General features: G+C 37.2%; 3 protein-coding genes across 3 annotated transcripts in view; all 3 read right to left on the bottom strand.

Moving 5' to 3' along the window:
* Positions 1-24,209: 24,209 nt before the first annotated feature.
* Positions 24,210-28,409, bottom strand: LOC140921181 (F-box/LRR-repeat protein 12-like). Its single transcript, XM_073371153.1, has one exon. The coding sequence runs from the start codon at positions 28,404-28,406 to the stop codon at positions 27,399-27,401; it is 1,008 nt and encodes a 335-aa protein (XP_073227254.1). The 5' UTR covers positions 28,407-28,409; the 3' UTR covers positions 24,210-27,398.
* Positions 28,410-29,249: 840 nt separating this feature from the next.
* LOC140922047 (uncharacterized) lies at positions 29,250-35,761 on the bottom strand. The gene is made up of 7 exons (XM_073372076.1): positions 35,706-35,761; positions 34,498-34,659; positions 33,841-33,889; positions 32,116-32,516; positions 30,722-30,807; positions 30,268-30,327; positions 29,250-30,065 (listed from the first exon to the last, which is right to left on the bottom strand). Exons 1-7 carry the CDS (start codon positions 35,752-35,754, stop codon positions 29,889-29,891), a joined length of 984 nt encoding a protein of 327 aa, XP_073228177.1. The 5' UTR covers positions 35,755-35,761; the 3' UTR covers positions 29,250-29,888.
* Positions 35,762-42,282: 6,521 nt separating this feature from the next.
* Positions 42,283-53,761, bottom strand: part of LOC140953814 (low-density lipoprotein receptor-like) — a 12,476-nt gene continuing 997 nt past the window's right edge. Inside the window, exons 2-11 of the mRNA XM_073403196.1 lie at positions 53,747-53,761; positions 53,220-53,510; positions 52,248-52,442; positions 51,611-51,754; positions 49,682-49,816; positions 47,714-48,089; positions 46,586-46,977; positions 46,258-46,439; positions 44,167-44,511; positions 42,283-43,096 (exon numbers count right to left, since the gene is read on the bottom strand). The exon at positions 53,747-53,761 is cut by the window's right edge and continues 318 nt beyond it. Of these exons, the coding sequence (XP_073259297.1) occupies positions 42,938-43,096; positions 44,167-44,511; positions 46,258-46,439; positions 46,586-46,977; positions 47,714-48,089; positions 49,682-49,816; positions 51,611-51,754; positions 52,248-52,442; positions 53,220-53,510; positions 53,747-53,761 (2,234 nt within the window). The 3' untranslated portion in view covers positions 42,283-42,937. The remainder of the gene's footprint in view (positions 43,097-44,166; positions 44,512-46,257; positions 46,440-46,585; positions 46,978-47,713; positions 48,090-49,681; positions 49,817-51,610; positions 51,755-52,247; positions 52,443-53,219; positions 53,511-53,746) is intronic.

The following is a 53,761-nucleotide window of genomic DNA, read 5'->3' as shown; positions in this document are numbered from 1 at the left end:
AATTTCTTGACGTTTTGAACTTCTTGTTTTTATAGCTTAGAAAGGCGTTTTTTGGTTCTAGAATATCGTTAAAGACATTTCCTGGTTTATATTGGCTGAAAAAAAACAATGTTGGAAAAGTGGCAATTTTTGGGCCAAAATCATGGGTTAACCCCTTTGAAAAAATGTCAATTTTTCGACTTTTTGAACTTCTTGTTTTTATAGATTAGAAAGGCGTTTTTCGGTTCTAGAATATCGTTAAAAACATTTTCCTGGCCTATATTGCGTAAAAAAAAAGTTGAAAAAATAACCATTTTTGGGCCAAAACCATGGGTTAACCCCTTTGGAAAAATGTCAATTTTTTGACTTTTTGATCTTCTTGTTTTTATAGATTAGAAAGGCGTTTTTTGGTTCTAGATTATCGTTAAACACATTTTCCTGGGCTAAATTGCATAAAAAAAAGTTGAAAAAATGGCCATTTTTGGGCCAAAACCATGGGTTTAACCCCTTTGTAAAATGTCAATTTTTCGACTTTTTGAACTTCTTGTTTTTATAGCTTAGAATGGCTTTTTTTGGTTCTAGAATATCGTTAAAGGCATTTTCCGGACGTATATTGCCTCAAAAAAAATGTTGGAAAAATGGCCATTTTTGGGCAAAAACCATGGGTTAACCCCCTTGGAAAAATGTCAATTTTTCGACTTTTGAACTTGTTGTTTTTATAGCTTAGAAGGCGTTTATTGGTTCTAGAATATTGTTAAAGACATTTTCCTGGCCTATATTTCCTAAAAAAAAAATTTGAAGAATGGCCGTTTTTGTGCCAAAATCATTTGTTAACCCCTTTGGAACAATGTCAATGTTTGGAGTTTTTTCAACTTCTTGTTTTTATAGCTTGAAAGGCGTTTTTTTGGTTCTAGAATATCGTTAAAGACATTTTCCTGGCCTATATTGGCTAAAAAGAAAAAGTTGGAAAAAATGGCCTTTTTTGGGTCAAAACCATGGGTTAACCCCTTAGGAAAAATGTGAATTTTCGACTTTTTGAACTTTTTCTTCTTATAGGTTAGAAAGGCGTTTTTTAATTCTAGAATATCGTGAAAGACATTTTCCTGGCTTATATTGCCTCAAAAAACAAAAGTTGGAAAAATGGCTAATTTTGGGCAAAAACCATTGGTTAACCCCTTTGAAAAAATGTCATTTTTTTGAGTTTTTGAACTTCTTGTTTTTATAGCTGAGAAAGGCGGTTTTTGGTTCTAGAATATCGTTAAAGACATTTTCCTGACGTATATTGCTTAAAAAGAAAGTTGGAAAAATGGCCATTTTTGGGGCTTAAACCATGGGTTAACCCCTTTGAAGAAATGTCAATTTTTCGACTTTTGAACTTCTTGTTTTTATAGATTAAAAAGGTGTTGTTCGGTTCTAGAATATCGTTAAAAACATTTTCCTGGCCTATATTGCCTAAAAAAAAAAAAGTTGCAAAAATGGCCTTTTTTGGGTCAAAACCATGGGTTAACCCTTTAGGGAAAATGTGAATTTTTTCGACTTTTTGAACTTTTTCTTCCTTATAGGTTAGAAAGGCGTTTTTTAATTCTAGAATATCGTGAAAGACATTTTCCTGGCTTATATTGCCTCAAAAAACAAAGTTGGAAAAATGGCTAATTTTGGGCAAAAACCATTGGTTAACCCCTTTGAAAAATGTCATTTTTTGACTTTTTGAACTTCTTGTTTTTTATAGCTGAGAAAGGCGGTTTTTGGTTCTAGAATATCGTTAAAGACATTTTCCTGACGTATATTGCTTAAAAAAAAAGTTGGAAAAATGGCCATTTTTGGGCTTAAACCATGGGTTAACCCTTTGAAAAAATGTCAATTTTTCGACTTTTTTGAACTTCTTGTTTTTATAGATTAAAAAGGTGTTGTTCGGTTCTAGAATATCGTTAAAAACATTTTCCTGGCCTATATTGCCTAAAAAAAAAAAAGTTGCAAAAATGACTATTTTTGGGCCAAAACCATGGGTTAACCCCTTTGAAAAAATGTCAATTTAACGAGTTTTTGAACTACTTATTTTTATAGATTAGAAAGGCGGTTTTTGGTTCTAGGATATCGTTAAAAACATTTTCCTGGCCTAAATTGCCCAAAAAAAAAAAAGTTGGAAAAATGGCCATTTTTGGGGTAAAACCATGGGTTAACCCCTTTGGAAAAATATCAATTTTTCGACTTTTTCAACTTCTTGTTTTTATAGCTAGAAAGGGGTGTTTTGGTTCTAGAATATCGTTAAAGACATTTCTTTGGCCTATATTGCTTAGAAAAAAAAGGGTTGGAAAAGTGGCCATTTTTTGGGCAAAAACCATTGGTTAACCCCTTTGGAAAAATGTCAATTTTTCGACTCTTTGAACTTCTTGTTTTTATAGTTTAGAAAAGGCGTTTTTTGGTTCTAGAATATCGTTAAAGACATTTCCTGGCCTATATTGCCTAAAAAAAAAAAGTTGGAAAAATGACTATTTTTGGGCAAAACCATGGGTTAACCCCTTGAAAAAATGTCAATTTTTCGACTTTTTAAACTACTTGTTTTTATAGATTATAAAGGCGTTTTTTGGTTCTAGATTATCGTTAAAAACATTTTCCTGGGCTAAATTGCATAAAAAAAAAAAGTTGAAAAAATGGCCATTTTTGGGCCAAAACCATGGGTTAACCCCTTTGGAAAATGTCATTTTTTTAGACTTTTTGAGCTTCTTTTTTTTATAGCTTAAAAGGCCGTTTTTTTGGTTCTAGAATATCGTTAAAGACATTTTCATGGCCCATATTGCCTAAAAAGAAAAAGTTAGAAAAAATGGCCATTTTTAGGTCAAAACCATGGGTTAACCCCTATGGAAAAATGTCAATTTTTCGACTTTTTAAACTTCTTGTTTTTATAGCTTAGATGGGCTTTTTTGGTTCTAGAATATCGTTAAAGACATTTTTCTGGGCTAAATTGGATAAAAAAAAAAAGTTGGAAAAATGGCCATTTTTGGGCCAAAAGCATGGGTTAACCCCTTTGGAAAAATGTAATTTTTCGTTTTTTTCAACTTCTTGTTTCTATAGCTTAGAAAAAGCGTTTTTTGGTTCTAGAATATCGTTAAAGACATTTTCCCTAGCTTATATTGCCTAGATAAAAAGGGGTTGGAAAAATGGCCATTTTTGGGCCAAATCCATGGGTTAATCCCTTTGAAAAATGTCAATTTTACGACTTTTTAAACTTCTTGTTTTTATAGCTTAGAAATGCGTGTATTGGCTCTAGAATATCGTTAAAGACATTTTCCTGGCTTATATTGCCTAAAAAAAAAAATATGGAAAAATGGGCATTTTTGGGCCAAAACTATGGGTGAACCCCTTTGAAAAAATGTCAATTTTTCGACTTTTTTAACTTCTTGTTTTAATAGATTAGAAAGGCGCTTTTTGGTTCTAGAATATCGTTAAAAACATTTTCCTGGGTTAAACTGCCTAAAAAAGAAAAGTTGGAAAAATGGCCATTTTTGGGCCAAAACCATGGGTTAACCCCTTTGAAAAAATGTCAATTTTTCGACTTTTTGAACATCTTGTTTTTATAGCTTAGAAAAGCGTTTTTTGGTTCTAGAATATCGTTAAAGACATTTTCCTGGCCTATATTGCCTAGAAAAAAAAGGGTTGGAAAAATGGCCATTTTTGGGCCAAATCGATAGGTTAACCCCTTTTGAAAAATGTGAATTTTTCGACTTTTTAAACTTTTTGTTTTCATAGCTTAGAAAGGCGTGTTTTAGATCTAGAATATCGTTAAAGACATTTTCCTGGCTTATATTGCCCCCCCCCCCCAAAAAAAACTGGCTATTTTTGGGCCAAAACCATTGGTTAACCCCTTTGTAAAAATGTCAATTTTTCGACTTTTTGAACATCTTGTTTTTATAGCTTAGAAAAGCGTTTTTTGGTTCTAGAATATCGTTAAAGACATTTTTCTGGCCTATATTGCCTAAAAAAAAGAAGTGGAAAAAATTGCCAATTGTGGGCCAAAACCATTGGTTAACCCATTTGAAAAAATGTCAATTTTTTGACTTTTTGAACTTCTTGTTTTTATAGATTAGAAAGCCGCTTTTTGGTTCTAGAATATCGTTAAAAACATTTTCCTAGGCTAAATTGCCTAAAAAAAAAAAAGTTGGAAGAATGGCCATTTTTGGGCCAAAACCATGGGTTAACCCCTTCGGAAAAATGTCAATTTTTCTACTGTTTCAACTTCTTGTTCTTATAGCTTAGAAAGGCGCTTTTTGGTTCTAGAATATCGTTAAAAACATTTTCCTGGGCTAAATTGCCTAAAAAAAAAAAGTTGGAAAAATGGCCATTTTTGGGGTAAAACCATGGGTTAACCCCTTTGGAAAAATATCAATTTTTTGACCTTTTAAAGTTCTTGTTTTTATAGCTTAGAAAGGCGTGTTTTGGTTCTAGAATATCGTTAAAGACATTCTCCTGGCTTATATTGCCTAAAAAAAAAAATATGGAAAAATGGCCATTTTTGGGCCAAAACCATGGGTTAACCCCTTCGGAAAAATGTCAATTTTTCTACTTTTTCAACTTCTTGTTTTTATAGCTTAGAAAGGCGTTTTTTGGTTCTAGAATATCGTTAAAGACATTTTCCTGGCCTATATTGCCTAGAAAAAAAAGGGTTGGAAAAATGGCCATTTTTGAGCCAAATCCATGAGTTAACCCCTTTGAAAAATGTCAATTTTTCGACTTTTTAAACTTCTTGTTTTCATAGATTAGAAAGGCGTGTATTGGTTCTAGAATATCGTTAAAGACATTTTCCTGGCTTATATTGCCTAAAAAAAAAAAAGGCTATTTTTGGGCCAAAACCATTGGTTAACCCCTTTGAAAAAATGTCAATTTTTCGACTTTTGGAACTTCTTGTTTTTATAGATTAGAAAGGCGCTTTTTGGTTCTAGAATATCGTTAAAAACATTTTCCTGGGCTAAATTGCCTAAAAAAAAAACGTTGGAAAAATGGCCATTTTTGGGCCAAAACCATGGGTTAACCCCTTTGGAAAATGTCAATTTTACGACTTTTTAATCTTCTTGTTTTGATAGCTTAGAAAGGCGTGTTTTGGTTCTAGAATATCGTTAAAGACATTTTCCTGGCTTATATTGCCTAAAAAAAAAAAGTGGAAAAATGGCTATTTTTGGGCCAAAACTAGTGGTTAACATCTTTGAAAAAATGTCAATTTTTCGACTTTTTAAACTTCTTGTTTTTATAGATTAGAAAGGAGCTTTTTGGTTCTAGAATATCGGTAAAAACATTTTCCTGGGCTAAATTGCCCAAAAAAAAAAAGTTGGAAAAATGGCCATTTTTGGGGTAAAACCATGGGTTAACCCCTTTGGAAAAATATCAATTTTTCGACTTTTTCAACTTCTTGTTTTTATAGCTTAGAAAGGGGTGTTTTGGTTCTAGAATATCGTTAAAGACATTTCCCTGGCCTATATTGCTTAGAAAAAAAAGGGTTGGAAAAGTGGCCATTTTTGGGCAATATCCATGGGTTAACCCTTTTGTAAAAATGTCAATGTTTCGAGTTTTTGAACTTCTTGTTTTTATAGCTTAGAAAGGCGTTTTTTGGTTCTAGAATATCGTGATAGAGATTTTCCTTGCTTATATTGCCTCAAAAAACAAAAGTTGGAAAAACGGCTAATTTTGGGCAAAAACCATTGGTTAACCCCTTTGGAAAAATGTCAATTTTTCGACTTTTTGAACTTCTTGTTTTTATAGTTTAGAAAGGCGTTTTTTGGTTCTAGAATATCGTTAAAGACATTTTCCTGGCCTATATTGCCTAATAAAAAAAAAAGTTCGAAAATAGCTATTTTTTTTTGCCAAAACCATTGGTTAACCCCTTTGGAAAAGTGTCAATTGTTCGACTTTTAAAACTTCTTGTTTTTATAACTTAGACAGGGGTTTTTCGGTTCTAAAATATCGTTAAAGACATTTTCCTGGCCTATATTGCCTAAAAATAAAAAAGTTAAAAAAAGAGCCATTTTTGGGCCAAAACCATGGGTTAACCCGTTTGGAAAAATGTCAATTTTTGGACTGTTTGAACTTCTTGTTTTTAGAGCTAAGGAATGCGTTTTTTCGTTCTATAATATCGGTAAAGACATTTTCGTGGCCTATATTGCCCAAAAAAAAAAGTTGGAAAAAATGGCCATTTTTGGGCCAAAACCATGGGTTAACCCCTTTGGAAAAATGTCAATTTTTCGACTTTTTGAACTTCTTGTTTTTATAGCTTAGGAAGGCGTTTTTTGGTTCTAGAATATCGTTAAAGGCATTTTCCTGACGTATATTGCCTCAAAAAAAAAGTTGGAAAAATTGCCATTTTTGGGCAATAACCATGGGTTAACCCTTTTGTAAAAATTTCAATGTTTCGACTTTTTGATCTTCTTGTCTTTATAGCTTAGAAAGGCGTTTTTTGGTTCTAGAATATCGCGAATGACATTTTCCTGGCTTATATTGCCTAAAAAAACAAAAATTTGAAAAATGGCTAATTTTGGACCAAAACCATGGGTTAACCACTTTGGAAGAATGTCAATTTTTCGACTTTTTCAACTTCTTGTTTTTAGAGCTTAGAAAGGGGTTTCTTGGTTCTAGAATATCGTTAAAGACATTTTCCTGGCCTATATTGCCTAAAAAAAAAAAGTTGGAAAAAAGGCCATTTTTCGGCGAAAACCATGGGTTAACCCCTTTGAAAAAATGTTAATTTCTTGACGTTTTGAACTTCTTGTTTTTATAGCTTAGAAAGGCGTTTTTTGGTTCTAGAATATCGTTAAAGACATTTCCTGGTTTATATTGGCTGAAAAAAAACAATGTTGGAAAAGTGGCAATTTTTGGGCCAAAATCATGGGTTAACCCCTTTGAAAAAATGTCAATTTTTCGACTTTTTGAACTTCTTGTTTTTATAGATTAGAAAGGCGTTTTTCGGTTCTAGAATATCGTTAAAAACATTTTCCTGGCCTATATTGCGTAAAAAAAAAGTTGAAAAAATAACCATTTTTGGGCCAAAACCATGGGTTAACCCCTTTGTAAAAATGTCAATTTTTTGACTTTTTGATCTTCTTGTTTTTATAGATTAGAAAGGCGTTTTTTGGTTCTAGATTATCGTTAAACACATTTTCCTGGGCTAAATTGCATAAAAAAAAGTTGAAAAAATGGCCATTTTTGGGCCAAAACCATGGGTTAACCCCTTTGAAAAAATGTCAATTTAACGAGTTTTTGAACTACTTATTTTTATAGATTAGAAAGGCGGTTTTTGGTTCTAGGATATCGTTAAAAACATTTTCCTGGCCTATATTGCCTAAAAAAAAAAAGTTGGAAAAATGACTATTTTTGGGCCAAAACCATGGGTTAACCCCTTTGTAAAAATGTCAATTTTCGACTTTGAACTTCTTGTTTTTATAGCTTAGAATGGCTTATTTTTAATTTCTAGAAAATCGTTAAAGACATTTTCTTGACGTATATTGCCTCAAAAAAAAAGTTGGAAAAATGGCCATTTTTTGTTCAAAAACGATGGGTTAACCCCTTTGGAAAAATGTCCATTTTTCGACTTTTTGAACTTCTTGTTTTTATAGCTTAGAAAGGCGTTTATTGGTTCTAGAATATTGTTAAAGACATTTTACTCGCCTATATTGCCTAAAAAAAAAATTTGAAAAATGGCCGTTTTTGTGCCAAAACCATTTGTTAACCCCTTTGGAACAATGTCAATGTTTGGACTTTTTCAACTTCTTGTGTTTATAGCTTAGAAAGGCGTTTTTTGGTTCTAGAATATCGTTAAAGACATTTTCCTCGCTTATATTTCCTAAAAAAAAAAAGTTGGAAAAATGGCTATTTTTTTGCCAAAACAATAGGTTAACCCCTTTAAAAAAATATCAAGTTTTCGACTTTTTGAACTTTTTGTTTTTATAGATTAGAAAGGCGTTTTTTGGTTCTAGAATATCGTGAAAAACATTTTCCTGGCCTATATTAACTAAAAAAAAAGGTTAAAAAAATGGCTATTTTTGGGCCAAAACCATGGGTTAGCCCCTTTGGAAAAATGTCAATTTTTCGACTTTTTGAACTTCTTGTTTTTATAGCTTAAAAGGGCGTTTTTTGGTTGTAGAATATCGTAAAAGACATTTTCCTGGTCTATATTGCATAAAAAAAAAAAGTTGGAAAAATGGCTATTTTTTTCCCAAAACCATGGGTTAACCCCTTTGAGAAAATGTCAATTTTTCGACTTCTTGAACTTCTTGTTTTTATAGCTTAGAAAGGCGTTTTTTGGTTCTAGAATGTCGTAAAAGACATTTTCCTGGCCTATATTGCGTAAAAAAAAAAAAGTTGGTAAAATGGCTATTTTTGGGCCAAAACCATGGGTTAACCCCTTTTGAAAAATGTCAAGTTTTCGACTTTTTGAACTTCTTGTTTTTATAGCTTAAAAGGGCGTTTTTTGGTTCTAAAATATCATGAAAGACATTTTCCTGGCCTATATTGCCTAATAAAAAAAAAAGTTCGAAAATAGCTATTTTTTTTGCCAAAACCATGGGTTAACCCCTTTGGAAAAATGTCAATTTTTCGAGTTTCTGAACTTCTTGTTTTTATAGCTTAGAAAGGCGTTTTTTGGCTCTAGAATATCGTTAAAAACATTTTCCCGGCCTATCTTCCCTAAAAAAAAAAGTTGGAAAAGTGGCGATTTTTCGGCATGAACCATGGATTAACCCCTTTGCAAAAATGTCAATTTTTCGAATTTTTGAACTTCTTGTTTTTATAGCTTAGAAAGGCGTTTTTTGGCTCTAGAATATCGTTAAAGACATTTTCCTGGCCTATATTGCCTAAAAAAAAAAAAGTTGGAAAAATGGCTATTTTTTTGCCAAAACCATTGGTTAACCCCTTTGGAAAAGTTTCAATTGTTCGACTTTTTAAACTTCTTGTTTTTATAGCTTAGACAGGCGTTTTTCGGTTCTAAAATATCGTTAAAGACATTTTCCTGGCCTATATTGGCTAAAAAGAAAAAGTTAAAAAAAGGGCCATTTTTGGGCCAAAACCATGGGTTAACCCGTTTGGAAAAATGTCAATTTTTGGACTGTTTGAACTTCTTGTTTTTAGAGCTAAGGAATGCGTTTTTTCGTTCTATAATATCGGTAAAGACATTTTCGTGGCCTATATTGCCCAAAAAAAAAAAGTTGGAAAAATGGCCATTTTTGGGCCAAAACCATGGCTTAACCCCTTTGGAAAAATGTCAATTTTTCGACTTTTTGAACTTCTTGTTTTTATAGCTTAGGAAGGCGTTTTTTGGTTCTTGAATATCGTTAAAGACATTTTCCTGGCTTATATTGGCTAAAAAAAAAAGGTTGGAAAAGTGGCCATTTTCGGGCCAAAACCTTGGGTTAACCTCTTTGGAAAAATGTCAATTTTTCGACTTTTTTAACTTTTTTTTTTTATGGCTTAGAAAATCGTTTTTTCTTTCTAGAATATCGTTAAAGACATTTTCCTCGCATATATTGTCTAAAAAGAAACAGTTGGAAAAAATGGCCATTTTTGGGCAAAACCATGGGTTAACCCCTTTGGAAAAATTTGAATTTTTCGACTTTTTGAACTTTCTCTTCTTATAGCTTAGAAAGGCGTTTTTTGGTTCAAGAATATCGTTAAAGACATTTTCCTGGCCTATATTGCCGAAAAAAAAAAGGTTGAAAAGTCGCCATTTTTGGGCCAAAACCATGGGTTAACCCCTTTGGAAAAATGTCAATTTTTTTGAGTTTTTAAACTTCTTGTTGTTATAGCTTAGAAAGGCGTTTTTGGGTTCAAGAATATAGTTAAAGACATTTTCCTCGCCTATATTGCCTAAAAAGAAAAAGTTGGAAAAATGGCCATTTTTGGGCAAAACCATGGGTTAACCCCTTTGGAAAAATGTCAATTTTTCCACTTTTTGAACTACTTGTTTTTATAGCTTAGAAAGGCGTTTTTTGGTTCTAGAATATCGTTAAAGACACATTTTCCTGGCCTATATTGCCGAAAAAAAAAAGTTAAAAAAGTGGCCATTTTTGGGCCAAAACCGTAGGTCAACCCCTTTGGAAAAATGCCAATTTTTCGACTTCTTGAACTTCTTGTTTTTATAGCTTAGAAAGGCGTTTTTTGGTTCTAGAATATCGTTAAAGACATTTTCCTGGCCTATATTGCCTAAAAAAAAAAAGTTGGGAGAATGGCCATTTTTGAGCTAAAACCATGGGTTAACCCCTTTGGAAAAATGTCAATTTTTCGACTTTTTGAACTTCTTGTTTTTATAGCTTAGAAAGGCGCTTTTTGGTTCTTGAATATCGTTAAAGACATTTTCCTGGCCTATATTGCCTAAAAAAAAAAGTTGGAAAAGTGGCCATTCTTGGGCCAAAACCATGGGTTTACCCCTTTGAAAAAATGTCAATTTTTCGGCTTTTTGATCTTTTTGTTTTTATAGCTTAGAAAGGCGCTTTTTTATTTTTGAATATCGTTAAAGATATTTTCCTGGCCTATATTGCCTAAAAAAAAAAGTCGCAATAATGGCCATTGTTGGGCCAAAACCATGGGTTAACCCATTTGGAAAAATGTCAATTTTTCGACTGTTTGAACTTCTTGTTTTTATAGCTTAGAAAGGCGATTTTTGGTTCTAGAATATTGGTAAAGACATTTTTGTGGCCTATATTGCCGAAAAAAAAAATTGGAAAAATGGCCATTTTTTGGCTAAAACCATGGGTTAACCCCTTTGTAAAAATGTCAATTTTTCGACTCTTTGAAGTTCTTGTTTTTGTAACTTAAAAACGCGTTTTTCGTTCCAGAATATCGTTAAAGACATTTTTCTGCCCTATATCGCCTAAAAAAAAAAAGTTGGAAAAATGGCCATTTTTGGGCCAAAACCATGGCTTAAACCCCTTTGGAAAAATGTCAATTTTTCGACTTTTTGAACTTCTTGTTTTTATAGCTTAGAAAGGCTTTTTCTGGTTCCAGAATATCGTTAAAGACACTTTTTCCTGGCCTATATTGCCGAAAAAAAAAAGTTAAAAAAGTGGTCATTTTTGGGCCAAAACCGTGGGTTAACCCCTTTGGAAAAATGCCAATTTTTCGACTTTTTGAACTTCTTGTTTTTATAGCTTAGAAAGGCGTTTTTTGGTTCTAGAATATCGTTAAAGACATTTTCTTGGCCTATATTGCCAAAAAAAAAAAAAGATAAAAAAAAATGGCCATTTTTGGGCCAAAACCATGGGTTAAACCCTTTGGAAAAATGTCAATTTTTTTGCGTTTTTGAACTTCTTGGTTTTAAAGCTTAGAAAGGCGTTTTTTGGTTCTAGAATATCGTTAAAGACATTTTCCTGGTTTATATTGCCTAAAAAGAAAAAGTTGAAAAAAATGGCCATTTTTGGGCCAAAACCATGGGTTAACCCCTTTTGAAAAATGTCAATTTTTCGACTTTTTGAACTTGTCTCTTTTATAGCTTAGAAAGGCGTTTTTTGGTTCTAGAATATCGTTAAAGATATTTTGCTGCCCTATACTGCCTAAAAAAAAAAATTGGAAAAGTGGCCATTTTTGGGCCTAAACCATGGGTTAACCGCCTTGGAAAAATGTCAATTTTTCGACTTTTTGAACTTCTTGTTTTTATAGCTTAGAAAGGCGTTTTCTGGGTTTAGAATATCGTTAAAGACATTTTCCTGGCCTATATTGGCTAAAAAAAGAAGGTTGTTTAAGTGGCCATTTTTGGGTGAAAACCATGGGTTAAGCCCTTTGGAAAAATGTCAATTTTTCGACTTTTTGAACTTTTTGTTTTTATAGCTTAGAAATGCGTTTTTTGGTTCTAGAATATCGTTAAAGACATTTTCCCCGCCTATATTGCCTAAAAAAAAAGGTTGAGAAAGTGGCCTTTTTTGGGCAAAAACCATGGGTTAACCCCTTTGGAAAAATGTCAATTTTTCGACTTTTTCAACTTTTTTTTTTATAGCTTAGAAAGGCGTTTTTTCGTTGTAGAATATCGTAAAAGTCATTTTCCTGGCCTATATTGCCTAAAAGAAAAAAGGTGTAAAAATGGCCATTTTTGAAACAAAACCATGGATTAACTCCTTTGGAAAAATGTCAATTTTTCGAGTGTTTGAACTTCTTGTTTTTAAAGCCTAGAAAGGCGTTTTTTTGTTCTAGAACATATTAAAAGGCATTTTCCTGGCCTATATTGCGTAAAAAAAAAGTTGGAAAAATGGCCGTTTTTGAACCAAAACCATGGGTTAACCTCTTTGGAAAAATCTCAATTTTTCGACTTTTTGAACTTCTTGTTTTTATAGCTTAGAAAGGCGTTTTTTTGTTTTAGAATATCGTTAAAGACATTTTCCTGGCCTACATTGCCGAAAAAAAAAAAGTTGGAAGAATGGCTATTTTTGGGCCAAAACCATGGGTTAACGTCTTTGGAAAAATGTCAATTTTTCGACTTTTTGAACTTCTTGTTTTTATAGCTTAGAAGGCTTTTTTTGGTTCTAGAATATCGTTAAAGGCATTTTCCTGACCTATATTGCCTCAAAAAAAAAGTTGGAAAAATGGCCATTTTTGGGCAAAAACCATGGGTTAACCTTTTGGAAAAATGTCAATTTTTCGACTTTTTGAACTTCTTGTTTTTATAGCTTAGAAAGGCGTTTTTTGGTTCAAGAATATCGTTAAAGACATTTTCCTGGCCTATATTGCGGAGAAAAAAAAAATTGAAAAATAACCAATGGCGTTTTTTCGTTGGAGAATGTCATAAAAGACATTTTCCTGGCCTATATTGCATAAAAAAAAGTTGGAAAAATGGTCATTTTTGGACCAAAACCATGGTTTAACCCCTTTGGAAAAATGTCAATTTTTCGACTTTTTCAACTTTTTTTTTATAGCTTAGAAAGGCGTTTTTTTGTTGTAGAATATCGTAAAAGTCATTTTCCTTGCCTATATTGCCTAAAAGAAAAAAGGTGTAAAAATGGCCATTTTTGGAACAAAACCATGTATTAACTCCTTTGGAAAAATGTCAATTTTTCGAGTGTTTGAACTTCTTGTTTTTAAAGCCTAGAAAGGCGGTTTTTCGTTCTAGAACATATTAAAAAGCATTTTCCTGCCCTATATTGCGTAAAAGAAAAGTTGGAAAAAATGGCCGTTTTTGAACCAAAACCATGGGTTAACCTCTTTGGAAAAATGTCAATTTTTCGACTTTTTGAACTTCTTGTTTTTATAGCTTAGAAAGGCGTTTTTTTGCTCTAGAATATCGTTAAAGACATTTTCCTGGCCTACATTGCCGAAAAAAAAAAAGTTGGAAGAATGGCTATTTTTGGGCCAAAACCATGGGTTAACCTCTTTGGAAAAATGTCAATTTTTCGACTTTTTGAACTTCTTGTTTTTATGGCTTAGAAAGGCGTTTTTTGGTTCTAGAATATCGTTAAAGACATTTTCCTGGCCTATATTGCGGAGAAAAAAAAAGTTGAAAAAATGACCAATGGCGTTTTTTCGTTGGAGAATATCATAAAAGACATTTTCCTGGCCTATATTGCATAAAAAAAAGTTGGAAAAATGGTCATTTTTGGACCAAAACCATGGTTTAACCCCTTTGGAAAAATGTCAATTTTTCGACTTTTTGAACTTCTTGTTTTTATAGCTTAGAAAGGCGTTTTTTGGTTCTAGAATATCGTTAAAGACATTTTCCTGGCCTATATTGCGGAGAAAAAAAAAGTTGAAAAAATGACCAATGGCGTTTTTTCGTTGGAGAATATCATAAAAGGCATTTTCCTGGCCTATATTGGGTAAAAGAAAAGTTGGAAAAATGGCCGTTTTTGAACCAAAACCATGGGTTAACCTCTTTGGAAAAATGTCAATTTTTCGACTTTTTGAACTTCTTGTTTTTATAGCTTAGAAAGGCGTTTTTTTGTTCTAGAATATCGTTAAAGACATTTTCCTGGCCTAAATTGCCGAAAAAAAAAAAGTTGGAAGAATGGCTATTTTTGGGCCAAAACCATGGGTTAACCCCTTTGGAAAAATGTCAATTTTTCGACTTTTTGAACTTCTTGTTTTTATAGCCTAGAAAGGCGTTTTTTCGTTTTAGAATATCGTAAAAGACATTTTTTTGCCTGTATTGCCTAAAAACGAAAAGATGGAAAAACGGCCAATTTTTGACCAAAACCATGGGTTTACCTCCTTTCAAAAAATCTCAATTTTTTTTAATTTTTGAACTTTAATTTTTTATAGCCTAGAGACAGGTTTTTTCGTTTTAGAATATCGTAAAAGACATTTTTTTGCCTGTATTGCCTAAAAACAAAAAGATGGAAAAACGGCCAATTTTTGATTAAATCATGGGTTTACCTACTTTGGAAAAATCTCAATTTCTTTAATTTTTGAACTTGAATTTTTTTTATAGCCTGGAAACAGGTTTTTTTGTTCTAGAATATCGTAAAACATATTTTTCTGGCCTCTATTGCCTAAAAACAAAAAGATGGAAAAATGGCCAATTTTTGCCCAAAACCATGGTTTAACCCCCGTTGCAAAAATCTCAATTTTTCGACTTATTAAACCTCTTCTTTTTACAGCCTAGAAAGGCGTTTCTCGTTCTAGAATATTATAAAACCATTTTTCTGTTCTCTATTGCGTAAGTACAAAAAGATAGATGAATGTCGAATTTTTGACCAAAACCACGGGTTAACCTATTTGGAAATATCTTAATTTTTTGACTTTTAAACCTTGAATTTTTTGTAGCCTAGAAAAACGTTTTTTCGTTCTAGAATATCGTAAAACACATTTTCCTGGGCTCTATTGCCTAGAAAACAAAAAGATGGAAAAATGGCCAATTTGTGACCAAAACCATGGGTTACCTGCTTTGAAAAAAATCTCAATTTTTCGAATTTTTTGAATTTTTTTTTGAATTTTTTATAGCCTAGAAAGGCGTTATTTCGTTCTGGGATATCGTAGATCTGATTTTCCTGGCCTGTGTTGCTTAAAACCATGGTTGAACAACTCGTTTAGACAAGAGCCTCTTGCTTTAGAGAATCTCAATTTTTCGACTGTTTGAACTTTTTGTTTTTATAGCCTAAAAAAGCGTTTTTTTGTTCTAGAATATCGTAAAACACATTTTCCTGGACGATATTGGCTAAAAAGAAAAAGGTGGAAAAATTGCGAATTATTGACCAAAACCATGGGTGAATCCTTTTGGAAAAATCTCAAGGTTTTGAATCTTAACATTTCGACTTTTTGAACTTCTTGTTTTTATAGCCTAGAAAGGCATTTCTTGGTTCTAGAATATCGTAAAACACACTTTCCTGGCTTATATTGCATGAAATAAAAAAAAATGGAAAAGTGTCCAATTTTTTACTAAAATTATGGACTAACCGCTTTTGAAAAATGTCAACTCTTCCCCTTTTTTAACTTCGTGTTTTTATAGCATAGAACGGCGATTTTTTTTTCTCAGATATTGTAAGACACATTTTATGGCCGATGTTTGAGAAAATGAGAATATGGAAAAATGGCGAAGTTTTGACCAAAATGATGGACTTTGGAAAAATCTCAGTGTTTCGACTTTTTGAACTTCGTGTTTCTATAGCCTAGAAAGGGCTTTTTTTGCTGTTGAATATCGTAAAACAAGAATGGAGCCAAGACGCTATAACAATAGCTTGATGGGAATCGATTAATTCCATGTACAAGAGAAAGTTACTGACTTTTATGTAACTATCAAGTTTACAAATCTGAGGTACCAGATAACATAATTAGGTATGTTAATAGTAGAAAGTGCTGTTATGATCTACGCAGTAGTATTAAGTTTGAAGTTTCCCGCTTTAACCTGGAGGTGGGCAGGAATTCCTTAAGATATAGGGGAGCTTTGTTCTGGAACTCCATTCTAGATAATTTAAAAAGGGCACCAAGTCTAAACATTTTTAAGAAGCTTCTTAAGAAAAACAGACCCTTGTTCGACAATATAGATTTCAACAAGATGAAATAGTATCTTAATTGTTCATAACTTTTAGTCTTTTATCTTATTACTGTATTGTTATTCTTTTTATATACCTTTTTTCTGTACATTTTTTAAATTTTATTTGTATATCATCAATAGATAGTTTATCAGCAGGTCCACATCAGCTTTAGCTGCCTATTAACTTAACCTGCTTTACCAAATAAACTATAAATGAATGAATGAATGAATGAATGAATGAATGAATGACTAACCCGACAAGAAAATTTTGATTTTTTGGACTTTTGTAAAACTTGAGTTTTCTTATCTAAAAACCATTCTTTTGTATTCAGAATTTCAAAAGGCGATCCTTCCTGGCTGGATTTGCCCAAATACCACCAATGAAAAAGAAAATGGTCATTTTTTGCCAAAAACCATGGACAAACCCCTTTGGAAAAATCTCAATTTTTCCACGTTTTGAACTTCTTGTTTTTATAGCCTAGAAAGGTGTTTTTTCGTTCTAGGATATTTTTCCTGGCCTATATTGCGAAAAATAAAAAGATGGAAAAATGGCCAATTTTGGACCAAAACCATGGACTAACCCCTTTGGAAAATTTGGATTTTCTTAGACTTTTATAAAACTTGACTTTTCTTGTCTAAATAGCATTTTTTTTATCCAGAATATAAAAAAAACGATTTTTTCTGGCTAGATTTGCCCAAAAACAACCAATGAGAAAAGTGGCTATTTTTGACGAAAAACATAAAACTTGACTTTTCTTGTGTAAAAACCATTCTTTTCTATCCAGAATTTCAAAAGACGATCTTTTCTGGCTGGATTGGCGCAAATACCACCAATGAAAAAAATGGCCATTTTTTGCAAAAAAACATGGACTAACCCCTTTGGAAAAGTTCGACTTTTTTAAAACCTTACTTTTCTTGTCTAAAAAGCATTCTTTTCTATCCAGAACATAGAAAACGATGCTTTCTGGCTAGATTTGCCCAAAAACAACCATTGAAAAAAATGGCCATTTTTGACCCAAAACCATGGACTAACCCCTTGGGAAAATTTCGATTTTATTGGACTTTTTTGAAACTTCACTTTTATTGTCTAAAAGCATTCTTTTCTATCCAGAATATCAAATAAAGATGTTTCTGGGCTGGGTTTGCTTAAAAACCACCAATGTAAAAAATGGCCATTTTTGCCAAAATCAGTGGACTAACCCCTTTGGAAAAGTTCGATTTTTTTTTACTTTGACTTGACTTTGGACTTGACTTTTCTTGTGTAAAAAGGATTCTGTTCTAACCAAATATCTAAAAACGATCGTTGCATGTCACTTGTAGGTATTTCAAATTAAGCTGAAATACCACTGCTCTAAGCCAATCAAATATGCAGAAATTTCTTATGTAGTAGTATAATATACAGTGATTTACGAGATTAAGTGTTAATAGCGCATTCAAATAGGATCGAGTAAATAGCTCTTTAGTGGAATCGGGAGGTCAACGAAAACATATTGATCTTCAAATTTGTTTTTCGCTGTAGGTGGTTTGGATATTTTTGGGACTGTAAATCTTTTTTGAAGATAATGCCTCCGCGTTTATATATTGGATATTGATAGCTAAAATTTCTACTACAACGATAAAAAGATAGGAGGAAAGAGGATCACCTTGACGCATACCTCGACTTAGTTTGAAGAGCGGAGTTGAGTTGTTAATAACACAGCTCTTTATATCAGAATAAAACGCTTTAATCCAAGCAATAAAAGATGGTCCAAAGTTAAACCTCTCAAGAGTTTTTCAAAAATTTCAGTTGACTGAGTCAAAATCTATTACTATCATTAGGGAGCTTATGTTTTTCAGGGCCATAAAAGATATAACATCATCGATTGTGCGTACCGCATCAAAAATTGTTCTACCTTTCACATGAGCATTCTGGTTGTGATGTATTATTTGTAGTAATACTTTATCCATTCCTTTAGAGATTGCTTTAGTTCCTATATTGACATCAACCTTGATCAAAGACATCGATCTCAAACTGACGCTGGTCACGGTCTTTTTTCTCTATAAGAACAACGACTTCCCGTTTTTGTGATGCTGACAGCTCCCCATGTTTATATGAATAGTTCAAGCTGTTCACTAACATGTTTCCAAGGAGGGGTCAGAAAGCTCTATAGAACTCAATAGTAAGTCCCTTATTTCCGGGGATCTTATTGTTCTGAAAATGAGATTTAAGAAATGGTAAACGTGCAGCGTGCAACCATGGAGTTATGGATGCACGCGGGAGGTTGCTAAGCACGAAAGAAGCGTAAGAGTCGCACGAGGCGATAGCCGAGTGCGACTCTAGCTTCTTGAGTGCTTAGCAAACCTCCCAAGTGCATCCATAACTCCATGGTTGCACAGCTGCAACGTTTACCATTTCTTTTATAACATAATCAAAAGAGAAAAACATTATTTTCCATTTGCCTTCGGTTGAGTCATCGGTCCGAGTTCATGTATGGTGCCATCTGCCCGCGCGTAAACAAATCATCTTCTATTGATGTTTTTCAAAAACTTGCCTTTGAGTTTTTCTTTCGCTGAATCAACCGTTCTCCGTCCTCAGGTAAATTGCAAAACGTTTTTCGTTGTTATTCTGAATGGCATCTGTCTACTTGCTCTTAATATTAGGGTAAAAACTTTGAGGGAAAACTATAGCTGCAACTATAAACACCAACTAAAAGGACTCTAGAAAATAAGCTAAAACTAAATAAATGAAATAATTATCAAGCTTATTTATGTGACAATGTTTGAAATAAACGCAAAGTAGAAATGAGAAAATTTGACTGTAATTCCTTTAGAATAACAGGTAACACTAATTTTAAAAAGAAATTAACTAGCTTTGTATCGAAATCTGTCTGGGGAAATCCAGCTATGAAAGTGAAAGTTGAAACTGAAATTCGCTTATTCCAGCGTTATGTGCCCGTTGAAACTCAACTAAAATTTTTAATCGATGCGATGAAAACTTCACAACAAAGCTGTCTCGAATTTGAGCGTGTTTCCTAAAATATTTGCTTGAATTTAGCATCAGCTTGATCAAAAAGTCAATAACACAATGCTAATTGATAACTTTCCTTTCCAAACAGACTTTCTCTTCTATAAAAAACACACAAAATGTACCTTAAATCTTCGCTCGCTCGATTTTCCTTCAGCAGATTCTAGCCGCGAGGAAAACAGTGATTCATTCATCCAGGGCAAATTTGTCGCTTGATCTTTTGTCTTTTTTCCTTCAAAACGACAGCTTAGTATTTTCTTCAACTTCCACTTTTCATCTGTGCATTTCATCGGTGTATTTTACCGTCAGGAGAGGAGATTTGTTGAATTTGCCTAAATTTTACCGCGCTAGCTTAGTTTCTTAGCGTGCACCCACGGGAAAATGGTAGTGGCTGACTGACCAATCAGAACGCGCGATTTAGTTTTGTTATGTTATAAAGTATATTTAAGCACGCGGCTGTGGACAGTTCTCCTTCACAGCGCTCTCTCTCATTGACCTCACCTTGAACTATATGGTTAAGAATAAAAAAAATGAAGCATGTTCATGATTGCTTTAGGATTAGTTGTAGTAATACCATCCTTGAGCTCAAGTTTTGGAATTGTGCTTTCGTTGTTATTGTTATTTTCTAGGTTAAGAAAGTTTTTTTTGATTTTCTCACCATTTTCATGCTAATTAACCCTAGAACTGACTATCGCCCCTCTAGTGATATACTCGAACTCTTTCTCATTTCCTGTCTTAGGTTTTCCAATTTGTTCAGGTTCTTTATCGTTGGGGTTACGGCTTGCTCTTCCTCAGCTACCTTTACTTCAATTTCAATCGAGTTTATCCTTTCCCTGCGTTGTTTCGCTTTCGCTTTACTGTACTGAATAGTCCCTTTACGTACGTTGTTTCATCGATTTCATCTTGCAGTTAATTACTAAATAACCAAAAATTAATTCGACTTTGGATTAAGGGATTTTTTTGTCTCCACAGAAAACGCTATGTAGTCGGGTTTCTAATTCTCCAAATGTTTATTAAATCGTATGTCAGTATATTCTTAAATCTTTTAACCAATTCTTTATGAAGGGTTTTCCTCCTGAGCAGTCAAGTTCAGGATCAAAAGTTACATTGAAGTCCCCACCTAAAACACAGGCATCCCAAGCTCACTTAACGAGTGTGTTATTACTTTGTATTCGCGCCTTGGTCAATTTGCTCCTAAAGGAGATTTGCTATTTTGTTGAAAAACTCAAGCTGTTCAGCTGCGTTTGTAGTCAGGTAGATGTTCACCAACAAAAAAGGACAATCTTGCATCAACGCGTCTACAATCTTGTTGAGAAAATTGCATACTTGGGGGGCATTTTTCTAAACTTCGAAGCCGACCTATTCTTCCTTACCCCCTCCCCCTGGAAGCAGTGTTGTTGGGTCTTCAAAAGAAAGCCGGATCCCTAAACATTGGTAGGAAGCAACTTTGAACTGGGGGAGGGGGTTTTCTTTACGCAAAGCCGTTGATTTGGAAATAGTTTTGTTGCGTTAGGTAGTGCGCATTAATGAAAACATTTTCTCAAGTAGTTTTGTCCAGGATTGTAGCATTATAAAATTCCCTGAATCGTCTTTGTGCGTCGCTCTAATTTTAAAATCTAGTCCCTGTTTAATTAAAATAAGAGTACCTTTGCTGTGTGAAGTCCCGTGTGCAAAAAATGAATCTCCTCTCCAGGCACTGTTTTTTCCACTGTTTTTCAATCTCGTTACTGCTATAAGTTTCTTGAAGGAAACATATATCTACATCTTGTTTACCCAACCATTTTCTTTTATCGAAAGTGCGAACACTTCGAACGTTTAGAGAAAGCAGTTTGAATTGTAGATTATTACCCTCCATCAAGAATGATGATAAATAAGCCAATTAGGAACATCATATTAAAACCCATAGGACTAATATACAGTTCCCAAATTAACACTATTTGATAATAAAGAGCCTGCACCTGTGAGGCTAGCATACACATTACGGCTAATAACAATAAGATATAAAAAACAGCGACATATACACAAGAGAATTACTAACACTTAATAATGAGCTTAAAACAGCAGCCAGCAAAAAACTGTTGATTACGCCGCTTATTAACTAGGCCTTACAAGAAATTTGCAAAGAAATGAGAAAATAACACTACACTCTCTGCAAAGCGCTGGGCTCCGAAATAATGAATAAAAAACATTACAAAATTTTTGCAGCTGTATCCTAAGTATTTTCATTGGCAGTCTTCAAAAACTGCAAGATTTGAGGAGCCCTAAAAGACACGTGTACACGTCCGACCCAGTCCCTCCTAGGAAACTGCCCACTTACCCCTCCCCTAAGCCAAGATTTTGCCTAAGTGATAGTGTTGGCTTAGGGAAGGTGTAGACGGGCAGCTTCCTTATGTCTGATTTGATAATTTTCCTTCCAAACCAACAGAAACACTCCAGAAGAAAGACTTCTTGTGTTCAATGCTTTCCGAGTTTCATAGCCTGCGGGCAAGCTCTCCAGAGCGCTCTGGAGGCGGGGCGGCAAAAGGAAGGAGAGCTTGCAACTACGTCTCTGAAATTTGAATATCTGCCTTGAAAAGTCGATGCGAAAGGCTGATTGGCAGAGATGACATTAGTCATGACGTCATTACCCTTGACACGCTGATTGGCGGAAATCTGACAGCTCTGTCGAAGGGGAGCCACAGGGAAATTGGAGGTGGAATCCAAATTCCAGAGACATAGTTGCAAGCTCTCCTTCCTTTTCCCGCCTCGCCTCAAGAGCTTCCCTGTGAGCTTGCTTGCGGGCTACTAGTTTCACAGAAAAAGATATAACCTTAATTATGCTTCTGCCTCTTTACCTCACCTCTAGAAAATGTCTCGTTGAGGTGAATGGCATTCTTGGTTCAAAGCTGATTTACCTGATGAAAGAAAAACAAAAGTGTCCAGATATCTTGGACTACAACTCCAATAATACACAATACTAGCAAGGTCCATCTAAAAGTTGTCAGACTAGAGAAGACTACTTTGATGTAAAATTATTTTGATTTCAGCTTCATTAAAAAAGTCTACCAAGACTGTCAATGGAAAATAAATATTTCTCATATATCAATCTGTGGACCCCCTGTTCAGCTCCTTTCCCTTGTTTTGGGAATAACATTGATAGCTGATATTAATGGAAGGAAAATTGCTCTCAATTAATCCAAAAAAAAACAAAGCCTGAAAAACTGTACAGTAACACATAAAAATTTTGCATTTGCCAAAGAACTATTACGTGTGCCAAATAATTGCAGTCAAAAGGTGTCACAGTATGTTGCTGTTTGCGTAGTTAACTCTTCAGTCTTGGCTTTAATTTCCTCAGTGTAGACAAAGCACCTGTATGGCTGAGTTTTAGAAAGATCTACGTCCCCAACGCGAGTTTCAGTAAAAACGTGCTGCAAATTACTGACATAATTTTCCAGGCTTCCAACTACAATCTAGCCCAACGGATTATGAGACGCATATTACCTCCCAGTATAAGCCTAGCCGATTTTAAAATGCAAATTTTTCTCCGCATGTAAACGCCTCAAAAAGGGCCTTTGAAAAACATGAGCCCCGGGACTTATTTTTCGGAATTTTACGGTATTTTCAAGAACTTAGTTCTCTAATGTTTAATTTTTGAAATAAAAATCATGTCTTCAAGGAAAAACATCTAATCACAAAACAAATTCCCCTTTGACTTTGTGAAGGTTAAGTTATCTTTCGCTGACGGTATTGAAGGAAGACAACATATTTAACTGTCTGTATTATTGTACGGTAACTTACATGGCTCGGTATGGTTGAAAGTTCATCATGGAATAAGCAAATCAACCTTCCTCCTCCTAGAAAACTGGTTCGACCACAGCACTGGTTCACCATTACACTTCCCATGAATGAATTCTTTGAGCTAGAGTCACTGTCTTCTGAAAGCATCACAATCTTCTCACATAAAATATGTGCTCTGTATTTCTACATGTGCATGTCTACGTACAACACTCTCTAGGAGCCCCTCTATGCTGCACCGTCTTCACCTAAAGGGAAGGGGTGCTATACAGAGGAATTTTTATTGTACATGTTTGTACAACGAAAATGGCAGCAGTGGAGAGAAGAGATTACTTCAACAGCTATGATCCATAATGGAGGAAATTTCTGCTTCAAAAGATCAAATGTATCTTGTCATGATCAGTCTGCTTGTTCAGATGCATAATTAGTGTTTTGGTTTCCCTACCAGTAGCAGTGATTTGAGTACAAGGATGGATACCTAAGACACATGTATTCCCAAATTACTGATATATGTATGGCAGGCATTTGAATGGGAAAAGTAAAGTTCAAGGAAAAGGGAGACAGATGTGATGAGTACAAATGGGTGAAAGGTCTTCTTTCTTCTCCCTCTTGGGTGACATTCATGTACCTGCACCCATTCCCTTCAAATGCCTGCCAAAAAAAAAACTAAAATCACTGTGAAAAGCAGGGGCCTCTTTGTCTCCCAGAAGAGATGAATAATGGGGACACATGGTTTAATTCACTAGCTACCATGCCCCTTCCTCAGCGCCCACCCCTTGAAAACCCATTGGAGAAGCTTGGCCCTTTGGACCATGGGGTGGGCATGGGGAATTGTTTGAATCATTCTTGTTCCGGAGTAAGGGAAGGGGAAATCTAAGATGCAATCTCATTGTTCTTGTGAAAAACTGCACACTTCTTCACGTTATGACGTGCTGGTTATAACCGCAAGTCAAAGCAGTCAATATTAAAACATGAGAAGTGGAACTGTAGACTGCTGAAATGCAGAGTATCCTGAACATAACAAAAATTAATATCAAATTGTCTTGTGCTGAAAATCTTCAGAAACTAACTTAATTTTACATTGCTAATTCCAATAGACCATTTTACAGTTGTGGACTAAGTACCCTTGCCTTCGGGTGAATGCGAGGCTGAAAACTCAAACTCCTTTGTTTTGTTATGAAGATTATACTTGAAGAATACCTGTTTGCATAAGAACAACATGATTTACATAAGAAAGCAGGAAGGGTTGTATCAAAACAAGGTCAACTCAAGCCTCATTTCCACCTGCAGCTGTAAAATGGCCTATTAATCAGTATTGGAACTGGTTAGTATAATAAGTTATACAGTGAGAAAGGAGTGAAATAAAACTAAGGAGAAAATAGTGATCTACCCAGAAAACTGAAACAGAAAGGTTGATTGCTGCTGCCAAAGAACCGCAGTTTGTCCATGGAAAAAGACATTCAGATGCTAATCAGAAAACAGGAAGTAAGGCTCCAAAGAAGACCAATCTGATCACGATAAAAGCTTTATTTCACCTTTAAAAATGCCAAGAAAAACATCCAAAGTAAAATAAATGCTTTAGTTACATGTACTTAGATTCTGATAAAGTCATTAAATTTCCTTTTTTTTTCTTTTATCTACTGTAATTTGTAAAGAAAATAAGTTTGGCTACTGTTTAAAGAAAAAAACAAATGAGAGAAACTGGCAGGGTGTTTTCCATAATGGGGATAGAGTTCTTGCTACACCACTTTCTTCCAAGACAGAATAAATTAGCCAATGCTAATAATAAATTTTATTATCATAGAGCTTTGGCATAATGTTTGTTTAATGCAGAAAACATTATACAGGGTGTCCCAGAAGTCTTGTTCCTCTACTTTAAGTTTGTAATGAAATTTGACTTGGTAAACAAATCGTTTATTAAAGAAAAGTTGTCCTTCAATCTTACTCACTCCTTTTCATTCTTGTCATTCCATCTTTTGACTCCAACGTTCAGTTTGTGTACGTCCATGAAAAAGAAGGGTGTGCATGGGTATATTTTCCTGCCACATATTTTCTGTATTTTATAGCACGAATTGCTTGAACTCCTTTCTTGTTTTTTTGTTTTAATTATGTCAGGAAAGATAAAACCCCCTGGCCTTAATGCACAGACATTCAGTTATGTGAGAGCATAAGCAGGGGCGTAGCTAGGGGGCCCCTGGGGTGCCCGTGACCCCCCCTTGGTAGGCCTTCTTTTGAGCAAACAACCTACAGTATTCAGGTGGCGAAAACGCCTGGACAATATCTTGGCTGTAAAAGCCATTGTTGAAAAGCCCACTTTTTTAAAATTTGTTTTTTTATAAAGTATTTTCGTCAACGGCTCTTGTCTTTAGTTAATAAGGGCCTTCATGCCGCAATAATATGACTGAGCCCACTGATACACGAGGGAGAGCAACGGTATAAACCATATATAGTCAGCGATCCCCGGATGGTGTCCCTGCTGACCCCCCCTTTGAAAAATCCTGGCTACACCCCGAGCATAAGCATGTATACTTCTATTTACTGGCCAGGGTGCAAAGAAAATCCTTTTTACAGTGCTTGGCATTCGGGCAAGCTGAAGCTAGCATTAATTTTACTAGCCCAGACGTCATTTCAACTCGCCCAAAAAACTTTTTTTGATGAGCAGAATTGATTTCACAGTTCTTCTATTATTCGAATTCCTCAAAAAACATCACTTGCACGTCGGGCAAGTTAAAAACAGAGTTCACTAGCCCAATAGCAAAATCCACCAACCCAGGGCTATCGGACACTACTTTCTTTAACTGCTGCTGGCTTGTCAAATGAAGAAACTGCCAAAAAACTGGAAAAATCCAAATGTTGGGTGATAAAACGATCATCGAGAAATGATAGTTTTGAAGACAAGAAATGAAGGAGAAGGATGAAAGTCCTGAATAAAGCAGCTAAAATAGTTTTAAAGAAAGCTAGATACAAAAGAAGAAACGCAATAAGGATGCTCTCACAATGGTTAGCAAGCCCAGTCTAAAACAGGCTCATGAAAAGTGAATGCTAGAGGCCCCCGAGATAGCCAAAAAAAACAACAACAACAACCAAAAAACCAAGCAACGATTAGCTCATCTCAAAATTTGTATAGAACTACAAAAGTCTCACTGGGGGCTTGGATGATTATCTTTTTTTGGATGAATGCCCAAAATACGCTTTTGTTTTCAGCCGCCTAATCGAAAAAAATATTGTTTGGGGGTTGAAAAGGCTCCTGCGTACTAGGTGATAAAAAAGCTCAAAATGGTCCAGATCATCTGTGGCTCTACGCAATGTATCCCACTTCACGCTGCAATGGCTCCAGAATGACTTTTGTGATATAAAAACAAAAGGGGTATGCCAGTTAATAAACTTCTGAATACATGTACTCGATAGAGCAATAAACATCTTCTTGCAATTTCATGTAAAGATAAACTTGTGATCAAAAGTTATAGTGCATGAAATTACAGGAACAAACTTTTGGGACACCCTGTAATTTCATGGAGCTCATCACTCACCCACGCATGTCACATGTTAATTTTTTAACATAATTTAGCAAATTGCAATGTCAATGTTTCTTCACATGTAGGTTAAATCTAGGCAATGAACACATTATTTTGATAGGCTTTGGTCTACAAAATTATATGTTTAGGCAGAATTAACATTGAAATGTCATGGCATCCAATAACCCTCATGAGGTGTCAGACTGTTACGACTCAGTAAAATGTATATCAAACCAATTTAATTTAGTCGTGTGGTGGATATTTTTGTCTCCTCTCACCAACTGCTCTCATTGACTAAGGTAAAAAATGTGGTTGTTTTAGTGTCAACTAATGAAATCTTTTAAGCCCTGCCTTCACTAAGGATGTAAGCACAAGCATAAGCAAAAGCATATACATAATGCAGGAAATAAGCATAAACTGATGAGCATAGAAGCTTAAGGACTAGTGATTTTGCTACAAATTCATATTGTTATGGTGAGTCCTAGGACTAATCTTCCAGAAAATCACGACCCCTACTCCAGGGCAAATAGAATGAGTCCTAAACTGAATTTTTCAGGCCTTTAGGTAACCACGCGGATAATTAATCTGAAGACAAACTCCCAAAACTCTTGCATTACTATTTTCTGGAATACAAACACTCCTTCTGTCATAAAGCACAACAAAGACTAAAAGAAATGTAGCTCGTTAAACAACAACCACAAGAAGAGCCACAGAAATAAAAAAAAAAGGATATTCTACAAAAACAGCTTCGGATCCATTGATCCAACTTTTCGCCCCAAAGGACACATGCGGTGAATTTTTTGCATCTTTGGCACTTTTTATGTATCACTAATCAGGGATGCAGGATGCAGAGGAAAGAAAATCACTGCATAAGCATAAGCAGAAGAAGAATGCAAGGTTTTGACATTCCTGTGTTTTTAAATACTTGTGCTTACATCAAGGTCGTAATTGATAGTGCATAAGCTCCCAATGCTTGTGCCCATGTTTATGTGTGTCAATAGTGAGGACGACGCTGTGTGTGCTTATACTTACTTAATGACGTCTTGCATCACTAGTGTGGACCAGGCTTTATACAGAGACTGTTTGAAAATAATGATGCCCATTTTAAGATTGATTAATTTTTTTGCAGTAGCCATTCAAGACATAGCCCCCCTGCAGTATTCACCGACAGCCCGAGCAATTCAACCCATAACTTTTCCTAAGGCCACTGAATATCGCACAGAGGTAAAAGTAACTTAGCATCACTCACATTCCTTTCTGTAATAGCAGTACAGCCTGTTATGTCCAACAACTTCAGCTTTTTACACTTGTCAGTGATCTCAGTAAGCCCCGAATTAGTCACCTCCTTGCATGATGACAGATTCAAATATTCCAGTTCAGTGAGACTGTGAACCAGTGAAAGAATACCAACATCAGTTATTCTCCAACTTGATAACAGGTTAAGCCTTTTTAGACCAATGAGATGTCGTCCAATATGATGCAATCCTAAATCCGTTATTTTCGGACAATTTGAAAGATTAAGCACTTTCAGATTACTAAGATTTCGGGCGATATGTTCAATGCCTTCGTCACCAACTCGATAACAGTAACTGAAATTTAAATTTTCAAGTTTTTTCAGCTTTGTTATGCTACGGAGATCTGAATTCTCAACGCGGGTGCAATATGTTAGGTTCAACTGCAATAGATTTGGGAAGAACGTCTCACATTGCAATCCCTCAAACCAACCAAGTGGAACTATCGAATGATCTAGGAGTAACGATTTTAAATTTCGTGGCAAACATTGAGCGGGAATATTTCTCATGTCACAGTAACACAAGCCCAGAGTTTCTAAACTTGGGCATTTCGTCTTGATCTCCTCAAGTAAAGATGGTGAAATGTTTTCGCCCTTTTTGGTGGTCCCAATGAAGCCTTTGATAAGCAGCTCCAGAACTGAATCTGACAAGCGATTCCTTACAATTTTCTTCAAAGTGCGTAGCGAGAGTGGCCACAAGCGTAGATCAACGTATTTCCACAACGAGCGATCACAAACAAGATGATACCATCGCCGACACACTGTCGATAAAGCACAAAGTGTCTTTACATTAAGGTAATTGAACACTTGTAGCATAATATTCGCAGGAAGTTTGCAAATCGGAGCAGTTTGAACCACATCATTTGCAGCTTTCTGTCGAGATGCTCGTTTTTTAGCTGCTGTGCAAGACGCCATGTTGGTCAGCGGGGGCTACTGCGGGCCCCACTAAAAGTTTGGGTATGGGGGGCGGGGTTAAGGGGGCGGGGTGGGTGGGGTTTCACTAAGGAACACACCACGGTCATGTGATGTCAAACCGAACCGTCAATTGATAAAAAAAATGATAAAACGTTAGACTGTTCACAGTCCTCTATTTTTCCGTAAGATCGTCGAGATCGAGCGCTTTGCGTTACGGCCTGCCATCTTGCCAATGAGTCCTTTATAGTTAATGTTTGTACTTTGCCAATGAGTGTCAAAACTACTTTGGGGGTGGGGAGCGGTTTGGGAGGAAGCGAGAAAAACAGAGTCAATTAAAAGCTTTATTTTTCGTTCTGGCACAATTATTACTAACATCGGTCAAGAAAAAAAATTAAAAAAATTGAAGTTTTCTATGAAATCGTTGACTTTATTCTTCACAATTCAACAGTATACGTTCCGTTCTACGTTCGATCTCAATCTAATTAAATTTTACAAAAATGCTGCGTATATTAACTAAGGAAGTCTACACCCAGATGCATAATTCCGGAGTGGTCACAATAATCAAATGGGATCTTAGTTCTTTGCTCACGTTTAACAACGATTCATGTGCACTAATTTCCTATCAAGAGCGGGGTTATTTCAAAATTCCCTGCTCGACCAAAGGCCTGTTCACAGGCTAGCGGTTAAGAGCTAGTAATACCCGATATCGATGAAATATAACATTGATTTAAATTAAAATTCTATAATTAACAATTATTCCACGAGGGCGCGTTGGATATGAGAGTTGGCTATAATCATCTCATATCCAAAAACACTTAATGTCAGGTCCCTCGGGAAACCAGTTAGTTTTATTTTCCCTCGAGTCCTGATGTTTCCCTCGATTTCGTCGCGGGAAACATCAGGACTCTCGGGAAAACAAAACTAACTGTTTCCCTCGGGATCTGACATTAAGTGTATAATATACCATAATGGCTAAGCCAATCAAAACACTAGAATTGCATTATCAAATGATTCAGTTTTTAATGATTATCCCACGATATTTCCTGTTACAATCTAAATATCTCTTTCAGCGGTAGCAAAATAATGGCTTACTTAATCAACTATTGAAAATTTAATGAAATAATAAAAAAAAAACAATTACAAACATTCTAACGTTTTACAACAAATACAAAAGATGGGCGGTAGCAAAATAATGGCTTACTTAATCAACTATTGAAAATTTAATGAATAAGAAAATACAATTACAAACATTCTAACGTTTTACAACAAATACAAAAGATGGGCCGAAAGCTATTTACAAGGATATGCCTTAATTTTTCGCCGGATTAACACGGGAACTCCCGAGCGGGCAAGATAGGCAATATCTTGACCACTCGGGTGGTCAACTAATCAGAACGCACACGGATTCGCTTAATCTGTTTTTGTTTGTTTGTTTTTAACCTGTTGCCAGGTTTTTTTATTGTTATTATAATACATTTTTTTCTAACAGTTGCGAGATTCGCTTAATCTTGCCTGTTCGGCGGCGTAATGGTAATGAAAATTTACTGTCGCGTAATCTCCTGCAATTACCACTCCACCATGTTGACCCTTCATTTTGACCACTTTGCATTTGGTTATGTTGGTCACTTTTGTTCCAGGAGAGCATCTGTAAATCGTTACCTGAGGAAAATGTAGTTACACATTACCACCATTATCCAGTACCGGACACTCTTTACAAAAAAAAACCAAAATCAAACAGAAATGAAAACCCACTTACTCACTCATTCGCCCTAACTGGCTGACCCATTCATTTAGTATTTAAATGACCATAACAAATACAAACTGTGAAGAAACAATGATAGAATATTGCACGCATACGTACTAGTAGCAGCGAAATGACACCCAACGAAGCGATTGGATCCCAAGGTTTGTCCACTCCTCCCTAAAATCCGGAATATAGCAATATCAATAAATCACGAGTTGCTAACGCACAATGAGAAGTTTTACAAAATATTTTCTAGCTTTGAAGAAACACAACGATGGCATTTAAGGCATGCAAAGAGCCTCAATAAGGTTTCAACGTTATGTAAAACAATTAAAACGTAGTACTATTATCTACAGTAAAAAGAGAGTTTATCTCTTATCCATTGGACTGCACGAGTTATTTCAAAACATTTCGTTTTTGGCCTAACGAGGGTCAGTTCATTTCTCAGCGATAACTCCATAAGCAAACTTGGTTTCCACCCCAAATCTGACAAGAACGATGCGACGTGTAACTCAGAAATTTTAGAAGCAGTGCTGTACGTTAATCGTGGTCACATGTATAAAACACTAACCCTGTCTTTTTCACTTTTTGGCATTTCAGGGTGTGGTATATTCAAGTCAACTCTCTCATCAGCACTGCGTTGGTAAAAGATTTCACCTGGAAAAAAAGGATATAGTCTTTCAGTTTATGGAGATGATAAGGTCCTTAACCGCTTTGCCGTCAGCCAGTTTTTAGGGGAAAACCGCATTTTGGACCAAATCCTCCTTTTAGAACCGTTTTTCGGCCAGTTAGCATGGGAATGACCAAAAAAGAGATTTCCAACACTGAAAGGAGATGTTACACAAGACTATTCGCAACGACGATCTTAGCGTAACACAGCGTTAAAATGTTGGAACAATGTTGTAACCGTTCACAATAATATAATGTCGCAACAATGTTGCAACGCTGCCTTGCGTTGCGCTAAAAATCGTCGTATCGAATCGTTCCGTATAACATCACCCTTAATTTTCTGCTAATTGGATCTAATTAAGCAGCTTTTCTGTTTTTCGCGCACGCGAATATATTTTGATTTTTTTTCTTGCTCTCTTCTTTTTCCCTTTGCGTTTCTTTTTACCGCCTTTCTTTTGCATGGGTTATTTTAATCTGTTAAGAGCAGTCTAGTAGGTAAACAGCAAAATTGGCGGTGGATTTTTCCCCAAATGTTGCTTGTTTTTTTTTGTCTGTAACTCTGTTAGGATTAGTCAAAATTTTCCTAATGAGGTACCAGATCTATCCTCCTCTATTTTGCTAATTACCAGCTTAATAGCCAAAATGGAAAGCTTAATGGGTCCACGAAGAATAATAAGCGTGTTTCCAAATGGACCAAAGACGTCAAGTTTACAAAAATATGAGAGCGTTTTCTCAGTTGTTCATTCTCGACAATGGCTCGTACGTCGACAAAATTAGGGAGCTTAAGCAACGACGACGCGGACGGCAACGAGAACGGCAAAAAAGCAATGGGTTTGATTAGCAGAACAACAACTTTGCACGTGCATCACGCTTTTTTTGTACATTTCTTTGCCGTCGTTGCCCGACAACAACGTGAAAGTGCCTGAATTCACGTTTTGTCGAGGACGGGAACACAAAACAACAACTTTCTCTTCTTTTCCTGAACTTTGATACAGTCCTTTAGAATTCAACTCCAAAAACATTTGCCAGCATTTGATGAAGTAAACGAGATGGAATAAGCGCGATAAAGTTTGAAGCCGTCGCCGTCGTTGTTGCTTAAGTTCCCTAATTATGTGGCTGTTCGTATTGAGCACGCACTTTTTAAGATGAGAAAACTGTTCAGAATAACTGTAGGGAAACGCTGAAGAATTTTCTAGGATTCTAGAACGAAAAAATCTGTGCAAAATAACAAATAAAACTAGGGCCGTTGTGAAAGATTTTTGTCTTATATATGGCAGTGAGTTAGCTGAATAATACCTCGCTTTTCTTCATATCCGTGATGGTTCTTTACTCCAAACGTCTTGCAAAAACCAATAACGAAAACGTTTCCCCCTGCTCTGTCAGTTTCGATCCATAAGTATCCATTGTCTTCATAGCTCTTCAGACTGAACGAAAGGTACAAATGGCCACTATTTGTCGACTTAATTTTCCGGTAGAGGGCCTTAGTGTGGTGTCCATTTACTGTGATCCCGGGCCTGCATTGTAGCCTCTTTAACAAAACCAGGTCGTCACTACGGGTTCCATCAGATTTGATGATATCAACCCAGTATAAAAGATCGTTATGTCTTGACTTAATTGCGTAGACGGACTCAGTGATGTTGTAGCCATTGTGTTTCCTTTCCGAGTAATAATTATCAAAAGGAGAGACCCACAGTATCCTAAAGGGGAAAAAATTAGACGGTAATTTCTTGTGGAAAAATGGAGGAGCATAATTATTTTGAAAATAAAAAGTGACGTACAAATACAGATTGATCCAATAAAGACGGATGATGCTGTAAGAACCTTAGTTAGTTTTAAAGTTGGTAGGAAGGAAGGTATTTTTTTAAAAAATTATGTATTTACAAGGAAAAAAGTTAAACTTTGACCTCCTAACCTCAGAAATGATAAGCCGATGGATGAAAAGATCAAAACATGGACTCTTTGTTTTCCCGCCAAAGAAAACAAACCTAATATGGAGAAGGCATTGTTCGATTGGCCAATCGTGTTGCAGTATGACGTCAAAGCGAAGTATCGTTAGATTTCTAGAAAGTTCTCGGGCATGAAGTTTTTTCACCCGAGCGTTCGTTTAACCAACCAAAATTAAAGCCATCGCTTTTGTATCCGTTCGATAAACCAATCAAATGGCTCTATTTGCGTTCGTTTGTTGTTTCTGTTTTGTTCGGGCGTTTTCATTTTAAGGTCATACGAAAATCGCTCTATGTATAGGAAGCGATTTCGTTAAACATTTGCATACAAATACTGCGCTGAAATAAAGATAAAAATTAAAAACCCGACGACGACTTTTCAACGTTCAACTAATGCTCGATTATCAAGTCAAAAAGTAATGCCTGTTGCAAAATGAAAATAAACAATGCCTGATTAAAAAACTAACTAATAGCCAACTAATAGAGTTTCAAGAATGTTAGTAAAGCAGAGTTTTATACGAATGCAATAAGCCTGGGTGGTCTTCAAGCTTGGATTCTAATGAAAGGGCATCTCATAAATCAAGCATTCAAACTTCGTCTGGTGCTTGAGAAAAATGCAAAATTGGCTTTCTTGATCTTACCCATGAGTTTCCACAATTTTTTTTTACCGATAGCCTAGCTAGTCCTTATGTTCAACAATGCGCTGTATAGCAAACATAATCTGCATCGCACAGATCACATGAAAAAAGTAAACCACAACGCATATGATTTTCGAATGGCGGCTATATTTCCTTTGGCTTAAGATATTGTTTCAGTTTATTGCTTGCCAAAAATCGCTCCATCGATAATGCCGATTTTATGACTGAGATGTTTGGGGAAAGGAAAAGGAATTTAAAAAACGCCATAGTAGTCATTAAATGAGTGAATACGGAGAGGGGGAGAGAGAGAGGGAGATGTTCGAAACACCACATTCCCTCAACAAATGTTATATTCAACAATAAAAATGAGTGTCAAAAGGACAACTGTAGGATCCTGCAAGGGCTGAACAGATAAAAAACTCAAGACTCTGATTACTTACTGTAGTCTTTCGAGCACACGATCACCGTCTTCATCTGTGACTCGAATCACTAAAAAAAATTTTCTTGGTCAATTATTGCCATCTTGTTACCACAGTCACTTGATATAATTAGTACATGCGCAGGGCCGTAGGTAGGTTTTTGGTAACGGGGGGGGGAATATCCTCCCCCAGACAATTTTCAAATTTGGAGGCTCCGAAAAACTGTTTTCAGCACTTGTCATGAGATATAGACTAGATATGTCTCCGAAAAATCGACCTCGAACAAGTGTATTTGCACACACCGTGGACCAACCAATTTCTCGGCCATGAAAATGGCAAACAATTGCAAGTCACTACAACCAACTGAAAACAAATCCATCCACAGACTTGATTTATCTTGCTCAGCAGGTCCGGGGGGGGGGGAGGGGCTCTGCCTGCCCTCCGCTAGCTACGGCTCTGATGTGATGTGGATGAATAACAAATCCCTAAACTGAGGGGCTGCGGAATCAATTGAACGCCAAATTCACGAGCTAATTATAATTCCTGTTTTTCAGCTCACTTGCATTTGCAGCAACTGGTTCCCACAAACTGATTAAAAAAGACAAGACAAGACAACTGTAAGGCCAGTCTTGCAAGGGCTGATCAGATGAAAAAACTCAAAAGACTCGAGTTACTTACTGGCGTTTTCCGAGGACACGAAAACGTCATCATCACAGACAATCGCGACTCGCCATGTTATATTACTCTTCCCGGGTGAGAGGACGATATAGGGTGAAACAGGATTATAAAGTTTGTTTGGAGCCTCTTTGAATTTTGAACCATCTGTCTTCATGTGAGGACCTAACAAAACTAAACACAACTTTGAGTGAGGAAATGTCCGAGATTATGAGAGAAATTGACTGGGTACTTTGAACGTTAACAGTACCTCCACAGACATTACAAGAGATATAAAACAGAAGATAGCTTCCCATTTTCTGTAAGACTGATAACACACTTGAGGCCTATACAAACACTGCTAGTAGTAAGGGAATGGTAAAAAGGTATTGAGCGGGGGTGGCGAAGGGACATTTTGTCATTATTTGGGCCGGAGCAGAGAGGGGGTGGGTCATCAGTTTTTGACCCCTGGGCCAGGATGGGTCGTTTAATTTTTAGCTACTCTTGGAGGAAGGTAACCTATGTTATAACACCCTACTTATTTTATGAATTCGTCATACACAAAATGTGGTTTCATTAGATTAAAAGTAAAACGATTTATGTTTACTAGGGGGTGTCTCATGTAATTTTAAAGGTTCATTTTTAACAAACCCGTCCTAATCATGATGCCATACGCGAAACGATAGGAAAGAGCATTCACTTGTTTTTATAGACCTGGCCCCGGTTGTTTAAACATCGGATGGTGTTATCCACCACATCAATCACTACCTAGCGGATAATTCTTAAGAAAATCAGTTGCGTTATCCACTGGATGAAAAAATCAGTTTATAAAGTGATCGCGATATACAACTTTCAAACAACTAGGCCCAGGAGGGTGCTTCTTACAGAACATGGAAACCATCTTTCATTGATTTCAGAATATAGCATAAAATTAATGTTTTGTCACAAGTTGACAACGGCGCCAGGCTTAAACGGCAACTCAACTGTACATCCGTCATCTGTGGCTCTATATTAATAAGCAAAGCTCAATCTGGCCGAGGGTAAGCATTTACCACATTTTAAAAAAAGACTAAAACAGATCAGAAGCCCAATGGAACATAAACAGCAGCTGTACTCTAAAAAATTCTGTCACGTGCAACTTTACGGATACCTTGCTTTTCCCTTTTTGTTCGGTTCAATTTTCTTTTCTTTCTAAACCAGTCAGCAGATTAAACATTTTGTTCTAAACTCACCATCCGTCCCATGGGAGAAGACGTAGCACTCAGCTTCAAGGTCACCCATCCAATCCAGCGGTATCGCATTGCGACCTTTGCAGGTAAACGCAAATGTATGACGCAAATTTAGTCTAGATAAGGGCAATAAAATTACCTTAATACAAAACATATGGGGCTTGATCTATCCGTAAATGTGGGTGTTAACTATATATGTGTATTGACTTACATAGGTAACGTGCTAGTTAGGCCCAAAGTCATTCATGCCGCTATTATGGGAAGTTTGAGTTCAGATGTGCCGTTGAGGGGCCCTTAAACCCTGTCTAGAGAAACCCCTGGCCCTGTTTAAGACAACTATAGTTAATTCCTCAAACCTGACAATTACAGATCATTTTTATGGACCTTGTTGATTTCATTTCGCCTACAGAATTAAGAATTAATCTGACACGATATATTACTAACATTGGTAATACATATATAGACTGCACATCGCCAACGTCAAATAACCCTGTTCACGGAGGCTTCCAGTCCAGACACCCTGTTCAAGAAGCAGTACTGGGTGTAAAAGAGATTCCAAAAAATCAAAAGAGTAACAAATAGTTCTTTGGCTCAACACCCTTTAAAGCCTTAGAGAGGTACTGCGTCTTTATGCAGTCTTTTTGAGATTAACGCACCCCATTCAAGGTGATACCAATCCACAAATTTTAACCCGAATATACAAGACGAGCACCTCCGTCATATTTATACAGGAATACCCCTATTTAATTTTACTATTATTATTATTATTATTATTATTATTATTATTTTACACGGGAAATACCAGTTAAACGTATATACTAAAAAATATCAACTACTAAAATCCAACTAATTTACATGATTGCTGTGTGGGAGCCTAAAGAAGAATAGTAAGTTTTAAGCATCATTTTTAAAAACCCCAGAGGATCACATCCCCTAAGACCTTGAAGCAGATTTCTCCACCATGCGGCACCGCTGTATGTGAAAAGCTGCACCTCAGGTACTTTGTCCTAGGCTTGGGCAATGCAAGTTTGTTAACTGAGTTTTTTAAAATTTAGCATTGAATTTGCAAAACCTTTTTGTGGCGATACGCTGGAGCAAGGTTACGTAAAGACTTAAAAACAATGATGGCCTTTTTCCAACCCCAGTGAGTCTAGAGAAAATCCTTTCAGAAATTTCGTCTACGTGGTTTCTCCAAGTTAATTTGTCCTATATAAGAACACCCAATTAACATTAATTCAGTTTTGGCAATATCCAGACTGGAGTTTTTCGCCATGAGCCAGAGGTAATTTTCTTCTATCGCAATTATCTCCCTTTCAAGGACACTCAAGTCAGACACATCAAAAATAATATCAGTATCATCAGCATACATTCTAGAGGCAGCCCTCTCTAGACAACTTGGGAGATCGTCAATATATATCAGGAAAACAGGGGCCTAAGATGGAACCATTAGGAACTCCACAATTGCTTTGTTTCGCTTGCGATGAATGATTGTTTACCTTGCACTTCTGGTTTCGATTGCTTAAATACAACTCAATCCACTTTAAAGAGTTTCCATTAATATCACAAAGCTTACGAGACAGACTGAATGTGATAGTCGATGTTGTCAAACGCCTTTTTAAGTCATTAAATATAACACCATTCAACAAACCATTGTTAATATTTACTGACCAACTAATGGTGGCCTCTAGAGATCATTAAAATTTTTGAGGCAAGGACGTGTTTTTCTTTTATGTCACCTCACGATGTGTGGAGGCAAATTTCATCATTCTAACACCTTGAAAACCATAAAAAATAAAAGGCTTTCGGAGTGATGAATGTCTCAGCATGCAATTAATAAACACAATATCACATGGAAAGTGCATGCTTTGTACGGTTTTAACGCAATCGTTCTGAATAAAGCTTAATCCATATCTTTTCAAAAATCTCACTCCATCACTGCGCTTACTCGTTCGAATTGTGATTCGTCAACATCTCGTGCGTATTAAATACCGTACAAAGCACTTATTTATATATCGTTGTGAAAAACATATAATCGAATTTTATTTACAACTTTTTCCACACACAAAATTAATATATTCTTTTCAAAGTCTCAGCCTCGGGTTTACTTTTCCCTGAAATTTTCATAATATTTCAATTTTGGTCATTTTGTAGCCTCGATAATCTTATTAAATAAATTCTTATGAAAACTATGAAAGCATTCTTCTTTGTGGACTTTGTACCGACGTTTCACTTCACGGATGACAAACGACAACAAAACGATACCTTCTCATACAAACAGTTTCACTTCGCCAATGATAAAAGGCGAAATTGCCGATCTGAATTATATAAAGTGTAGTTATTAAACTGATTTCAACACAATTCACAAGATAATGGCAAAGTCTATGTATCGAAGAAATTACACTGTCCGAAGTTTTCCCTCAAACATGAAGTGAAAACGGTTTATCTGGCAGACGTTTTCTTTCAGACTATGAACATAGTCTGATCTGTAACAGATCTGTTAACTTTGACTCTTACCTGGAGATCGGTGCCAAGAGATGACGGACCCTGCAACAGTTTCTCCCAGACAGACGAAAATTAATACGGCCATGTGCTGAAGAATGCGCGCCATTTTAATTTGCAACGTGGTTAACTGCTTGGAGCTGTCGGTTCTTTTTCTGGCCAAAAGAATAAGAACACACCCCGTTCACCGTTTTACAGGATAAATGCTCCTCGGTTTCCTTCTTCGGCCCAAGCTTGTGTAAAATTCCTCCAGTGAGCAACGTCACGTTTCCAGCGAATATTCGGAAGGTCACTAAAGCGTGTCAGTTCCGCGGAGTTATTAAAATTCACAGTTGGCTTCAAGGCTGTTTTCTTATTCCCACAGCCTCGGCGCCAAGTATGAATTTTGATATTTCGAAATCTGCCCATTCGGTCCATCCGGGGATCACCCTGCACTTGTTGTGGTTGACAATTTTATCCTTGATTTAGATTTTACAGTCGAATCCCAATAACTAGAACCTTCCTAGGGAAATCGAAAAAACTTCCAGTTATCGGGAGCTCGAAGAAAATAGCCGGGAGCATGAAAAAAAAAAAACAACAAAAAAACAAAAACAAAACAAAACAGTTTTTACTGCACAGTGTACATTTTAATCGCATTTTATTGCAGAAATGTTAAGTGAAAATTGATAGATACTTCTAGATTATAAATCAGAACGTAACGTTACGGGAAAACATTGCCTAAGTTAAACAGAGCATGCTTTTTATTGTTTTGAGAAGTAAAGCTCTTTCACGTTAGATTTGTGACAAACAACATCAGCCTCCACTGAGTCAGAACTACATGCCTACAACACGTTCATGGGAAAATCAAAATTTAATGTTTCGGAAGCCAGTACACTGTTTTGCCAGACTTTTTAAGGGCTCAAAACATGGTTCGAATTATCGAGGGTAAAATTATATAGAGATGATCTGAGGGGAAATAAAAATTACTTCGAGTAAGTGGAAGGCTCGAGTTATCGGGGGTAAACTGTATTTCCCTTTGTTTTAAACTCAAAATTGACCCACAACATATCCATTTTTCAGTCTTAGAGGCGAAAAAGGTATTTTAAAATGTCCTATTTTCCTAAACAACGTATACTAGAGTTCTCATTGAGAAGGGAATTACTGCCGGTAGTTGCGATGCTAATAGGACATAGACAGTATGTAGAACAGTTGAACATGAATTATCAGTTAATAACTTAGACTTGTTGAAATTATGAAACACTCAGAGCGAAATATAGAAAATGAACCGATGACAATGACAAATATGCTTACATATTCAGATAACTCGCTAAAGTTTCAATATGATTTTGTAATTCATTTAATAATTCACTAAAGTCTAAAACGACAGCAGCGCCGGCTTATAGGCTGTTTCTTCATCGAACAATCATCGTACATATGACGAGAAGAGTTGCGAACAAATAACGTAAAGGCCAATACTTGTTTATTCACAGGTCAGGTAGACGTACAGCACATGCCGTTCACTTATGTAACTTTATTCCTGATTCCCTAGATAACAAACTGTGTGGCAAAAGAATACTGGCTATAACTAATCTTGAAACCTAGAATAAAACAAATAAACCAAAAAAAAATGTTCCGTACAATACTTCTTGAACTGTTATTACCGTTTAGGCCGTTTAATGAGACAGCAAACATCCGATGGCCCTATAATTTCTGCACAGACCTTACATGAGAACAAGACAAAATGGCGGGTTGCTCCTAAGAGAAAAATAGGCGCGGCAGCTAAGCACTGGCTTAAACAAACCGCTGACTGCAGAGCGCCGCAGTCACAGATTGATTGAACCATCGAACCATTGAACCAAAAATCTCAAATCGCTCAAGAATATGGTCTGCTGCCGGCTGATGCCCGGCAGCAACAAAATATATCATGAAAGCTTCATCGCCAGAAAAATTCACATGACGTCAAGGCGGACATATTGGTGTTCCAAATTAATCCTGTGGGAGTTGAACTCTTTTCTAAGTAAACATCTTCTACTTGTTCCAATAAATTTGCATAGATACCGGCCACTTAAGGGCCTGTTTACATGGAAGTGGGGGACCCCAGGTAGGTGTGATAACCCGCTTAGTTGGTGTAAAAAAATAACCCTCCGTTACATGCAATCATCCCGCGGTGCACATTTTGAAGATTATTGAATGGTCGCTAAGCACTCAAACAAGAAAAATGCTAGCAAACCTCATGTTTTGGCGATTAATGCACTTCTACACTCACGTGCTCCTCTTGCTACAACCTTCAGTGCTGTGGCTTTCTATTGCTACCTTTAATAATGATGCAAAGCCACCGCCAAAATGAATTCTGCGCGAATTTGATGTATTCCGAATCCGACCCCGGCTAAGCGGGTTACCCCACCTTGAAACGTTTACATGGCAAACTTTGACCCCAGCTGACAGTGTTACCCGGTCTGGCAGACCGGGCTACCCGCCTAGGCGGGTAACCCCACCTATCATGTAAACGTGATCCAAGTAAAACGAGAGATTATATGGACAGACCGGTTACCCCATCTAAGCGGGTTCCCTCACCTACCTGAGGTCCCCCACCTCCATGTAAACAGGCCCTTAGTGAAAACGCTCGATGGACATGTGCACTTGAAACGTGAACCTTTTCATTACAGAAAATATATGAGAGAGAGATTTTCCTTTTATCGGGAAACAAAACCTTTTCCAATTCACAAGCTACTTTGCATTTAGTTATGATCACACCTCTTGTTTTTAAACGTTCTGTGGCATGAGAAATCTGAAAAATTCAAATTTCTGTTAGGTTTAGCGAATATACATATATATATATATTTTTTTTTTTTTGGGGGGGGGGGGGTGGGGTGGGGGCGGGCTTTGGGGCGTCTGTACAGTAGAAGGCGTTTGTTAGTCAAAAGGCTTAGCGGAACCGAATTCCGTTTTTTCACTTTGCAGTAGTGCATAAGTGTCACGTACCTTACTTTGCATCCATTCGAAAAGATCCAAAATCAGTCAGTAGTTCCTGAAGAACTGGGTACGCTTTTAAAACTCTAAATGAGTCCGTATTGCGAGTAGTTTTCTCTCTTTAGGTTTATCATGTATGCACAAGTGTCATGTCTTTGGCTGCAATGATACTTTGTCTAGATCCATCTATCAACAAGCTTTTCAACTGTTGCAGCTAATTGTATTGGTTTCTAGCCATTTCTCAACTGCCTCTAGGTCCCTCTTTGATGTAGGTTCAATATCGCTGGTACTCCAACCAGATCTGTGTGTCCATGACAACTTGATGACGCCATTACTATTTTTACATTCCTCAATTTGCGGGAAATATCTTACCTGCGCCAAAAACGGAACTAAGCCGAAATCTTTGCTCTGGGTCCCCTCTGGATTTGAGTACGCGCCATGATTGGCCTGTTAAAAAAAGCCATTGTCGATGTGCCAATCAGGTTGAAGGGAAATTCGAAACGCATCTTTATTAATTCGTTAGGGAGCTTGAGGGCTTTTAGAACGCCGTGACCAAGCAAAAGATGAGAAAGGCGTTCTAAGCGCGGGAAAAATAAGCCTTAGTTTTGCGACGTGAGGTCTGACCCGCGACCCGGCGGGTTAAATCAATAGTGTTTATTTTGACAACAATAAAACTAAGATGAGATCGTTAAAATATAATGAAGCCTAAAACAATTATGTTGTTAATGTGCTTGGGAGAATAAATAATTGTACGAAGAAAATATGCAGCACAATCCAACATTTTCCCCTCGTCGTAAAATAAATTTTCTTTAACAAAAATCCGGCCGAATGTAAAGCAGATTTTCACACGGAAAAACCTTGTAGCTGCACTTGATTCTTGTATAATTCGGGGGGCTCATATGGTGTTATCCTGGAAGCTTTTTCCTTTTTTGTCAACTTTTTCTTGGCCTTCGATTTTGATTCATGGGGATCAGGTATAAACTTAAACCAAAATAATTCTTAAAGACACGGTGATGATTTTGGATGTCTTTCCCATTGGTAAAAATTGTTAGAGATCACTGACCTAAAGTTAAATGACAACAACTTACACCTTTACATATATACCACAATTAACATTTTTGAAAACAATGAATTCTTTGACTACTTTAATGCTGATAAGTTCGCAATCGCTGAATGAATTTATAACATATCTTACACAAAACACATTTTTTAAATCTCATTTTCTCATTACTATCATTATTCTTTTAGTACCGTAGATTTGTTACCATACTATTTTCAGTACCCCCAATTAGCTGAATGTAAACACATTGACAGTTGAATTAGTTGTTATAGTGTGGTTAAGGAGGAGCCCATTTTAAATTAAACACGTTACCCTTTTAGTTGAGAATAAAGCACAATCAAAGAAAAACTCGAGTGTGTACATGAACACAGGGTAGCTTACGAGTGTGCACATGGACACAGGGGTAACTGAAAACGTTCATTTTAGTGCCGGACAGAGTGTACTGGTATGATGAGCTTCTCTAAACCGAGTAAAAAGGGCGTTAGTTTCCACCCTTTCATTGCAAACGGTAGCTACAGACTCTGGGAGGACTCTAGGATTTGTCACTCGCGTTATTAGAAAGAGTTCACGTGTAAGGGTTTCTGGAATGACGAAGAAGAGGCCCTTCAACGATCTAATCCAGTCCTGAACAATAAACACACTAGATAATACTAGTGTTACAAATAAAAGTAACGACTGGAATTCTTTTCCATCGTCGTAATTTACTCGTTACTCAGGATGTTTTGCATCAGCTCGTAGGATGCTGATGATAATTGACTTTCGCTTCGTCTCCTACAACCGTCACTCCGCCACTTTGTTGAAGCTCCACGTTATTGGTATTATTCATATGAACTGTATTCATCATGTTCACTGTATTGTAAACCACTACATCTCCCTGCACCTGAACCTAAAAAGAAATATTTATTTTTACATTGCGATGGAAACCCGGGGGTGGAAATAGTGTGGTTTAATTTTTCAACCGTTGGCCTGCCCTGAGAAGATACAGCTGACATTAAAAGATGACTGTAGTACGGTGTTTGCCAGACGCTAAAAAGTTAAAACGACCTCAATTAATGTAGTCACCGTAGGGGGCGTCTATTAGACAGGGGACGTTTATTAGAGAGGGGCCTCCAATACAATTTTAACAGTGTAAAGGGGGCATTTATGAGATAAGAGGCGTTTATTTGGAACTGGGCGTTTATAGAAGGTCATTTACGGTAACTATGAAACGAACATTCGCGTGAAGATGTAAGGAATTTAGGTCGCTTTTCAAAAATTGGTTTTGTCGTTCAGGTCGCATCATAGAGCGGTTTTCACTTGACTGTCGAAAGGGATTGGTTTTGGTTTTGGTTTTGGTTTTACTACGCCCTTTGGTTGGCTAGTGTATTTACTTTGGTTTTGGTTTTACGACAGTCAAGTGAAAACCGCTCTAGTAGCCTGGGACCAGGCTCCGCAGTTGGGAGAAAAAGGCCAAAAAAAATCGGCGAGCGAAGCGAGCCTAGCGGTAGACTGGGGAGGGGGGAAAGGCGGGCGCCACCCTTTCCCCTCCCCATAAGCGAGACTACCGCTCGGCACGCTTTGCTCGCCTATTTTTTGGCCTTTTTCTCCAAGTGCGGAACCTCGTCCCAGGCTACATCATAGCCTCTTCTTTTTTGCTCCGCGATGTAGTCTACAGTATTCAAGCGCTCTAACCCTATGTTCTATTTTTTTCACCTGGTTAGCTCTTCATATTCGCTAATTATCTTTTATTATTTTCAGTTAACTTGGTTTATTACTTTCAAATGTGTTTCGATAACTGTTGCTTGTTTACACTTCAATGTTGGGTGTCAAGGACAAAAGCATTTCTTTCCACTGGGAACTAAACTCTGTTATCATAAAAATTTTTCGAAAAACAGATGTACTGTATACGTATTGACCACCAACGGTTTGTCACTTGGTTGCAAACCAAGAATCTAAAATATATTTCGCCTGTCTCACCTGAAGTGGCAAATCCTCGCTGACTGCGCATGCTCCTGTAGACTCAGCACTACAAACTTGCTGGTTCCACTCAGGTGACGCATCAGTCGTATTATCCACTTGCGGGTCTGCATGCATGATAGGTTCCATCTCCGGGCTGTTAATCTTCTTTCTTAACACCATGCGAAGCACGTCTGGCAAACCTCTTTGTCTTGACCACGAGAGGAATTTCTTAACCGCGGCACCCCCAAGGAATAAGACAAGAAGCAGCGACAAAGCAATCAGCAGCCAAGTTGGTGCAATCCAAGTTTCATCTTTCTTTTCTTCCTTTTCTTCTCCTGGAACTGACAATCGTCCCTTGGGAAACTGAAAACAAAATTTACGCCAAATTTTGTGGGTAAAACCAATTGTATTATGGGAAACGTGAAGGGGGGTGGGGGAGGTAAATAAATAAATAATTTATTTGTCACTCCAATTAAATCGTGTTTTCAGTAACACTTTACAGTAAAAAACTATGAACATATAAAAACTATCCTGGCTAGCTTAAAAAGAGTCCAGGTATAAAAGGTTCTATGATACTATAAAATTATCCCAAGCGCGACTCTCAAGAGCAGCCTTAAAATTCATCAAACTATTCACTTCCTTTAGAGTCCGAGGTAATTCATTCCAAAGCCGAGCGGCTTTGTATACAAATGACCGCTGACCGGTAGCTGTTCGGAATAGCGATACATCCAACTTGTGTCTAGTACTGGGAGACATCTAACAAAGAATTTACCGCGCAGATATGCTGGAGCTAGTCCGTGCACACATTTTTAAATGCCATTACAGCGTCTCTGACTTCAAGTTGCCGAGCAACTGGTAACCAATGGAGTTGCTTTAATATGGGGGTGATGCCGGTGGCAACCCTAGCGGCAAAATTTTGCACTTTCTGAAATCGAACAATGTTTTTCTTTGTTGTACTAGCCCAAACTGACGAACAGTAATTAAAAACATTTTACTGAAAACCAGAGAATTTATAGTGGTCATTAGCGTTTATTTATCAAATACATGTTTTACACGATTTGTTTGACACAAGCTAGCTGTACACTTGGACTCTACATCATGCACATGTTCATTAAAACTTAGGTGTGCGTCAACTACAACAACGAAATCCTTCGCGGAATGTGACGGCCGTATTTTCTTGCCAAGTAAGGTGATGCTAAAATCCTTCGGCATGCATGCTGGCATCTGCGAGGTTCCTAGTAATAGCAGCCTAGTTTTATCTGGATTAATAAGAGAGCTATGCGTGCAACAACAGGCGGCAATCTCCTGGAAACGACAAGTAGAGCTACGAGTTGTTGACGTAGCTCTTCAGCACCCTAGATGTTAAACAGGCCAGGTCCCAATATCGACCCCTGAGGAACGCAGTGCGCTACGTTACGGGAATCTGACAATTCACTTCCAGTTCTCACAGACTGACTTCTATCTGTCAAAAAATAACCTAAACCATTACACTGCATCTCTAGAAACACCCAGTGAACGAAGTTTTTTCAGCAGAAGTCCATGTTCGATACTGTCGAACGCCTTTGATAAATGAAGCAGCACTGAGGCTGTAACTTGCTTTCGATCCATCCCGTCAAAGATCAAATCTGTCATAAAAGGGGGGTCGCATATAGTAGGGCTTCAATCTCTGATGAGCCGTTTTTGTGGCTAACACTTCAGTAACTGAAGTTAATTAGCTGTATCGTACATTTTTAGGAATTTTATCCCTAATCGGACGTAGAATCTTTTGACACGTCTCAAATGTCTTACGCTTAAGTACAAAGAATACACAAAAAGCTACTGGAAGGATCTGGACTGTTTGTTGAAGATTTTCTTTAAATAAAAGAAATCCTAGATGACGTATCTTAAAACAAACTGGCGATAATATGATCGGACGAAACTCAACGTAACGTAGCTGGAGCAGTAATGAACAACACTTTGGGTACGTACGTACGAGATCGGATCGAGCGTCAAGGCCAAGTAATAAAATCACGTGCGACATATATGTGAACACATGGGAATCAAGTCTTGGGGCATTTACGTGGCAGTTCCAATAACTTTTAGTAAATTGGTAATATTACCAACACTTACCATTTCGCATGTTTTCCCATCTTCTCCAAGCCTAAACCCTTCCTCACAGAGGCATTTCTGCTCTGTTGGGTGTAGCAGATTTAAACATAAGTGCTCACAACCGCCATTCCTATATGCACAAGTAGCACCTGGAACAACCGTACCCATCGTTGTCACCTTCGTCGAAAACGAGTTATCATAATCTGCAACAGGACATAGTGTCTTAAGAGATATAGGGTCTTTTCACACGGACTCTGTCAGTTTGGCAAAGCGAAAGCAGCAAAAAGGCATGTGCCAAATCTGCATGTGCCCCCACATTGAGTACTATTTCTACCTAGTCTTTCTTTACCTATTTGGAGAATTTTTAATCCCTTCGGCTTGTTTAAACCAGATACAATGACCTCCATTCCAGTTCCACTAGATTTGTTGATGCGTAAAAGAGCCTTCTTTCCTAGGTCAGTCCAATACACATGCTCCTCAAGGATATCTAGACCAAACGGACGGTAGCCCGTGCGTTGAAAAATAAAAGTCGTACTTAAATCACTCAGAGTGATAACCCCTATAACGCCGTATCCAGCTAGGTCTGTCCCTGCACAGTAAAGTTTGTTGCGTGTCTCGTCGAGAGCCAAACCATTTGGGACTAGGTTACTATCACTAATAAAGAGCGTCTTTCTTTTACTCCCATCCAGCCTTGCTCTTTCGATTTTCGGCTTCCTACCGCCCTCGGCAAAGTACATGTACCTGTAAGAAAAAATATAAAAAATTTCCTCTAGTGATGGCCAGTATAACAACTGACCTAAGATTAGTAACCTGTGTATAGCCGCCCCCACCTCCTCCCTCCCTTTTTTTATTGAGGGATCAGTCAGTTCGTAGGGAAACTCGTTAACTACCCAAGATGAATGCAACTGTCTTGAAATGGCAGTTCGTTTGGCGAAATGTAATTACAACATTTGCACGTAAAAAGACTTCCCGCATGAAACCCGACTGTGAGACCTCCACGCTAGTTCAGTGGCACATCCGACAGAAGGCTAGAGATCCCAGCAAGTTCAAGGTCGACGCACAGAGGAGACGGTTTGAGAAGAGCTACTCCCAACCTGTAAATAATCTCCTGAATCACTGGAGGTCGGCAAGTCTTATTTCACACACTCTTGAATGAAGACAGCAGGCCTAGGGATGCACAAAATACTTTCCGTACGGTGATCTAGCAGACTTTGCTATGACCAAGGGCTACTGCTCGAAACGTCGATCTTTTGAGTCTTTTTACCGCAGTCAGTTGACTTCATCAAAGTATTAGTTGGTATACTTAGTTTATTGCGTACATTCTTTGAGCAAAAAAAGACATGTTCAGTCTGCGTATGAACATGTCATCAAGGGCTAAGAGGCGCGTTAATATTCGAGCCAGGGCTCCGAGTAAACACAGTATGCGGCTCGAAAGGGTTACATAACATTGGAAAAAAGCCAAACTTTTGATACTTACCCTTTACTAAGAACAATAGCTCTCGGAGATTCAAGGCTTTCGTCTATTAGCTTGACAGTTCTGTCATTTGTTAGATCCCCAACATAAATTGCATCTTGTAGGGTGTCTGTCCAGTATAATTTATTAGCCGGTTCATCAACAGCCAGACTCGCCACTGACTTGACATCATCAGGACGAAATTTTACTGCCTCATTGTTGCCATTATGTCGAGATAACTGGTATATACGTTTCCCGTCCGACCAGTAAATCTGGGACGGTTCTGATGGAAAGTCAAATGATAAGACATTCTTCTTGGATATGCGTGTCATCCTTGACTTGTTGCGCAGGTCAATTTCGTATAATCCATTCTGTGATCCAAAACCTAACAGGGTTGTATCTAAATATATGGAATAAATGATGAACGCTAAAATTCGTATTAAATGCCGATTTGTTAAAATAATTACTAGATAGCTGGTTTACCCACACAGCGAGTGGTAGAGGCAAACTGAAAATACAAAGCGCATAAATCCTCTCTTTCACCTACCAAGTCGCTAAAATCTGAAATTCACTTGAACCCGATCTGAGGAAAGAGAACCTATCCAAGTTTGCAAAGTCGATTGAGAATAAGTCCTTTTATTTCCATTTTCAATCTTGCATATTAGAATGCGTATTCATAGCAATTTTTAGTCACCTGAATTCTCATACGGTGACATTTGCAGTTGTACATTTAAGCCCATCATTAGGGCTCATCGGTATAGCCGTCAGGCCGCAGTAGGACCAAAGGCCGTGTTCAGGTGCCCTTTAGTGCCGAGGCGAGTGCAAACAATGCTGTAGTTACGTAATGTGCGCATCCTTGCAGTTATCTTAACCCGATCCTAGAATTCTACATCAAACCTCTTATTGATTTCAAGGCTCATGGCAATCGCATTCCTGAACCTCACTTGCCTCCATTTTTCTCAATTTTCCTGCAGCAGCGCGTTCTCAACTCGAGGCGACTATGTCTTGAGTGATGGGAGATGGCCTTCGTTTATCAGCGAGTTGTTGAGAAAGTTGGAAAACAAAACAAAAAAAAGGAGAAGAAGGGGAGGGGAGGGGAGGGAAGAAGAGAACATTTTTTAAAATCTGGTGAATCCTTTTTTCTGCTACTATGTTGACAAGCTGTCAACCTACGAATGAAACGGACCGTCAAATATTAAGGGATGTGTAACAGAATCATGAGGTCTGTGGACAAGCGTTTCTCTTTATCATTCCCTTCCTGCCTTTTTTTGCTCTCATTACAACTTTCTCATCCAACTCGCACGGGAACACTTGCTACACAGGCTATATGTTTATGACGTCCTGCTAGTTATTAGAGAGTTTTAGATCCGAGTTTACCGCGAACCTCTAACCGCGGTTTGCGGTTACCCGTTTGCGGTTCGACGTTCAAACATAATTCGATTTAGATTGGCGGTGGATTAAAGAAGTGGATTCTGGTTTATTTTTCCATTTAGAAATAGTAGAAATATCAATCAGTGAAAAGAAAAGAAATTTACGGTAACACTGGGTTATCTAGCAGCAAAGAGCTGTAAATTCTTATATTAGTTCTTCTTGCAAATTTACGGCCGCCATTTTGAATCTGCAGCCATGAATGGCACTTGAATCAAAATTCAATAGGATTTATCAAATTTCGCATTTCGCCCGAATTTGTGCCTCTGTTAATCGATAAAGACTTGCTTCACAAGACTTTTGTATCATTACGTGGGATAAAACAGGAATTATACGCTAAAAGCTTTCAGGTAAATGACATACGTGAAAACCTACCTCCCCACGTTGAAAACGCACGTTATAAACCTCAAAAGTGACGCGAAAGACTTGTCACGTGACCTCCAGCGGTTAGAGGTTCGCGGTAAACTCGGATCTAAAACTCTCTATTAACGCGCTACTACGTCAACGTATGTGGCTTGTACCGGCTATTACAGTATTACGTCATAGGTGCAAACTAGCCTTTACCTTCTGAGCTGGGAGGAGGGCAGTCAGTCTCATCGGAGTTGTCCCCACAATCGTCATTATCATCGCACTTGAAGTTCATGTTTGCGCATGCGCCATTTTTGCAGGTAAATTCATCTGGCTGGCATGTCCTTTTGGCTGATTGCATGGATACAAGAAGCACAAGCAGGAAATCAAATTTCAACGCGGACACAGGTAGGAGTCCGCAAGACTACTGGGAGTAGCCTGACTGTTTAAAACTAAAGGTCTTGAGTGACAAGTCCGGCTGTAACGCAGGCTACCTTTCATTTATACACAGATCAAGTTTTCTATCACGATTACCTCGATTCAGTATACAACTGTTCGAAAAAACGTTGTCGCTTGAAAAGTATAAACCATAAACCACTTTATTAGAATTGCAAATTTAAAGTTCTTTCCAGAAAAGTTTACATTATCGAAGCTTTTCGCGACGATGCATTCCAAAAGAGGTCAAACGATTTCCAGTTTCCTGGCGATAAGCTCACAACTTCATTTGTGCAGGGCACATCAGAGAACTCTACAGTTAAAGAGCGCAGCCATATCATCAACGCACACTTGAAAATGATATTTATGTGGACGGAATTCATCGCTAAAAGCAATTCTTATCCGCTAAAAAGGCCCCCAACACAACCGGAAGAAGATGTTTGTGGCCGTTTTGTTGCTAAGCAACTGCAGACAACAACCAGATATATAGAGGATATTACCCGGTGGAGAGTAGCCTGCGTCGCTTCTCTCCACCCGAAAAGCAAAATCTGCGAACCCGAGCGGCAAAGGGGCGGCTATACACAGGCTACGTCCATTCAATTTCGAACGGACGATCCATCGCGCACGATCTTGCGAGAAGTCTCGCGAGTTAGCTCCTTTATTGTAGGAGCTAAACTGTGATTGGCTAATAATGTCTTACCCCGCGGAAATCGTTTGGCTGCTCGGTTTCGCAAACGTTACTTTTCGAGTGGAGAGAAGCGACGACCGTAAATACGTCTGTGTCTGCAGGCTAGGTGGAAAGAAGATTTTATTTTAAGTTTGAGGGGAAAGAACTATATCTCACGAGTAAGAGCAGGCAGCGAACGTGTGAAATATTGTTCTAGCCACTCGAACATAAAATTCATATATTCTCCGGCACCACCATGTAGTTCTCTTTTTGATACATGGACTATAAATATACTTGAAAGAGACTGAAAAGCTGGGTTAAATGCAGATACTGCTATTTCTTAATACAAATGCTGAGCGTAATACAAAATTACAAAATACTTGTACTTCGTGGAATTCCTTGTCGTTAGACACAGACAAACCATAGTTATTGCCTCGGAGATATCATTCGACACTTTGAACAAAAGCTCTAACAAACAGGACTGATAAATTCTTCCTCATAGCAAACACAAATTCTTTGTGATTGTTCCTAGGGAGTTATATCCGTGGACGTCTCTCGCGTAGCAAATTTTGAGAAATTCTCTGAAAATCTTAGATCACATAGTCGTTTGCTTGGGTGTTTTGATTCTCTTGTTTTTCAGAAAACGCACTACATTTGCTCTACCACAACGAATCTTTCGGCCCCTATTCGTAACTTTTCCGAACAACAAACTAAGCAAGTTCATTCAGCAAAGTTTGAAAATGATTCTACATCGATTGCTCTAGTTCCGAGTGATACACTCCCGTCCATATAATAATTAGATTATATCTTACGGTGTCCTTCTGGATCCACGCGCGAGGTAAGTTTCGATAAATTTATAAACCTCACAGCGCGGGGTCTCGACATCGCTTGGTGAGGATTAAAAAACATGTCGCATCTAAGTGCAAGCAGCTATTTGAGAAGGGGACAAGTGTTTTTTTCTACATAAATATACTTTATTCATCTTTGCGATATTGCATCTCATAGACTAGAAATTGTTTATTTACAGCCTATATCATACTCACCACAAGACTTTTCATCTTCTCCTTTCCTACAGTCCTTGTAACCATCACAAAGTTTACTTTTAGGAATACACCGGATAGAACCCTTGCATCGGAATTTATCCACTGGACATCTTCGCCGTCCTCTCCGTCCCTTCCTACCTTGTACTGCGGCAAAAGATTATCCGAGTAACATAATTGTTGTCTAAAGAAGGCTACAATGAAATAAAACTCGGAAAACAAAACTCTTTTAATGTCTCCAGTTACCCTGCATCCTAATCTATAGAGAGCCGGCTTAACTGACAGACGACCAATAACATCACGACGTAACTGACCAATCAGATCAATAACCAGAGTATAATACCATCAACTGACGTGATACAACTCACTTTGACTCTGAAGATGACTACCGCACAGGTTGTCGAAACGTCAGTCACTGTCAACAACAACAGTCCTATTCAGGACTACGTTCACCCGGACGATCAAACTCAACCTACTTTTGAAATGACTCCTGGGTTCAAACCTTTCACATAAGCTAATCAACCCTCAGTCTCCTTTGAAGTCAAACGTGCGGCCCCTAATAGTGCAGAAAATGTCAGGTAAATCCACTAGTTAAGAAACACCTGCGAAGACATCTAGATCAAGTAGAGAAAATACTTACGGCACTTTTCCATAAAAAATGCTGTCTGCAGTATTTCAAAGCTTTTGCATCTTTTTTTATGGTTTGATTTTCTGGTGGGGCAAGCAATCTCATCAGAGAAGTCCTCACAATCGTTGACACCGTCGCACCTCCAGTTCATCTTTGTGCACTTACCGTTACCGCACCTAAACTCGTCTGAGCTGCACGTCCTGTTGGCTGCTTGGAAAAACAAACTGAAATTACATAACGTATTTAAAATTTGACAAAAAAGTAAAAAAGCACATATACGACAGCGTGGTTCAGTGTCGGGAACTTAATTTTGGCTGACTGACTGGTGGTGAATGCTGGTCTCGAATACTCTGACTGATGGAAGGAAAACTTTAACTGTAACTCTAACTCGACGGGCGAAACGGCTTCAAAATGTTTCCAATGAACAGCAAACAAGACTCAAGTAAGCCAGTTTTCATGAAAATGTTTTGAAAGATTCATCCAAGATCACTCTTTACTGACCCGTTTAAATCAAATTTAAAGAAAATTCCAGATTTCATCTACAAATAAGTGCAAAACAAACAGTACCATGAAAAAAAAATTCAACGAGATTTCATATGAATTGACACATCATGGAATTTCTTTCACAGATTCAAACTCTTAAAAAAGAGCCACCCTGTACCACAGGAAAGTACTTCTTAGTAGCTTTCTATTTCTACTACCACTGAAGAAAAGACCGCGCTGGAGAGTAATTTTCAATGAAAAGAGATAGGATTAGGATTCTTTTGGTTTTGGCCTTAGTTTTGGATTTCTAGCCTTGGACTGAGCTCGCCTCCTGCCTGGTATTTAAAAAATCCCTATCCTGATATCTGGGAGGTTTTAAAATCCGCTAAAAATAGTTAAGAAGGTCAGATAGAAAATTGAACTTTCATTTCAACGTAGAATTTGGTACTTTTGAGAAAAACGGATCCCTGAACTGAAAGAGGAAAGAGAAACATGACCAACCTCGAACTTCCAGTCTTATCAACGGTCCTTGTCGGCTCGCCGCCATGTTCTCAGCGACACATTGGTAGTCGCCCGAGTCGTTTGCTCTCACACCCTTTATGATCAGCTCCACATTCTCTGCGCTTTTAGCACTCAAGCTTCTGCCGCAGGAAAAGAAGAACGGCTCGCCATTTTTGTACCACGTGATATTCGGTGGTGGAGAACCAACTGGAGGCTCGCAGCGAAGTCTCACAGTATCGTTTGAAGCTGCCACGTGAAGTAAGTTGACCTTTCCGAAGTTCCGGCGGAGAACTGCAAGACAAAACCAAAATTCATCAGCGACTTGTAATCCTTCATTGGAAAAATTTATGCAAAGAGCTAAATGAAGGCCAGGCTTTATTTTTGAAAAATCACTATTACACTAGTATTTTAATATTTTGGTCCACAAAAATTTACTGACTACATCCACCAGAAACTAGCGCCTTTAATTAGTACACTTGCTCTCAGAGAGTACTGTTGCAGTGATACAGCCCTTACATAATACTCACAAGCTTTCATCAAAG

The sequence above is a fragment of the Porites lutea genome, chromosome 12 (assembly GCF_958299795.1).
Source record: "Porites lutea chromosome 12, jaPorLute2.1, whole genome shotgun sequence".
Taxonomy (NCBI): Eukaryota; Metazoa; Cnidaria; class Anthozoa; order Scleractinia; family Poritidae; genus Porites; species Porites lutea.
Note: the sequence above shows the minus strand (reverse complement) of the source record. Positions and strands in the feature narration are given on the sequence as shown.

Bases quoted from the DNA above. Each gene is read 5' to 3' on its own strand.
- LOC140922047 (XM_073372076.1), bottom strand. From the start codon at position 35,754: ATGGGTGACCTTGAAGCTGAGTGCTACGTCTTCTCCCATGGGACGGAT. The intron at 34,660-35,705 runs GTGAGTTTAGAA...TAGTTTTGTTAG, and splicing joins CTTCTCCCATGGGACGGATG to GTCCTCACATGAAGACAGAT. The intron at 30,066-30,267 runs GTACGTATGCGT...CATTTTCCTCAG, and splicing joins GTGTCATTTCGCTGCTACTA to GTAACGATTTACAGATGCTC.
- LOC140921181 (XM_073371153.1), bottom strand. From the start codon at position 28,406: ATGGCGTCTTGCACAGCAGCTAAAAAACGAGCATCTCGACAGAAAGCT.